The 60,948-nt window shown below is 52.4% G+C and overlaps 1 protein-coding gene across 8 annotated transcripts; it reads right to left on the reverse strand.

Annotated features, from left to right (window-relative positions):
- Positions 1 to 32,937: 32,937 nt before the first annotated feature.
- DCAKD (dephospho-CoA kinase domain containing) lies at positions 32,938 to 60,702 on the reverse strand. Of its 8 annotated transcripts, XM_058444686.1 has the most exons (8): positions 60,482 to 60,702; positions 59,658 to 59,726; positions 53,381 to 53,514; positions 44,576 to 44,678; positions 43,981 to 44,211; positions 43,394 to 43,597; positions 39,173 to 39,260; positions 32,938 to 34,275 (listed from the first exon to the last, which is right to left on the reverse strand). In XM_058444686.1, exons 5-8 carry the CDS (start codon positions 44,090 to 44,092, stop codon positions 33,984 to 33,986), a joined length of 696 nt encoding a protein of 231 aa, XP_058300669.1. In that variant the 5' UTR covers positions 44,093 to 44,211; positions 44,576 to 44,678; positions 53,381 to 53,514; positions 59,658 to 59,726; positions 60,482 to 60,702; the 3' UTR covers positions 32,938 to 33,983. The 8 variants fall into 8 exon arrangements, with proteins under 8 accessions (XP_058300669.1, XP_058300668.1, XP_058300670.1 ...); XM_058444685.1 differs by lacking the exon at positions 53,381 to 53,514; XM_058444687.1 differs by lacking the exon at positions 44,576 to 44,678.
- Between the last annotated feature and the right edge of the window lie 246 nt (positions 60,703 to 60,948).

Raw genomic sequence — 60,948 nt, forward strand, 5'->3', positions numbered from 1 at the left:
CCCCACTGCCTCCTAGGGGTTGGGCTGGAAGCCCCTTTGCACCTACTCTCCACCTCCTATTTGTGCAGCCCCTATAGCCACGCATGCTGGCTGCTCCCTCACCTGTGACTGTGCACCACCCCCCCCGCAGGCTTTCCAGTGATGTCTCACGCACCCAGAGTTACATACACCCAATTACACAGAGTTGGACGCGGTCTGCATGGCCCGTTGCACACAGTTTCGCAGTTTCTCCCACAGTCACAGTCCCAGCTTCCTGGTGCTCACACGCAGCTTCGCACACAAGCACCCTCACCCAGTGCCACCTGCATGGGCTCACCCGTGGGCCCCCACCCCACAGAGTTGCACACTGGTGGCACACACGCATGCACACACACACGCACTCACACTGGTTCCATAATAATATTAGACATGCCATTTCTTTTGCATGACAGTTCCAGTGGAGATGCTCAGAGCTGTCACTTGGATGAAAAATAATGCATAATCCTCGTCTTCCTTCCTTCCCTTCCTTTTCTTTCTTCCCTGTTTAATGAGCTCCTAAAAATATTCCTTGCCGTCTCGCCGAGGCTGTGGGCTAAGTATGAGTCGGGCCTCCCCCCCACAACTGTCACTATCCTCATTGCCTCCCTCAGCCCCCTGGGTGGGATGGGGGATGAAGCGGTACAGTGAGTCCTGGTGGTTGGCCCAGTGGAGGTCAGGCCAAGGGGCTCTCACCCAGGCCTCCCGAAGATCTCGGAGTCCCACTTGTCCCCTCTCCTGGCTAGTCCACTTGAGCAGGAGATGAGAGAAACAGAGAGACATGGGGGAAGAAAGATAGGCAGGAACCTCCTTTTGGTACCTGACTACTCTTGGCCACCCCCTCTGCAGCGCCTGACCAACTGCACAAGACCAAACTTACCTATCACCCCTTCTACCCCAAGAGGAAAAGGTCCGTCTCCACCCCCTTGCACACCTGGTTCATCCTCCCTCCCAGAACTCAAAGTGAAGGGGAATGGGAGAGACAGAGCCCCCGCTGAACCCCCAACTTCTCCCAGCACCTTACCTTGGCTCTGTTGGGAAAACTGCAATGCTTAGTTTCCTCCAGTTCATCCTTTAAGTCCCAGATCAAAGTCAACTCCTCCCTGAAGCCTTCCTGATTCACACAGAAGGAGATATTTGTTCACTGCAGATATCAACACACTTTAATAATAATAAATTTACCAGCCAGGCACAGTGGCTCATGCCTGTAATCCCAGCACTTTGGGAGGCCAAGGAGGGCGGATCACCTGAGGTCAGGAGTTCAAGACCAGCCTGGCCAACATGGTGAAACCCCATCTCTATGAAAAATACAAAAGTAGCCAGGAGCGGTGGTGCACCCCTGTAGTCCCAGCTACTCGGGAGGGGGAGGGGGAGGTGGGGGCAGGAGAGTCGCTTGAACCCGGGAGGCAGAGGTTGCCAAGGTAGTGCCAAGATAGTGCCACTGCACTCCAGCCTGGGCGACAGAGCAAGACTCCATCTCAAAATAAATAAATAAATAAATAAATTAATTAACCGAGGAAAGCTATTGTGTGTGGTACCTGGTGGGAACTCCCGTGTGTCGTTTCCTTATTTACGTGGGTCACTCTCACCGGATCTGAGTCCCTCCCAGCTGGGGACCTCACTAGCCCACCCAGCTCTGGCTGAGTGAGAGCTCATATTCCCCGAGCGGTTGGAGGAATAGATGGGAGATGGTGTAGGAGGAGGAGTTCAGGGTCCCGAGTCAGGGGCCTGAATGTTCACCCAGTTCCCGCCAACATTCACTGAGACTTGGGAAAGGCAAAGCTCTCTAGGCCTTGGTTTGTCCATCAGTAAAATGAGAGAGCTGGGTCAGGTGGTGTCTGAGAGCTCGGAGGTCTCTTGCAGCTCAGGTAATCTTCATTCTGTGATTCTCTACAGTGTCAAGCAGAGTAAACCTTTCTAATGCTTTTCACGTCCCACCTTACTGGGTGCAAGGGGCTGAGTGGTATGACGAACAGGACAAGGAGCTCTCTGCACAGCTATCTGGAGCTTTGTTTTCCCAGCCTTTCCTCTGTCTCCCACTTCTTCCATTTTTTTGTTCTAGTCTCCTTAATTCCACTTTTATGACTTCCTTTCATTCTGTTCCTTTTCTTGCTTTTTCTGGGCCCGCATCCTACCCATTAGTAGCTCATAGCGAGCAGCCCCCTCCACCTCCTTTCCTCTGCCTCCCTCCCCCAGCTCCACCTGCTTCAGAAGCCCCCTCCCCGTGGCCTCCCCATCTCATCCCAGCAGCTCCAGTCCCGAAAGGTTAAGCTAATAGCAACTCCTTCCCCATCAGCTGCTCTTGTTTGCTCTACATAATTGCAGGAGAGGGGGACTGAGATGGGAGGGCCCTCTCAGTGGTTACGAGGTATAAGGACGGGGCTGTGCAGCCTTGTCCCTGGGAAGTGGCGCTGGGGGAAGTTGGTACTTACAGAAATGCGGTGGTAGGCTGTGTGGGAGCTGATCCAATGGGACAAGAATTGGGCAGAAGGCCAGCTGCGGCACAGATGCCTAGAGAAGGGGGAGTGGAGTTCAGAGAGGGGCTTCAAAGGAGGAAAATAATCATAACAGCGGCCATAAGTGGCATTTATCAAGCACGTACTATTTGCCGGGTACTGTATCAAGCACTTTACTGGCGTTGTCTCACTGAATCTTCCCAACAGTCCCAGGAGGCAGGTTCAGCTCCTGTGAACATTATTTTTTTTTTCTCGTGCCCATTTTACAGGAAACTGAAGCTCCAGGAGGCTAAATCATTGACTGAAGTCACGTGTTGCTAAATGGCAGCGCCTCAAGCAGAGACTGCTGTCAATCACTCCTGCTCAGAGACAGTCAGTGCTTGCAGGGACCTGGGAGGCCATTGGGTCCAACCCATTCATTGTCCAGAGGGACAGAGGAAAATAGACTTGTCTAAATTCACACAGCAAGTTGTTGACACAACTACGCAGAGAATCCAGGCCTGATACAGAAGGAGTTTTTCATTTTCTGAGCCTATGTCCCCCTGGAGACTTCTTGTGGATGGGTGCTTGGGTGAAGGGTGGCGATGTAGACAAGGCCAGCCCCAGCTGGAGGAGGCCATGGTGTGCGTGGTGTGTGCACAGTAGAGGGGAGGCCCACCTGGAGAGCTCCACCTGTCTGCCAGGGAGCAGCAGCCCTGGCCTTTTGCTGGGTTGAGTATCTCCGGTAATTCAACAGGAGCCCAGTGGAGCCCAGAGCAGCACACATGGAAGGTGGGGCAGGCTGTGTCATAGCCAGTGGGAGTGAATTTAGGTCAGCCCTGGGAAGTTGGATCAGAAAGTCAGTATGCCTGGGCTCAGTCCATCACAGCTGCAGACTTGGGGCTGTGCTGGCCTCCAAATTCCTGCCTCCCATCTCAGGTCCCATCTCACTGGCACATCTGCTCCAATCAGGACAGCCTGCCTCTTGTTTTCCTCCAAGCAATGGACACTCTCAAGGCAGGTACTGCCTCCCACTTTAGATTTGAGGGCTTCCCAAAGCAAGGACTCTTATCACACTGGAGCTTCGAGGACAGGGATGGAGTCTCCTCCATCAGAGTGGACATTCACCGAATGCTGAGACTGTGTCTCCCCCATCAGAGGCCCCCTCCAGCCTCTAGCCTTGTGATCTGACGGTCACAGCAGCTCCAGCATTGGCTGCATCCTGAAACATCCACCCCACCCCCACCCCATCCCCATCTCACAGCAATGAGTTACCCTGTCCCTTCCCAGCTCCTGCCTGGGGACCCATGAGACTTCCCTTGCAGTGATGTGCTATCAGATGGGTTCAGCTCTGCGCAAGTGGCCCCCTTCCCTCTGCCTGGACCCTTAGCAATGGTCATCAGAGCAGCTACCCTCTGTCACTTCGTAGTGAGCATCCATAAGCCCCCGGCAGCGTATGACCCTTTCCCACCACTCACACCACCAACAGCACCCTCACGACAATATAGTGACAGGGCTGGGGGAGATGGGTGCCTCAAAGGCCATCTTTCTTGAGGGGGGTCTTCTAGGCTCTGCTGGGACACACTGCCTCTTGAAGTAGGGAAGCTCTCTCTTATGGAGAACGACCTGCTTTTGGAGAAACTGTCCTCAGAGGAAGCCAAAATCCATCTCCTTGTGACTGTCCCATGGAAACCCAATGCTCCCGCTCATCTGCCTGCAACTCTGCTGCTTGCCCAGTGCTGGGGTACTCCCATAGCTGCAGCTCACCGCATGCCCGGGTGCGGGCCCCCAGCTCCCACCAGCACTGCAGGGGGCAGCTGTGAAGGGGCTGGTGGACGAGCAGGCAATCTCATTTGTATTCTGAGTGGCCAGGCTGTGCCATGGCTTTCTCCAAGAGAACCCTATCCTCTCCCTCAGCTCCGTCTTTCAAAACTTCTCCAAGCAGCATCAATAATGGGAATCGATTCATCAATGAGCATCCTGGCCTCGCAGGCCCCATCCCTGCTGCGGAGCTTTGCTGCATCCCTAAGTACTTCAGCTTCTTGCCCACTCCATCCCCCATGTCCCATGCAGCACTTCCAGGGACCTGGCCCTGCCTTCCAGCCTGCAGGATCCCAGGAGACCAAGCCTCCACCTCTGCCTCCGGACAGGTTACTTTGGCTGAGCAAGGAGGATAGCCTGGGCCTAGAGGAAGACATGAGGGCAGGGAACCTGGGGCTGAGCTCAGAGCTGCTTGAGCCCTTCAGGCCCCATTCAGAGTCGGAGAGGGGGTGTCATGCCTTAGAGATGTGGGGACTGACCCCCTTATCCCAGCCTCCAAACACTGACGACCCAATATCAACCTCTTAATGCTGCCTAGCCAAGACTGATCATCCACCAAAGTACTGACCACCCACTGACCCAACCCAACCTCCTAACACTGATGGCCCAGGCCCAGCCAACTGTCTAATGTCTCCGCAACCATCCACTGATCAGCTTGATGGCCCAACAGTACTATGGAAGCACAACCGGAACCAACTGCCTGTCATGACCACCCATCACCGAGATCCCTACAACCAACATCCAATAATGACCTTCACTACAGACCTACCCTAATGGACCACCCCAAATTACCTGTCCCTAACCACTCTCCACTGCCCATCTATCCAACAAGGATCCCCCAATCACTGATCATCATGTCACTTCCTGCTGGACCCTTGTGTGTCACCAGCAACTCTTCAGATGGCTGCTGGCTACAGCTAGATTTCCCTGGCACTGGTTGGAACTAATCTGAACCTCCTCCAGCTCCTAGGACTTGTCCAGTTGGCCAGTGGTGAAGCTGTTGGGTGTCTAGACCTGTCCCTCTCCTTCTCACCAGGCCCTATCGACTCCTACCAGCCAGTACTGCCCAGCTGCACTGGAGTTGGGATGGGAAGAATTTTCTTCACTGCAGAGGAAGGAGGAGAGAGGGGAGGCAGAGGAGGCCCGGAAGGGCAGAGGCTTGGAGAAAGGGGAGGAGGGAAAAAGGAGTTAAGAAATGGCCAGTGCAGGCCAGGCATGGTGGCTCATGCCTATAATCCCAGCACTTTGGGAGGCCGAGGTGGGAGGATCACTTGAGGTCAGGAGTTCAAGACCAGCCTGGCCAACATGGTAAAACCCTGTCTCTACTAAAAACACAAAAATTAGCTGGGTGTGGTGGCGGATGCCTGTAATCTCAGCTACTCAGGAGGCTGAGGCTGGAGAATTGCTTGAACCTGGGAGGTGGAGGTTGCAGTGATCCGAGATCATGCCATTGCACTCCAGCCTGGGCGACAAGAGCAAAATTCCATCTCAAAAAGAAAGGAAGGAAGGAAGGAGGGAGGGAGGGAGGGAAGGAAGGAAGGAAGGAAGGAAGGAAGGAAGGAAGGAAGGAAGGAAGGAAGGAAGGAAGGGAGGGCGGGCCAGGGCAGAAAGGAGGCTGAGAGGTGGGAAGGGGTGCAGTTCTCAGCGTGTCGGCCCTGTGTGCTGCCTCGGCCCCTCCTGACCCCTCCTGGCTGCCCCTGCTTGATGGAAAGCTCCACAGAGACTCGGAGACTCAGGCAGAGCAACAGCTCCTGATCCCCCTTCATCAAGGACCAAGGACCATGGTCATTCATTACACGAAGGAGCAGCTGCTCTGGGCCCAGGGACCGAGTGGCAGGAAGTCACTCCATCTCTGGAAGCTGTGGCCTGGCCCCGGCCTCCCGGGTTGGGAGGCTGTCTGTCCACCCTTGCGCTCTGTGGGGCCCACCCGGGGATCTGTATGTGCTAACTGTAATCCCTGCCTGCTGCCAACCTTGGAGCCAGGCCCAGGAGATTCCATATGCCCAAGGAGAAACCGGCTCCTGGACTGACTCTGACTTGCCATGGTCAAGTCATGTCCCTTCCCCAGGCCTCAGTTTCCCCATCATTCAATGAGGAGACTCAGTTCTTTCTCTGAGGAAGGATGCTGTCTCTGACCGCCCTGAGGGGGGTGATCTCGGGGCTCTCTTTGTCCTCTCGTGGGCACCACCATAGGCCCCCTGGACTCGTCTGGAGCTGAAACAAGGCTGAGCCCAGTGGCAATGACTTCTGGATTCTGGGTCGTTTATCTGCTCTCTAGCCCCGCTTTGAGAACCCAGGGAGAGTCACCGTCTGCTCAGGTGCTGGACTCACATCACCGGCTGAAGCCAGGGGAGCTCAGGAGCTGGAAGGCTGCTCAGGGCTGCTGGCTTGGGGAGCTGAGTAAATTGGAGATGGGGGAGATGGAAGGCAGGCCAGACATCAAGATACCCACCCCGCTTCCACTGGCCACCTCCAGACGATACGGCAGAAACTCGTAGAGTGATGCAAGGACTGTCCCCTATCATGAGAACGTTCTGAGTTGGTGGGAAGGAGACGAGATGTCGCAGTGGTTCCTCCCAGCTGCCGGAGTCTCTGAGGCTCAGAGTCTAATGCTGACCAGGCAGCAGCTGCCTGCTCTGCTGTTTCCTGCAGGGGTGGGGACAAGGGAGATGGATAAGATGTGGCTCCTGATGGATGGGTCCTTTCTACCCAGAGGAGGAGATGGGACTGTTGTCCAAGAATCACAGAAGTGCAGCATTCATTGAGCCTCTATGTGTAGATACACACACACACACACACACACACACTCAAAGATGGCAGGAGTGAGGTTGCTTGGTATAAACCACAGGAGTTTAAGGAAGGAAGAACTCAGGAGGCTTCAGACAGCTCGGAAGGCTTCAGCAGGAGGCAGGAGTTAGTCTGGGTCTTCAGGACTCCTGGGACATGGCTTCATGGAGAAGAGGGAAGTCATTCCAGGCAGAGGGAACAGCCCGTGCAAAGGCACAGAGAGGGGATGGCGGGAACATGGGCAACAGAACCAACTCCCAGGAGCCAAGGGTGCAGGCAGGATATGGAAGAAGCTGAGGAGGAGTGGTGGTTAGGGGACCTCTCAAATGCCCATTTATTTTATTTTTATGTTTTATTGTTTTGAGATGGAGTCTCCCTTTGTCGCCCAGGCTAGAGTGCAGTGGCATGATCTTGGCTCACTGCAGCCTCCGCCTCCTGGGTTCAGGCGATTCTCCTGACTCAGCCTCCCGAGTAGCTGGGACTACCAGCGTGCACCACCATGCCTGGTTAATTTTTGTATTTCTAGTAGAGACGGGGTTTCACCATGTTAGTCAGGCTGGTCTCGAACTCCTGACCTCAAATGATCCATCTGCCTCAGCCTCCCAAAGTACTGGGATGACAGGCGTGAGTCACCGCGCCTGGCCTCGAATGCCCTTTTAAGGCATGAAGATTCTTTTCTGATCCCCACATATGAGCATATGGTATGATTGGTTGTGTGTGCTTAAGGGAGAGATGGGGCAGATGTTTGGATATGGGCCATTTTAGAAAAGCAGGCAATTTTGGCAGTGGAGCCTTTTACTTTTGCATTTTCCCAGCCCTTCCTAACTTGCTGGTCATACCAGGTGGAGCTGGGCGCCATCTTCCAGGAACCTGCATCCCCAGAGGTGGATAGAGGAGGGGTACCATTTCCACAGGACACAGCCAAGGACCTCGTACCTACATGAGACGCAGGGCCCTGGGTACCCTGTGTCTTGACTTTGCTTGCCTGCCCTAAACTAAGCTGCCCTTCCCACTTTAGTTCAAAACCAATCCTGTTCTTGCTGGTCCCAGGCCTCCTCTGAACAGGATGGAAATCAATGAACAATTTGTTGCTATTTGTAGATCTCATTTCCCTGCTGGTCCCCCAACCCTAGATGGTTCTGACCAAGTTCAGCCCTGCCCACGCTACTCAGTCAGATGCACTGGCACTGTGCCCATGCACTCGGAGCCCGGTGCTCAGTACTGGGGCTGGCCTAGGGGAGCCGCAGCCCAGAGGCCCCTGCAGGGGGCAGGGCTTATCCTTTAGCTGGGACTAGAGGGTATGGATCCCTGAGAGCCTAGAGGAGATAAGGACAAAGCCCAGACTCAGGAATCTGAATTGTTAAAAAACCCTCCAAGGGATTCAAGGGAAGCTGGTGCAAGAACTGCTGGGAAATGAACAGCACTGGCTACTGTCAGCTTCCCTTCCACCTGCCAGCTGTGTGACTTTACTTACCTTCTCTGTGCCTCAGCATCCTCATCTGTGAAGTGACAGCACCAAGAGCTCTGGCCTCGTTGAGCCTCTGCCTGGAGAGTTAACAGAGGAAACGTAGGCATAGGGCTTAACTCAAAGCCGAGCACTTAACAGGCATTCGTCAATGATTGATAGCAGCAAGTGAGACCAAGGGCCAGGAGCACCAGCACACTGGCCTTCTGCCTGGCCAGCCAGCCCCTCCTGGACAACTTTGGGGTCTCTGGGTGGGTAAGCTTGGTAACCTGTCCCAGAGCAGTGTGCCCGTGCTGCGCTCAAGGCCCACATTAGTCCCCTGGGTGATGAGTGGGAGAGGCTCCCAGGAGGATGAGCAGGGGTAGGCTTGGCTGGTGGAGGGAAACAAAACTTTGACTCCCTAGGAGTTCCTGATCTGCCAGTCAGGATGATGCTGTTTGAGGAAGCTGTAAGGTGTTGACTTTAGGAGGGGTCAGGGAGGGGTCCCAGCAGGAGGCTAGACACTTCAGGGGTGGTCAGTCCCTCAGATTACAGGGAAAGCCATAGAGAGCCTGGGGCGGTGGGAGCCAGTAAGGCAGAGGGTTGCTGGATGCTTCCTTCCCACTGGGGGCGGGTAGTTAATTCCAAATAACCACAACCCTTTCTCTTCTTTGATATCTCTCTCTCTTTGTTGCCTTGCCTGTATGTATGGTAAAGCTTTCTCTTCTTCAAAGGGGCCCCAGGTGCCCCAACTCCCTTCCCACTACCTTGAGACACACAGGGCGTAACAGTTACAGATGTGGAGTTCAGCTCAGCTTGCTTGGTTTCTTTTTTCAACTTTATTGAAGTATAATTTACATACAATAAAATGTACACATTTTAAGTGTTCAGTTTGATGAGTTTTGACAAATTTATAGACACATATAACTATCACTACAATGAAGATCTAGGGCATTTGCATCATCCCAAAAAGCTCCCCTGTGCCTCTTCCCAGTAGTTCCCCACCCTTCCCCCAGCCCCCAGCAACCACTGATCTGCTTTCTGTCACTATAGATTAGATTTGTCTTTTCTGGATTTTCATATAAATGGAATTATGTAATATGTACTCTTGGTTTCTGGCTGCTTTAACTGAGCAGAATGTTGATGAGATTCATCCTTGTTTTTATGGCGGTAGTTTACTCTTTTTGTTGTTCAGAAGTATCCCATTGTTTGCACATATAACAATCTGGCCACTTGCTGATGGACATTTGTCTTGTTTCCAGGGTTTCAGTTGTTGTGAATAAAGCTACCATGAGCATGTGTATACATACAAGTCTTTGAGTAAACATATATTTTCATTTTTCTTGGTTAAACACCTAAGAGTGGGATAACCGAATCTTGTGGTTATTGTATGCTTAACTTTTCAAGAAACTGACAAACTATTTTCTGAAGTAGTTGCACCATTGTACATTTCCATTATCAGTGTGTGAGAGTTCCAGTTACTCCACAACCTCATCAACACTTACCATGGTCAGTCTTCCAATGACTGTGCAGTATATCTGATTGTGGTTTTAATTTGCATTTACCTGATAATGAATAATATTGAATATTTTTTCATGCACACACTGGCCATTCTATCTCTTCTTTTGACCCTTTTACAACGGGATTGTTTGTCTTCTTCCTATTGAATTGTAAGAGTTTGCTGGATACAAGTTCTTTGTCAGATACATGTATTGCAAATATTTTCTCTCAGCATATGGCTTGCCTTATTTTCTTAGTTGTTTAAATCTTGATTCTAGGCCAGGCACAGTGGCTCATGTCTGTAATCCCAGCAGTTTAGGAGGCTGAGGTGGGTGGATCACCTGAGGTCAGGTGGTTGAGACCAGCCTGGCCAACATGGTGCAACCCCATCTCTACTAAAAATACAAAAATTAGCTGGGCATGGTGGCGCATGCCTGTAATCCCAGTTACTCAGGAGGCTGAGGAGTAGAATCACTTGAGCACTGGAGGCGGAGTTAGCAGTGAGCCAAGATTGCACCACTGCACTCCAGCCTGGGCAACAAGAGTGAGACTCTGCCTCAAAAAAAAAAAAAAAAAAAAAGAAAAAAGACAAAAAATTTTGATTCTATTAGTTCCATGTTGTGCACTCTTGAACAAGTTACTTAGTCTTTCTGACCCTTCGTTCCCTTATCAATAAAATGAGGCTAAAAGTACCTAGCATATAGAAGTGTTGTGACATTTAACTCAATTAATATATATAAAATACCTAAACCCAGAGGAGGTCCTCAACTCCTAGTGGTCATTACTGCTATTATTAGACTGGTGCAAAAGTAATTTGCTATTAGTTTCAATGACAAAAACTGCAATAACTTTTGCACAAACCTAGTATTTTCAGGCAGTTAATGGCCTCTCTTTCCCTTCTCCCGGATCTGGCCCTGATGGGGTGATATCTCTTTTCTGTCCATCTAGCTCCTGGGGATCCCATGGGCAGGCAAGGCAGGGGCAGGATGGAAATAGGATGATGACCCAAGTCATCCTGTGCCCATCCTGCCCAGACACACAAATTTGGGAACCACAGGGTACTGAGCCCGGGGGCCCACCAACCTGGAGACTCAGAGAGAAGGAAAATGTCTCTGGGACCCCATAGCTCCTACTTGTGGACCTATGCACATTCACAATTCCTTAGTCACAAAACCTACACAAACATATGTATGCCACCCCATCACACTCTGCCTGGCACCTGCACAAACTCACTTACACAGGAAGAGAAATGCAGTCATCACTCTACTCCCCAACCCCCACTGCCACTGGTCAGGAAGAGCCGGCTTACTGGCCAGACCATGCATAATTCAGAGGTTTGGCCCAAAATAGTTCTATTCAGGCCCAGCTTCTCCAGTGGGGGTTAGGGGAGGAGCAGGAGCAGCAAAGGGAGTGGGGAGAGACATCTCAACTTGGAGAAGACCCTAGAGTCTGCCTCCCGCCCTAGGTGCCTGGGCAGAGTTTGGGGGTCAGGAGAACAGAGCAGCCTGAAGCATTCACTTCCCAAATTCCCTCTCCCCAACACACATCCCCAAATCCTCCCACCCTGGGGAGACAGGGTCACCTGCAGGCAGCTGGGAGTGCCAACACCTGGCCATTCACACCTGCTGGGGCCTGGAGTCCCCACCTGTGTGTGTCAGGCTCCCCAACACCTCCCCAGGGCCCAGGCTGAGAGGGACACTGCTGAGTTCTCAGGCATCTTTGTCCCAGGTCTCCTGTCTTCACTTCACCAATCAATCAGTTGATAAGTCCACAAATATTTACTGAGCACACGCCCGGGCAAAGCTGGGTCCTAGGACATCAGAGGGCACCTGGCTGTGCACGGAGAGGCTCAGAACTTGCTGAGGAGGCAGGAAATTCACAGAAAAGACAAAGACTGGGTCAGAGAGGGACAGGCCATGGAGCTAGGGATGCGGGCAGGGAAAGGCTTCCAGCTGAAAGCCTGACTTGAGCTGGGCCTGCCCAGGTGAAGGCCTGGATTCAGGGAGATGGAAAGGCAGGTGGGAGGGACAGGGTCGGCTGGATGGGGGCGGAGGGTCCGAGGCTATCCGGATGTTAGTAAGAAGATTGGCTGATGGAACTGGGGTCATGTGAGGAAGTCATGGGGCAGGCCCGGCATGGCCTTCAAACTTTGGTAGTTCAACGAGGATGGGGACTGCACCATATACAATTCCCGGGGGTTTTCCAAGATTCTCCAACGTGGTGTTAAGTGTTTTGCTTTGGAGTCAGCCTACTGGGATTCAAATCCCAAAATCACTATGTCATTGCCCCATGACTTTGGGCAAGTGACTTAAGGTGCATTTCCTCATGTGTTAAACGGGGTGTCTGTATCAGCCGGGTGCAGTGGCTCACACCTGTAATCCCAGCACTTTGGGAGGCTGAGGTGGGTGGATCACTTGAGGTCAGAAGTTCAAGACCAGCCTGGCCAACATGGTGAAACCCTGTCTCACCAAAAATTAGTCAGGTGTGGTGGCACAGGCCTGTAATCCCAGCCACTCGGGAGGCTGAGAGGCTGAGGCAAGAGAATCACTTGAACCGGGGAGGTGGAGGTTGCAGTGAGTCGAGATCGGGCCACTGCGTGCCAGCCTGGGTGACAAAGCTAGACTCCGTCTCAAAAAAAAAAAAAAAAAAAAAGTCTGTACCTTTTGACCCTGTTGAAGAGATTAAGTAAGAAGTGAACATATATTGGGAGGCTGAGGTGGGCAGATCACCTGAGATTAAGGGTTCGAGCCAACATGGAGAAACCCCATCTCTACTAAAAATACAAAAAAATTAGCCGGGCCTGGTGGCAGATGCCTGTAATCCCAGCTACTCAGGAGGCTGAGGCAGGAGAATTGCTTGAACCCGGGAGGTGGAGGTTGCGGTGAGTTGAGATCGTGCCACTGCACTCTGGCCTGGGTGAAGAGCGAGAAGCTGTCTCAAAAAAATTAATAAATAAAAAGAAGTGCACAAATAGTGCTCGGCCTGCCTCCCATGTTCTTCCCACCTGCGTGGAGACAGACGCAGCAGCACAGAGTGTCTTCAGGACCTGGGTGGCTGACCAGGAGAGAGTGTTACTGCCCAACAGTGAAAAGATGGTGTTGGTGGGCCGGGTGCAGTGGCTCATGCCTGTAATCCCAACACTTAGGGAGGCTGAGGCAGCGGGTGGATCATTTGAGGCCAGGAGTTTGAGACCAGCCTGGCCAACATAGCGAAACCCCGTCTCTACCTAAAAATACAAAAATTAGCTGAGCTTGGTGGCACGCACCTGTAGTCCCAGCTACTCAGGAGGCTGAGACACAGGAATCGCTTGATCCCGTGAGGCGGAGATTGCAGTGAGCTGAGACCACACCACTGCCCTCCAGCCTGGGTGACAGAATGAGACTCCATCTCAAAAAAAAAAAAAAAAAAAAAGAAAAAAAAGACAGATGGTGTTGGTGGACAGAAAGCAAGAGGGCTTCCTGACGGAGTAGGTCTTTGAGCTGTGATTTGAGACAAGGTGCCTGATCCAGAACTCCTAGAGGCAATGTGAACTGGTGGGCCCAGTGATATGGGGGCCATGTAATCCATGGAACACCACACTTTCCATGACACCCTGGGAGTCACAGGAGGGTTTTGGTTTTGCTTTCCTGTGGTTTTTCCCTGCACAAAGTCTGCAGGAGGGTTGCTTTGACTCTAGGTTCTGAAAGGCTCCTTTCCTCCTCTCCAGCTCAGGCTCCATCCATCTCTTTGGGCCTCTGGCTCAGTCTCTCCATCACTCTGCCTCCACCTCTTTTGGTCTTAGTAATTTTGTCTTTCCCTGAGCCCCTTTCTCCCTCTCTTCCTTGTTCCAAGCCTCTCACAGGCTCTGATTCCATCTTCCCCACCTCTCCTTTGTGCTCTCTCTCTCTCTCTCTCTGTCTCTCTTTCTCTCTCTCTCTCTCTCTGTCTCTCTGTCATCTCTCCAGAGACCTTTGTAAAACTCTGCACTCTCTTCCTGGAGACTGGGGGCAGCTGGGGAGTGGGGATCGGAGTCCTGCCTCTAGGGGGCCCATGCCCCAGGCCCAGCTCTGTTGATTAGGGCTTTTTTCAGAGGACTGGAGACATCAATGACTGTTACAAGCTTCACCAATGCTGCTAATATTAGCCCAGGAAGGCAGCTCACTGATGGATTAGGAGAAATTAAGAATTCAAATTCTGTAATTTGAATTGGAGGGCTGCTGCTTGCTGACAGCTAATACTTCCCCAGAAATTAATGAGTGAAGGAGGGATGGCAGCACTGGTTTTCTTCTTTGACAATACAATTTTACCCCGTGATCCACGCCTTTGAAACCCCCATCTCCAGGCAGGCACTCGCCTGAAGGGCCAGGGTCCTGCAGGGTCCTGTTTGTCTCAGATCTTATTTGTGGATCCCAGAAATTCTCGGGAACTGGCCTTCTCATTCCGAGCTGAGCCCTCTGCGTCTGCCTGCTGGTGCCTCAGCATGAGGCCGGCTGGCTCTGGGAGAGGCGAGGTGAAGCTGGAGAAAGGACAGGGTCAGGGCACCGGCAGAGCTTGCTTTCAGTCCCCTTCTGGCTGCGTGTGACCCTGACAAAGGTCTGAACCTGTCTGTAAAATGGAAATTATAATTCCCCGCATTAGGGGATGTTGGAGGCACAGAGGCAAGCATCTCACGGCTACCTTCCTTCCTCTCTCACCGCTTCCCTTTCTCCCTGGGCATTTCTGCTGTTTGGTCCTTCAGAATACCCACCAACCTCCTCTCAGCCAAACCATGCTGAGACCTCCTTGAAACTGCCTCCTCCAGGAAGTCTGCCTGGGCTTCATACTGTTGAGATTGACTGGCTCCTGAGTGCTCACGGCCTCATTTCTGAACCATCTCCCCTGCTGTCTCAGAGTTTTAGATGATTTCTAAGAGGGTGTCCTGTCTCCCAAACCAGATTGTTATTCTCCTGGAGGTGGCACTGGCCCTGCGCCTCAAACCCAATAGGTGCTCAATACCTGGCAAATGAATTGCACCAACACCTTCTGTCTTCTTTGCGCCTGCCTCACTGTCCCTTCACCCATGCCCAGTGATGCTTGTTGATGGCGGGTGGGTGCTGGGGCTGGGGTCTGGCCAGTCTTCCCTGTAGTCCCAGTGCCCATGTCTTGGGTGGGAGGGGAGGGGCGGTGGGGGAGACACTTTCCTGCTGTGAGTAGCACATTCTCCAAAATGGCACCTTTAAGGCAATATATATATATATATATATATATATATTCTCAGTCTGTTGCCCAGGCTGGAGTGTAGTGGTGCCATCATAGCTCATTGCAGCCTTGACCTCTCAGGCTCAAGCAATCCTCCTACTTTAGCCTCCTGAGTAGCCGAGACTATAGGCATGGCTGTACCCAGCTAAATTTTTTTTTTTTTTTTTTTTTTTGAGATGGAGTCTTGCTCTGTCACCCAGGATGGAGTGCAGTGGTGAGATCTGGGCTCACTGCAACCTCTGCCTCCCAGGTTCAAGTGATTCTCCTGCCTCAGCCTCCTGATAGCTGGGACTACAGGCATGCGCCACCACACCCGGCTAATTTTTGTATTTTTAGTAGAGATGGGGTTTCACCATATTGGCCAGGCTGGTTTCGAACTCCTGACCTTGTGATCTGCCTGCCTCAGCCTCCCAAGGTGCTGGGATCACAGGCATGAGCCACTGTGCCTGGCCACCCAGCTAAATTTTTAAATGTTTTAACTTTTTCTAGAGACTAGGTCTCCTAACACTGCCCAGGCTGGTCTCAAACTCCTGGGCTCAAGTGATCCATCAGCCTCAGCCTCCCAAAGTGCTGAGATTACAGGCATGAGCCACCTAAGCGATTTCTTTAAAAAAGTGTTGACTGAGGCAGGAGGATCACTTATGCCCAGGAGTTTGAAGTTACAATGAGCAATGACTGGGCTACTGCACTCCAGCCTGGGTGACAGAGCAAGACCCTATCTCTAAAAAAATAGGAAATATTTAAAAATCATTGGCTGGGCACCGTGGCTTATACTTGTAATCCCAGCATTTTGGAAGGCTAAGGTGGGAGGATCACTTGCGCTCAGGAGGTCAAGACCAGCCTGGGCAACATAGTAAGATTCCATTTCTACAAAAAATTTAAAATATTAGCCAGGCATGGTGCCGTGCACCTGTAGTTTCAGCTTCTCGGGAGGCTGAGGCAGGAGAATTGCTTGAGCCCAGGAGGTAGAGGCTGCAGTGAACTATGATGGAGCCAATGCACCCGAGCCTGGGTAACAGAGCAAGACCTCATTTCTAAACAAAATAAACAATTTTTTTTTTTTTGAGACGGAGTCTCGCTGTCGCCCAGGCTGGAGTGCAGTGGCGCAATCTCAGCTCACTGCAGGCTCCGACCCCGGGGTTCATGCCATTCTCCTGCCTCAGCCTCCCGAGTAGCTGGGACTACAGGGGCCTGCCACCTTGCCTGGCTAATTTTTTTTGTATTTTTAGCAGAGACGGGGTTTCATCGTGTTAGCCGGGATGGTCTCGATCTCCTGACCTCACGATCTGCCCACCTCAGCCTCCCAAAGTGCTAGGATTACAGGCGTGAGCCACCAATTTTTTTAAGAAGTGTTGACATGGTGTTTGTTAAGGTGTGGAGAAAAGGAGTTACAGAGAGCCCTGAGAAAGGCAGACCTCAAGACCATGAAGATGCGTCCTTCCTCCTGGCCCCTCAACCTTTCAGCACACCCCTCCCCTCTCCTCCTGCCCCAGTCCCAGGCCCAATCTCGCTCCTGGCACCTGGCTGAGCTCTGGCTCGGGGTGGGGAGGGACATCCTTAGCTGCCAGGCAGATGGGCTCTACAAGGCTCAGTGCCTACAAGCCCCTGCAGAATTGGCCACCAAAGAGTTGGTGCTGGACTTCTCTAGCCTCATGGAGAGCGAGGGCACAGGGAGAACCAGCGCAAATGGCTTCCTTCGTTCCTCGGAGGGGACCCCTCTCTTTGACAGATGGGAAAACCAAAGCTCAGAAAGGTTAGCATATGTTCAAACAAACACCAGTCATCTGTCTAGCAGGGAGAAAGGGTGATCCCAGGAGTAGATAAATCCAAATCCCTTTTGAAGGCCCTCTTGGATCCTGGAAAATCAAATGTTCTTTCCAACTCTGCTTCCTTGGGCTAGTGTTTGAGCAAAAGTCTACTTCAGGTAGGCTGGGACTGGGGGCAGAGGAGGGAAGGAAATTGGCAGAAAAGTAGTTTTCTAAGTGGCTGAGGGCTGCTTTGGGCAGGAGACAGGCTGCTAGGAACCTGTCCCCTCCAACCCCCTCCACAACCCACTTGCGTGGGAAGCCTTTCCCCCACACCCATTTTCTCTTTCCGGCTGAGGCTTACCCTGGATCTAGGATGAACGTGGGGGGCCTGGGGAGGGGTAGGGGCTGGGAAGAGTCCTGTCTGCCTTTCGAACCTCGTGGGCAGGTGGGGCTCCTGCCTCACATTCCCATGCTGCTCCCGCCCCCGCGTGGCTCCTCTGATGCCCAAATCGCCTTTTCCCAGATCCAATTAAAACAGCGTTTGGAGCAAGGTTGAAATAATCACATAATCATTTTCTCCAGTAAAGTTACTGGCTGGAGCCCGATTTGAAAGCTGAGCTGGTAATTGAATCTGAGGGGCAGCGACAGAAGAGGAGCTGGAGGGAGTGGTGGGGACTCTGTGGGGCCCAGAGGCTCCTGGCTGTGATTACCCCTCCCACCACTGGTAATAGAAGGTGTTGCAACCCCCTCCTACTGTCCATCCCCATCTCACTCCCTCCCTCTAGTAACAGATGTCTCTTGGGGCTATAGACTCCCAGACTTCAACAGGAGAACAAGCCCAGAGCCCATGCCATCAGACTTTCTCAGTTCACAGGCTAGACTGGGGAGGCCACACGCCCACAGTCACGCAGAGAGGTCAAGCAAAGCGAGGACTCCAACCCAGGTCTCGGACTCTCCAGCCACTGTTTTTTGTTTGTTTTTTTTTGACAGAATTTTGCTCTGTCGCCCAGGCTGGAGTGCAGTGGCACGATCTCAGCTCACTGCAACCTCTGCCTCCCGGGTTCAAGCGATTCTCCTGCCTCAGCCTCCCAAGTAGTTGGAATTACAGGCGCATGCCACCACACCTGGCTAATTTTTTTATTTTTAGTAGAGACGGTGTTCCACCATGTTGGCCAGGCTGGTCTCAAACTCCTGATCTCAGGTGATCCACCTGCCTCAGCCTCCCAAAGTGCTGGGATTACAGGCGTGAGCCACTGGGCCTGACCCAGCCACTGCTTTAATCTCCACTTCAGGTTTCCTGACTCCCAGGCCCTCCCCAGTCTCTTATTCTCTGCCCATCTTCCTCCACCATCTCCCAGGATTTCCTGGTCCCACCCTATCCTCTGTGCAGCGGAGACGGGAAGGGACTACCTGCATGATCTCTGGGCCAGCGGGCTGTGCAGCAGGGGCTCCCTGCACATCAACAGCTGACATGCCCAGACTGGGCAGCCCTGCTTGGTCCTCCACCATGTCCTTCCTCTCAGCATTTGACTGGGGGCTCAGACTATCTGCCATGTGTGGCTCATTCATTTCTTCTCTCCTTCCTTTCTTTCCTCCACTCTAAATATTCTTTATGTCCCTACTGCCTGTGAGGTCCTGAGCAGGATCCTCCCGCAATCAGGAGGTATAGACAGAGCAGCAGCTGTGCTCACAGGCCCGTGGCAGATGTGAGCAAGTTAACACAACAAGAGGGGGCCCTCACCTGCAGCTGGGGGACGGGGCATCCTGGCTGAAGTGACCTCTAAGCTGACGTCTCAAAGCTGAAGAGAAGTGCGTGACTCAAGACAAATGCAAAGGCTGGGAAGCAGGAAACGCCCGGGTGTGATCTTGGGCAAGTTGAGGTCTCAGTTTCCTCATCTCTAGAATGAACTCCTGGCTCAGTTTGCCTCGTGAGATTCTGGGGAAGAATGAACATGGAGGTGTTTGTAAGATGGAAAATCCCACTTAACTGATGACCGTTTTTTGTTTTTTTTGAGACAAGATTCCACCCTTGTCGAGGCTGGAGTGCAGTGGTGTAATCACAGCTCACTGCAGCCTCGAACTCCTGGGCTCAAGCAATCCTCCTGCCTTAGCTTCCCCAGTAGCTGGGATTACAAACGTGAGCAACCTTACCTGGCTAATTTTCTTTCTTAAAATTTTGTGTAGAGACAGGGGTCTTGCTATGTTGCTTGGGCTGGTCTCAAACTACTGGCCTCAAGTGATCCTCCCACCTCAGCCTCCCAAGGTCGAGGATTAAGGTGTGATTAAGTGCTGGAATTACAGGCATGACCCATTGTGCCCAACCAATGATTGTTGCTAATGGAGGGCATTTGTCCCCTATCCCAGACAAGGGACAGAGTGTGGGGGCAGGGTGGTCAGTGGTCGGAGTGGTGAGGGAGGCCAGAGGTGGGAGGAATCGGAATCGAGGACTTGCTCTGCAGAGTCCTTGTGGCTATTCCAGATTGGAAGCCAGCAGCTGGATGGGGGCATTGTCTCACCACATGGCTGGGAGTTGTGAGGATGGAAGAAACCATAGGGTTTGGCCGGGCGCGGTGGCTCACGCCTGTAATCCTAGCACTCTGGGAGGCCAAGGCAGGCGGATCACCTGAGGTCATGAATTCGAGACCAGCCTGGCCAACATGGTGAAACTCCGTCTCTACTAAAAATAAAAACCAGCTGGGCATGGTGGCGTGTGCCTATAATCCCAACTACTCGGGAAGCTGAGGCAGGAGGATCGCTTGAACCTGGGAGATGGAGGTTGCAGTGAGCCAAGATCGCAGCATTGCACTCCACCCTGGGCCACAGAGCAAAGAAACCACAGGGTTGGTGGCTGCTGGCAGGGCTAAGTCTGGTTCCTCTGGCCAGTGCCCAGCTTCCCCACGCTCACTATCCTCTGGGCCTGGGGCACTCTAAGCCCCAGGAGTCAAGGTGGGACTCTGAAGGAATCCAGTCCCCTCCCTGCACCTCTCAGCCAATCAATATCTGCTCTGCCCTCCCTGCCTTCAGCAGGGTTGGTGCCAGATGTGCCATCCGGGAACTCACTGATTGGTTGAGGGAGCAACCCCTCTGCCTACCACTCACCATGGAGGCTCTTGGAGAGACCTAGCCATGGGCAAGCTTTGTGCCCTGCAAATGGCTCAGTGGCACCAACCACTGAGCTGCCTGCCCCTGGGCCCTCATAAGACCATGCCTGCAGCCTCAGTGGCCTTCTGGGCATGGCTGGCCTCCTGGTCAGCAGCTGTAGGGGTGAGCCACGGCTCTCATTAGAGCTTAATTAATCAATTGAGCTAATCAGACAGCTGTGATGTGCTGTGGTTGCAGATGGGGGGGAGAGGGAGAGAGTTGGAGCGTGAGGCACTGGTAAGGTGAGCTGGGGCTGGCAGGGCCTGGAGTGGCAGCAGAGCCTGGTGGGTTGGCAAGGGAGGAGGGCGCTGGAAAGGAGGATGAATGATCCTGACAAAGGCCTGTGATGGGTTGCTCCGAAAGGTGACCTTGGCAAGGTGCCAGAGACCGAGGCTGGGGGAGGAGGAAGTAGGACCTCTCCCACCTCCAGCTTCCTCTCTCATTTTTTATCTTGTTACGTGTGTCTCCAAAGCTTTTTGAAATCCTCCACTGAATGGAATGGGAAAAGGAGACAAAGACAAAAAAAGGTAGATCCTCACATTCCCAGTGATCCCAGTCTGATGGGGGAGGCCAGAGGTCTACTGGCAGCACAGAGACCCAGACTAAGAGATGGTGACAGAGACACAGTGTTTCTCCAGGTGAGCTGCTCAGGCTTGGACATCTGGACTGGGTGGATGGGGAGGAGCCAGAGGGACCAGAGCCAAGGGTAGGCGGGAGTCCAGTAAGAATATTGGGAGGAGGGGAGCGCCTCAGCGGGTTTTACAATGTGATGTGCAAAATCTTGTTTCATCTATTCTTTTCTCACGTCCGACCTTGGTGTTACCTTGGGCTGGGGAGCGAGCAGGACAGGAAGTGCAATGGTGAGAAATGGATTCCGAGAGGACTCATGGACAGCCGAGATAGCTCTGCCTTCCAGGGGCTTCCATTTCCAGACGCTTACCAGGAGTCTGAAGCTGTGAGAGAGAAAGATCCAGGGCCTGGGACATTCAAGGGGCTACAGGAGATGGATCAGAGGAGGGCAGGCATTTCTGATGAGGCTACCTGGCAAGCGTTCCCAGAAGAGGTGGCATTTGAGCCAGGCCTTTCCGAATGGATGGATTTCAATCAGCAGAATTGGGTGTGGAGAGGAAGAAGGATGAGGCCCAGGCAAAGGCAGAGAGGCTGGACAGCCTTAGGCAGGGCCAGTTGGCACAGCAAGTTGGGCTGGAAACAAGGTACCTGTTTGTGTCAGGTGGAAAGAGCTTGATGGTGAAGGGCTCTTGGAATGCCAAACCAAGGAGTTTGAAAGGGAATTTGGTAGACACTAGGAATCACTGTAAGTCTCTAACTGGGAAGAATAGGCTGAAAGTAGCTGTATAGAGAGGATGTCTACGGAAACAGTTCTTTGTAGGATGGAACCAAGAAGGAAGAAATCTGAAACAAGAAGAAAGAAATGCCAGGTGTGGTGGCTCACGCCTGTCATCCCAGCACTTTGGGAGGCCGAAGCAGGCAGATCATGAGGTCAGGAGTTCAAGACCAGCCTGGCCAACATAGCGAAACCCCATCTCTACTAAAAATACAAAAATTAGCTGGGTGTGGTGGCGCATGCCTGTAGTCCCAGCTACTCGGGAGGCCAAGGCAGGAGAATCGCTTGAACCCGGGAGGTGGAGGTTGTGGTGAGCTGAGATTATGCCACTGAACTCTAGCCTGGGCAACAGAGCAAGACTCCATCTCAAAAAAAGAAAAGAAGAAGAAGAAGAAAGAAAGAAAGGCTGGGCGCGGTGGCTCACGCCTGTAATCCCAGCACTTTGAGAGGCCAAGGCAGGCGGATCACTTGAGGTCGGGAGTTCAAGACCAGCCTGACCAACATGGAGAAACCCTGTCTCTACTAAAAAAAATACAAAAGTAGGCGACCATGGTGGTGCATGCCTGTAATCCCAGCTACTCAGGAGGCTGAGGCAGGAGGATCGCTTGAACCTGGGAGGGGGAGGTTGTAGTGAGCCGAGATTGTGCCATTGCACTCCAGCCTGGGCAACAAGGGCAAAACTCCGTTTCAAAAAAAAAAAGAAAGGCCAAGTGCAGTGGCTCACGCCTGTCATCCCAACACTTTGGGAGGCAGAGGTGGGAGAATTACTTGAGGCCAGGAGTCCGAGGTCAGCCTGGGCAACATTGAGAGGCCCCATCTGCACAAAAAAATAAAAAAAAAAATTAGCTGGGTGTGCTAATGCACTACATGTGCGTGCACCTGTAGTCCTAGTCACTTGCGAGGCTGAGGAGGGAGGATCACTTGAGTCCAGCAGTTGTAGACTGCAGTGAGCTATGATCATGCCACTGTACTCCATCCTGGGTGACAGAGCAAGACCCTGTGTAAAAATAAATAAATAAATAAACAAGTAAAAGAAGAGGCTGGGCCAGGTGGCTCACACCTATAATCCCAGCATTTTGGGAGGCCGATGCAGGCAGATCATTTGAGCCCAGGAGTTTGAGACCAGCCTGGGTAATGTGGCGAAATCTGGTCTCTACCAAAAATACAAAAAAATTAGCTGGATGTGGTGTTGCATGCCTAGGGTCCCAGCTACTTGGGAGGCTGAGGTGGAAGGATCTCTTGGGCCCAGGATGTTGAGGCTGCCATGAGCCATGTTTGTGCCACTGCACTCCAGCCTGGGTGACTGAGGGAGATCCTGTCTAAAATAAACAAACAAACAAAAAAAAGTGAAATCCCAGATCTATCCCTTAGTTGCAGAGTCTGCAAAAGAAATATCTGAGGGCCTGGGCACCTCAAAGTGTAATCCTAGCACTTTGGGAGGCTGAGGCAGGTGAATCACCTGAGGTCAGGAGTTCAAGACCAGCCTGGCCAACATGGCAAAACCCTATCTCTACTAAAAATACAAAAATTAGCCGGGTATGGTGGTTTGACTATAATCCAGCTTCTCGGGAGGCTGAGGCAGGAGAATAGCTTGAATTTGGGGGGAGGAGGTTGCAGTGAGCCAAGATTGCGCCACTTCACTCTAGCCTGGAAAGAGTGAAACTCAAAAAAAAAAAAAAAAAGATATAACTGAGGGCTCACTGTGGCTCTCGGGACCTGGCAGGTGGGCTGGGGGCTTGGTCCTGGGGTAGCCTAGTGCTTCTCTCCACACTCCTCCCCAGGCAGGGCAATTGTGCAGCTAGGACAGGAAAGACCAATGGGAAGTAGGGGCTGGGACCACTTGGGTACAAGATCAGCTGGCCCAGGTGTGAGATTCAGGTTTCCAGGTCCCCTTCTCTGGCTCCCAGCATCAGCAGAAAATGTCAGACTAGACCCACGAGGGCCTCCCAGCCAGCACTTGGCTGCCTTTGCATTGCCCTGAAATAGTCCTGTCCACTCCTTCCCACAAACCCTCACGCCTAGAGCAGCTGAGAAGCAGGGCCTGGGTATCCTGGCCCCACCCCAGCGTGTCCAGATCACTCACTGCTGGATGTGCTGTGTGGCTCTCAGAAAATCACACCCTTTCTGGGCCTCCTGCCCTACCCTCTTTCTCCAGCCTCCCCCTGAAGTTGGAGGGCCCCTGCAGACTCTGGGAGCACAGCCAGCAATAGCCAACGAACGGAGGGGTGGCCTCAAAAGGGGCTCCCTCCCTCCTCACTTTCTCTTTTCCCCGTGCACGTTCATGGCTTACAAGCACACTGACTTTGTGTAAGAAACCTTTTTACAGCCTTTAAAGCAGGGTTGATCACAGCTATTCCCATTTGAGTGATGATGCAGCTCCAAGAGGGGCCTTACCTTAGATGCTACAGCCAGAAGACTAGGCACTGACTGGGAATGAGAAGTTCCCAAGCCCAGCTGTCAGGCTCTTCCCTCCAAACCAGCTGCTGTAGTTGCCAGGGGACTCCGGAAAGGGGAGCTCAGTGTCTGCCCCAGCCTGGTCCCTATCCTGGCGAAGTGGCCATTAGTCTGCCTCCCCTAGAGAGCCCCTGCTAGGGCACCGTAATGCCTCAGAGGCCAGAAAGTTGTTCCCACCCCCAGCAAAAGGGGGACTCTGCCTTGTATTTCTCAGGGACTCACTTCACCTTCTGCCTCCAGAGGTCCCTCCTCACTATCACGGGCGCGGGCGGGGGGCAGGGGTTGGGGCAGAAGCTCCTATCCTGTGGGCTTCTCATTCCAGATCTGTGCTGGCCCAGTACGGTAGCTTCCCCCCACATGTGGCTTCAGGGCACCTGGAATGTGGCTAGTGACACATGCTGAAATGTATTTTAGATATATTGCGTTAAGTTAAAAGATATTATTTGAGGCAGGGCACGGTGGCTCACACCTGTAATCCCAACACTTTCGGAGGCCAAGGCAGGCGGATCACGAGGTCAAGAGATGGAGACCATTCTGGCCAACATGGTGAAACCCCGTCTCTACTAAAAGTACAAAAATTAGCAGGGCGTGGTGGTGCTCACCTGTAGTCCCAGCTACTCAGGAGGCTGAGGCAGGAGAATTGCTTGAACCTGGGAGGCGGAGGTTGCAGTGAGCTGAGATCACGCCACTGCACTCCAGCCTGGCGACAGAGCCAGAATCCGTCTCAAACAAACAAACAAACAAAAAAACAGTACATTGGCTGGGCGTGGTGGCTCATGCCTGTAATCCCAGCACTTTGGGAGGCCAAGGCGGGCGGATCACCTGAGGTTGGGAGTTCAAGACCAGCCTGACCAATATGGAGAAATCCCATCTCTACGAAAAATACAAAATTAGCCGGGCGTGGTGGCGTATGCCTGTAATCCCAGCTACTCGGGAGGCTGAGGCAGGTGAATTACTTGAACCCAGGAGGTGGAGGTTGCGGTGAGTGGAGATTGCGCCATTGCACTCCAGCCTGGGCAACAAGAGCGAAACTCCGTCTCCAAAAAAAAAAAAAGAACATTTAACTGTACATATATGGGCTGGGTGCAGGGGCTCATTCCTGTAATCTCAACACTTTGGGAGACTGAGGTGGGAGGATCACTTGAGGCCAGGAATTTGAAACCAGTCTGGGCAACATAGCGAGAGCCCCATCTCTACAAAAAGTACGAACAAATAAACAAACAAAAAATCCCCCAAAACTAGCCAGGTGCTCAGGAGGCTAAGGTGAGGGGATCGTTTGAGCCCAGGAGGTTGAGGCTGTAATGAGCTACGATTGTGCCACTGCACTTGCAGCCTGGGCCACAGAGGGAGACCTTGTCTCTTAAACAAATTAGTTTAAAAAAAATTTTTAAGTGCATATGTGGCTTACAGTATATTTCTACTGGGCAGGGCTCCCCAGATAGCAATAACCCCTCAGCCCTGTCCAGTGTTTTGTATAATCTCATTTAAAAACTCTGAGACCAGTGGGGTGGGGGGTGCCTGCCTCTATTTTACAGACAAGGAAGGTGAGACTCTTATGAGGTCAGATGACTTGGTCAAGGTCATATAGCCAGGAAGGGGTGGAGGCCCAGGTTTTCCTGACTCTAGATCTGAGACAATCAGGAGAGATGTCCCTTCTTCCCCATGGGCATTGACCCACACTGGATCACTCACTACCCCCAGCCCCTGCTGCAGCCACTGCCCCCTCCCCACACTCTAGGAATCTTCCACTAGAAACAGCCCCCTGACAAATCCCATTAAGACGAATGCCTCTTGGGCCTCCATTGAAGCCAGAGTCTGATTTGAGTTAGACTCTGTGGCCTACGATTCCCCGTCAAAGCTGGTGCCTTCACCCTGCAACTAAAGGCATGGCTCCTTTGTACCTGCTGCCACTCACATACATCAGGGTAGAAGAAGCAATGGCCACTGCTCCCTGGGACATGCCCGTCTCTGTCCCACCCATACTCCTCTACCTGGGTTCCACCTTATCTAGCTACTCCTTGAAGATGGGCATATCCAGTGATGCTAGGGGACTGTTTCTTTAATTTCCCCCCTGTCTGTCCCTGGAACGTGATAAAAATACCCAGCATTGATCTTTTTTTCTTCCCTTTCTGCCAGGATAATGTTTACCCAGGTGTCAATCAGGAGAAGAATTTGGCTTCCTAATTTCTCTTCTCCTCCCTGGGGGCCGCACATCTCCCCGCCTCGCATGGACACTGAGCTGGAATCAAGGTTACTAATAATCCCCCAGCACACACAGACACCGAGAGCACATATATTAAAGTCACATATTGATTTATATTTTCGGGTCCCTCTTCCTTTCTGCCCAGCCTCAGCCTTTCTCTTTGCCAAGGAGAAAAAAGAATTACACAGCTATATTCATCGCCAAGATGTTTAGTGTAAAGAGCATTGTGTCCGAAGGTAATTCCCGCTCCCCTGCCCTCTTTGGGGGTATTTTTAAAAAATAGTGTGGCATTGCCTATCCATACGCATTTATGTTTTTGCTGTTCGTTCTTTCAATTTTCCCTGAGGGAACCAAAGAGAGATTTAAGGTAGACTGTCAGAAGGACTTCCTGGCTTGACAAATGGTGGGCTGCCATCCCCAAAGAGGCTGGTTGTTTCGCCAGCAGAGAGAATCCTATTGCAGGTAAGGGTGGGGTGGGTAAGAGTGAGTGTAGAAGGCAGGGCAATGGATTCAGCAGCCTCTAGAGGTCACCCCAGGCTGGATGTGGTGACACATGCCTGTAATCCCAGCATTTTGGGAGGCTGAAGCGGGGGCAACATTGAGGCTAGGAGTTTGAAACCAGCGTGGGCAACATGGTAAGACCCTGTCTCTAAAAAAAAAAGAAAAAGAAAAAAATTAGCCACACATGTAATCTGTAATCCTAGCTATTCAGGAGAGTCGCCTGGGCCTAGAAGTTCAAGGTTACAGTGAGCTATGATGGATCCGCTGCACTCTCATTTGGGCTACAGAGTGAAACCCTGTCTCTAAAAAAATAAAAATAATAATAAAAGGCCGGGCACAGTGGCTCATACCTGTAATCCCAGCATTTTGGGAGGTCGAGGCGGGCAGATCATGAGGTCAGGAGATCAAGACCATCTTGGCCAACATGGTGAAACCCCGTCTCTACTAAAATACAAAAAATTAGCCGGGCATGGTGGCACACACCTGTAGTCCCAGCTATTCTGGAGGCTGAGGCAGGGGAATCACTTGAACCCGGGAAGCAGAGGTTGCAGTGAGCCGAGATCGTGCCACTGCACTCCAGCCTGGTGACAGGGCAAGACTCTGCCTCAAAATAAATAAATAAATAAATAAATAAATAAATAATAACAAAAGAGATTACTCACCAGTTCAAATAGCACCTCATAATTACTGGCTGTGGCCCCATTTCACAGGTGGGAAAATCAAGGAGTGAGTTTGCTTCCCATTGGCAGGGAACTGAGGCTCTCTGGATTCTATGTCAACCTTGCCTTTCTACCTGGATTCAGGATTTGATGGGAAAATAACTTTCCTCCAAGTGGGGCTGACTCCTGCACTGAGACTCTGGGGGCAGGACACTGGGGGGGTAGTGCTGGCAGGGAAGGAGGCTTATTCTTTAAAAAGGGTTCTCAAAGCACTAAGCATGAGGCTCACAGTCTTCCCCTAACCTCTCTTCCCACCCAGAGGCCCTGTCACTCTGGCAGAGCAGACATTTAAAAATGCCAGGCTAGGCATTTGACTCCAGTTCCCTCGGGGGCTCTTGGGATGGAAGCAGTGTTGAGCATGGGAAAGGAGACTCCTACACAAACTTGGCCCCATCTTCTTCATGCTGGTTGTGAGTTTCCTCCCCTCTCCCATACTTCATTTGCTCCTCACAAATGCTCTGGGAGGTAGAGGGCGTCAGCCTCATTTTACACATGGAAAACTGAGGTTAAGTACTTGACTAGCAACACGTAGCCAGGAGAAGGTAAAGCCTCAACTACAGCCCAGCTGTCCCGATTCCCCCCTGCCACAGGGCTGGCCTCTTGGTACTCAGCTTGGCAAGGGTCAGGAGCCTTGGTGACCTTTTTCAGATCCCTCCGGCCTCCTTGCCTGGCTGCGGCCTTGGGATCATGGCTCTCTCACTCTCCACCCCGGTACTGGAAAAGCGGCTTCTCTTTTGGTTGTGCCCAGATGCACTTGGGCTGGGGGTCAGGACTTTCCCTGATGGAGCTTGACCAGGGTCCTGGGGCCTGTTCAGCCCCTGCCAGAGACTCTGGGGATGCTGGCTGTCCGCTGCTTTCCCTTTGGTATTTTTCAGTGACTTGGTTGAGTTGCCTCGAACTCACTGTCTCTCACTTCCTTCTAGAGCCTATTTTATCCCCTAGCAGGGTGAGAACTAATATCTGTGGGAAGTCACTGTGTGCCAGCCCTGGGCAGGGTGCTGTCCCCCCATGCTGTTGACCCCACAAGGTGAAGGTTGATCCCCCATGTTATGGGGGACTCCGAGGCTCAGGGAGCATAAGTAACTTCCCCAAGGTCACCCAGCGGGTAAGGGGAGTTCCTAGGACGGGGCCTGGTCTTCCTGACCCCAAGTCCTTGCTTTGAGCTCACTCCACCCAACTGCTGTCTCAATCAGACAAGCCAGGTGGGGGCAGGGGCCAGACAGCGCAGGGCGCGGCGGGAATCAGCAACAAGGACTCTCCCGGGAAACTTTTCCCATTGAAAATCTGTTCCCTCGCAGCCACGGGTGATGTATGGCTGGAGCTGATGAAAAACGTGCAGTGGAATGGAGGAGGGCGGCGCGGGCGGCCCGGGCGGGGGCAGCGTGGCATTGAGATTCCGCGGGGCGCGGGGGGCGGCGCGGGCCCTGACACTGGCCGGGTAATTGATCTGGAGGTGCCAATTTGCAGCAACTAAATATTTGGTTTCTGCCTTTGCCCGCTCCGCGCTCTGCTCAAACAAACTTCAATTAAAAGCGAAAAGCGAGGGGTGGGGAGGCGGCTCGCCCGGGTCCCTGCGGCCCGATCGATGGCGCGGAGCCCGCGGGCTGGCGAGCGCGGCGCGCCGGGCGGGGACACGGCGGACATGGGCCGGGCGGGCGCCCTCTTCCGGATCGCCGAGCAGCGGGCGCCCGGCCCGCAGGAGGCAGCGCCCGAGGGTGGGATGGCGGAGGCAGCGCTAGGAGCCCGGGAGCCGCGGCTTCAGCTCAGCTCAGCTGAGCGGAGGGGTGGCCACCGTATGCCAAGCGGGGGTCACACACAGGGCCAACCCCAACACCTCCACCGCGGAGTGTGAGCCTGTGTACTAGGCTAGAGAACCCGGGGAAGGAGGGGTCGCGGGGCTCTGACCCTGTTCTCCCTATGCACCTATCCAAACCAACTTTGAAGATGGCCTTGCTGTTCGGTGCAATCACTCAGGTTTTTCCTGAGAGCCACTGGGTGCTGGGTGCACTGGGCTCCAAAGCCCGTCTCCTCTTCCATGTCTGTCCACCCCTTTACTCTTGGGTTGGCCAAAGAGCTGCCAGTGAATCCATCCCAGGACCCAACCTTGGAGGGGTCTGAAGGGGAGGGCTTGGAATTGGGAGAAGAGCAGTGAGATCCTGGGGGGGTTGGAGAGGGGGCCTGGGAGGTGGCCACAGCTTGGAGCAGAGGAGGACATCATTGGGTCACAGTTGCCTTTTTTGGGGTTCAAGACAAACAGCAACAATAGTCATTCACTGGGTGAAGTTAGCCCACAGGGAAGTTTCTCTTCCTCAAGGATCTTCCAGTCCTTTGAGGGTAGAGGGGAAGGGCTGGGAAGAAGATCTCACCGCTGTGCGCCAGGCAGAGCATCTCTGGTCAGCCGGGTAGGGCAGCCTGGGGCACAGGAACAGTTCTGGGAGAGATGTGATGGGAGGAGGTGGGGCTGGCAATGAGGCATCCAGGTTGGCATAGAAGGCAGAGGTAGATTCAGATCCAAGGAAAGAGGAGGGGAACTGGGGTCCTTTCATCTGAGTGAAATTTTCTTGAGGGCCAGAGGCAGGAGCTGAGGCAGAGGAGCTGGGAATGTGAGGGAGGGGGCCCTTGGCCTCTCCCACATTTCTGTGCCGCACCTTCTGGGGTGGAAGACTTACTCCTCCACCAGATGAGGCTGCTGCTAGTTCACTCAGCTGTGGGCTGGGGCCCCTTCCCTCCCCCCTCCCTGTCGACCCCTTCTCCTGTCCTCCTAGGTACCCCTTGGCCCACAGCGGGCTGTTAGAGTACAGGTCTTGCTTGTGTGGACCCTAGCCTCCAGGCCCTCAGATGCCCACACCTTGGTGCACAGGGCTCTGAGAGAGGGTGGTCCTGCTATCTCGGCTTCTATCCCTTTTGACACTAAGAAGATGCCTCGCTTTCTGGACCCTCATCCACACTCAACTCCCAGCTCTGTCTCTCTTAGTGGCTTGGGGCACCAATCTCCCCATCACACAGAAGTTGGATCCAGAGCTCCGCATGAGGCTAAGGATGAGCCTAGGGTTGGCCTGCCCCTAGGAGCCTCCCCACCCCCCACACCTCAGGGGTGGGGGGCTGCAGCACTCCCAGCCTTCTGCCTGAAGCCCGTTCCCAGCCTGCAAGCTGGGCGCCTGCTCCCTTGAATTCCCTCCCTTCCTTTCCCTTCCTGAGCGCTGAGCTGTGGAGCAGAATGATTTCCTGTAATTGGCCAGCAATCCAGCTGCCCGACTTGTTCTATCGACAAGCTGGTTAGCTGGAAATTGTATTGGAATCTGAGTGACTAGGAGGGGAAAAGAAGGTGGGGAGCAAAGAGAGGCGGTTTGGGTCCCAGCTGGGTGCAGCCTCAGCTCTGCAGGTGGGATGAGGAATCACCAGCCACGCCTCTCCTGGAAGGAGCAGGAAAGCAACCTATAGCACCACATCACCTCCTTCCTTTTGCTCCTTCTCTCCCACCATGTCCAGGGGTCTCCCTGCCCACTCCTATATGCCCCCATGGCCTGAAGTCATCACTGCCATCGCATTCCCCCTCCTGCTCTGAGACTGTTTCCTTCTGACCTAAAGTGCCTTGGTGAGAACTAGGGGCACTCAGCAGAGCGCCTATCCTGCTCCCATTCAATTTTTAGCCATGGAGGCTCATCACCGAAGGTCCCAAACCTTTCCCTGCCTCTGCCCTGCCCCCCATGAGGAGAGAGAGAGAATGAACATTTGAAGAAGAGTTGTCAATTACTAAAGAGCCGAAGTGTATAATGGGGGCAGTGCAGATAGCCGGAGGAGCACTGTACTGGGAGTCCAGAATCTTGGTGGTTATACCTGTTAGCTACTTAGGCCCCTTGGCTCAACCTCTGAGCCTCTGTAAAATTCTGGACCTGTCTCCCTCACACAGCTGGGAGATTTCAAGGGGATAACCGGAACGTGCTTTGTAAACTGTGAAACTGCGAATGACCCTCCGGCCAGTCGGGCCTGGGGGTGGGGGTGTTTTAGAGGCCTGCCTGAGCCCTTCGTCCCCCGCGCAGAAGGCGTGTGCGTCTTGGCCCTCGCTGGTGTCTTATTGCTCCACGCCGGGTGCTAAGGCCCAAAGTGAAGGAACGGAACGCAGAGGCTACAGGGTCCCGTCGCCGTCGCCGTGGGTGGACAGGGGACACACCCTTTGGCACCCAGGGCCCGCAGCCCAGGCTCAGAGGACTTGGGCGAACAACGCACCTTTTAAGTTAGCGCTCGGGGTCAGGCAGAGCCTCCGCGCCCACCTGGCCCGCGCTCCCGCGGCAGCCGCTGGGCAGAAGTCTGAGGCCGCCCGCGGCCCGAGAACAGGAAGATTAGGCCGCTCGGCGAGCGCCCGCCGCGGAGGCCCAGCCCAGCCCAGCCCAGCCCGGGAGGGTGCTGCCACCTGCCGGCCGAACGGCAGGCCGCCGGCTCGGGCGCGGGCCTGGGTCCCGGAGGCCCGACCTCTGCGGTTGCTGAGCGGCCTCAACTTCAAGTCCCCTTCGGAGAAAGTAGTCCTTCTTTTAAGGCCGCCTTGGACCCCCAAGGCCAGGAAGGGGATCCCGGGGCAGGGAGGCAAGAGGACAGGGAGCTCTGGCGAGGCCCGGGAAGGGCAGGGCTGAATCCGAGGTTTCTCCACACGTGCCATGCTCTGACATTCCTGCTTCAAACCCAGCTCACTGGGTCAGGGAAGAAGTTAATTCTCTGGAACTTTACAGTTTGCTAAGGGTTTTCAGTGTCCTCCACTATGAAGCCTTACGATGTATGAGTAGAAACTAAAGGCAGGAGGTCACATGGCAAGCGGAGCCGGAACCCGAGCCCAAGGCCCAACCCCAGGCTCCAGCTCCTCCTGACAAGAGGCTCAGGGCACAGGAGAGAGTTCAGAAGTCTGGCTCTGCAACCTGGACCAAATCCATCTTTCTGAGCCTGGGATGGAAATAATCAGTGTTATGTTAACTATAGGGCCTTACACATCCAGCAGTGCCTGGCATGCTGCAGATACTAGGAAGTGCCATTTCCTCAATTATTGGGGTGACAGGGCACTGTGGGGGTCCATACCTTCCCTCTCCTTTTCCCCTCCTGGCGGATCGCACCAAACCGAGGAAGCGGCAGGCTCCTGCCACCCTCATCCTGCCTGGCCACCCACCCGGCAGCCCACCACTGCCTTACCCAGCCCTTCTTTGCCCCTTAGGGGTTTGCAGCAAGTTAATGAGCTAGACTCAGCACAAGCGGCTCTGGGAAAGGGGGAACTAAGTATGGCCACCACAGCATTTGCATCCGTCACACTCATTTCTAGCCTTAATAGGCTTCTAGCTGCAGGATCAACACATTAGCAGGTCTGCAGGCCCTGGCAGGGAAGGCTTATGTCTGCGCTGCTCTAATTGGGTTGGGGAAGGCAGAAGGGGAGGCGGGGCAGGAAGGTGTGACACTGCCTCAGCCCTCTACCCACCTCCCACAAAGGTGCCTTGGGCCTGGCTGCACTCCTCTTGGGACCCAGGGAGAAGCCTGATGGCAAGTGTACCTTCTGGGGCCCTCACCTCCCCCTGGGCTCCGGGAGGATTACAGCCCAGTGTGGGAAGAAGCTAAGTCTGGGAATCTTGGTTGGTCTGGGGCATTTCAGATGAACACACTTTATTAAACACCAACAGCGGGCCAGGCTCTGCACTAAGAACACAGAGATGAATAAGACACTGTCCCTGTCCCCAGAGGGCTTACAGTCTAGTAGGAAAAACCAGGCAAGTTTCAGCTAATTACTGTACTGTTGGATTAAGGTGAAACATTGAGGGGGAGTTGGTATCCTAGACCACCTAACCCAGCCTGGGGCTTTAGACAGTGCCTGAACTGAGAGCTAGTTGTAGGTTAAAAAAAAAAAAAAAAAAAGAAGAAGAAGAAATAAAGAAAATAAAAGGTATCCCAGGATCCCAGGCCAGGAGCAGCAGGTTGAAGGCACAGAGGCAGGAAACAGCAAATATGGTGTAAACGGAATACCAAGAGGTCCAAGGGAGGAGTAGGGGTGGGAGGCAATAAGCAGGACGTGAGAGCACTGCACAAACCCTACGTGGGGAGAGGGGTCTCCCAGAAGAGGCTGACCCTGCCTGGCTACAGCGTTACCCAAGAGAGAATCCTTGCTGCGTGCTGGCCAGGAGCTCAACCTAGGGGAGGGCCTTGTTGACTCTGTTTGAACATGGAAACCCTTGGTCCAACATGATTTCCCTTGGTCCACTGAGGAGGTTTAGGCCATAATGGGGTAGGTGCTTAGAGAGGGTACAAGCCCAGTGAACCCTTGGCCTCCCAGCTCTGAGGAGGGCCACAGAGCCAGTATTCCCTACCCCCGCCCACAGGAATGTATAGCAGTCTCTGTTGTTTTCACACACCATTACGGTTGCTGTTCTGTAGGTGCTGCTTGGGGAAGGTGGGAAGGACAGCAGGCTGTTTCTTGACCTCAAATAGGATATGCTCCAAAGAAGGGATGGCCTGGCACAGAGGCCCAGCCCCGATTCGGAGAGTCCATGTTTGTGTGTGTGTGTGGGTGTGGGTGCGTGTGTGCGTGTGTGTGGAGGGGGCTGGGAGGAAACAGGATGTGTTACCTGGCTTCAGCCTTCAAGGAGATAGATGGAGGCCTGGGGCTCCCTGCCTTGAGTGCCCCACTAGGCGTAAGGCAGAAGGTAGCGGGTGAGCAGGTAGAGGAGGCTGGCAATGGCAGTGAGCCCTGTGAGGACACCAAGCCTCAGCGGCAGGTACTCCAGGGAGCACTCCAGCTCGGCGTGCAAAAGGATGACCTGGCGTTTGGTGACGCTCCACTCGCCCGAGTTGTCTAGGACGTGGCGGGCCATGCGGGCCTTGTCTGTCAGGGGCAGCTGGGCATTGATGCGGGCCTCTGCGTCCTTGCGGTTCAGGCTGTTCCGCCGCATCAACCGGGCCAGCTGTGTGTCCCGGTCACTAAGGACAGGGCAAAAGGGCACTGTAGGTCCTGCCTCCCTCTCACCCCAAGTTACAGGGATAGGCAGCCCTGCCAGGCCCAGCCTGAAACAGAGAGCATGAAGACTGGATTTTCCCTCCAATCCTACCCTGCTCTGGGCTACTCAGGGTCCCACAGCCAGGGAGGGAGGCCTGGAAGTTCACTGGCTGCCTCCCACCCCATTCCACTCACTGTGAGGACCCCAGAGCTCTATGCGCTACCGAAGCCCCTTAATACAAACAAGGGGGGAACTTTGGCCACAGTTTTTTTGTTTGTTTGTTTTGGTTTTTTGCCATCTGGGGTCTCTTTGCTTTGCTACTAGACCTGAGATTCCCCAGTCATAAGGTGGGAAGATTTCATCACCTGGAACCAGCTACATCCTGGATCGCTGGATGGGTGACCTTTACTGAAAGGCCTATGCCTATGAGCTAGATGCTTCCTGCAGTTCCCCTGAGGGCCTGGGCCTTCAGTATCGAAAATATCTCCTTGGGCCATCACAAAGACCCCTCTCCTTGCTGCTACACCCCTCCCCTGAACGTTTAGAGTAAAAGGATTGTGCTGAGATGGTATCTGTTGTGCTTAATGCCACTGACGATGTGGGACAGACAAACCCAAGGTGCTTCAAAGAGGATCAAGGACATGAGAATTGGTCCCCCTTAGTTGTGGGACAGGATTCAGCACTGCAGATTAGGTCGGACAATACCAAGTCTCCCAACTCCAAGAGAAATTCAAAGAATACCTCCTTCACCCACCCTGAGGTCACCATCTGGGTCCTTCCTCAGGAAACTCCCTCTCTTGCCTTGGGCTACAGTCAGTCCTCTGGAGCGGGGTTACCTCTAACACCCCTCGAGCTCTAAGAGCTACTTCAGCCCCTCAATGAGGACAAGAGCAGAAGGGGTTGCAGCAGCTGTTTTCTACCATTTGGGGTCTTTCTGCCTTGTCACTAGGCCCGAGTTTTCCCAGTTATAAAATGGAAGGGTTTGATCACTACATTTTGGTTCCTCCTTTTTATTTTTTTCCTGAGACAGTCTCACTCTGTTGCCCAGGCTGGAGTGCAGTGGCGTGATCTTGGCTCACTGCAAACTCTACCCTCCGGGTTCAAATGATTCTCCTGCCTCAGCCTCCTGAGTAGCTGGGATTACCAGCATGCGCCACCATGCTCAGCTAATTTTTGTATTTTTTTTTTTTTTTGATACGGAGTCTCGCTCACCCAGGCTGGAGTGCAGTGGCACAATCTCTGCTCACTGTAGCCTCTGCCTCCTGGGATCAAGAGGTCTTCCTGTCTCAGCCTCCTGAGTAGCTGGGATTACAGGCGTGCAACACCATGCCCAGCTAATTTTTGTATTTTTAGTAGAGATGGGATTTCACCATGTTGGCCAGGCTGGTCTTGAACTCCTGACCTCAGGTGATCCACCTGCCTTGGCCTCCCAAAGTGCTGGGATTACAGGCATAAGCCACCATGCCTGGCCTTTTTTTTTTTTTTCTTTTTTGAGATGGAGCCTTGCTCTTTCATCCAGGCTGGAGCGCAATGGTGCGATCTCGGCTCACTACAACCTCCGCCTCCCAGATTCACGCCGTTCTCCTGCCTCAGCCTCCCGAGTAACTGGGACTACAGGCGCCTGCCACTACACCTGGCTAATTTTTTGTATTTTTAGTAGAGATGGGGTTTCACCGTGTTAGCCAGGATAGTCTCGATCTCCTGACCTGTGATCCGCCCGGCTTGGCCTCCCAAAGTGCTGGGATTACAGGCGTGAGCCACCACGCCCGGCTTTTTTTTTTTTTTTTTAATAACTATAAAGACGAGGTCTTGCTGTGTTGCCTACACTGGTCTCAAACTCCTGGGCTCAAGTGATCCTCCCACCTCGGCAGTTTGGTCCCTTCTTAGGGATTCTGGGAAGCAGACCAAGTGAGGCCAAAAACAAGTGCAGCCACTTGCCATGAAAATGAATTACATAAGCTATAGATTTCCTCTGTTATGGGGTCAGTGTACTATGGCCATTGTGGGGCCAATACCCACCTGGCTGAGAACAAGGACTAAATCCAGCCTTCATCAGGGAGACCACATATCTGTGGGCGGGAGAATCTAGGGTGAGAATGGAGATGGACTGGGGCTCCCAGTAGGTGCACATCCTCCTGAAGCTGTGGCCCAGACCACAGAGCCTCCTGGATGTGGGGCAGCACCTCCGACAGCCCTTCCTGGGGCTCAGAAATGGTCCGATTCTAGTTAGTCTAAGACTTGGTACAATTTGTGGTAATAGGATTTTTACCCACTTATTCCACAATCGACAAATTTTTCAAAAACATGAACTTGGCTGGGCATAGTGGCTCATGCCTATAATCCCAGCACTTTGGGAGGCCAAGGAGGAGGATCACTGAGCCCAGGAGCTTGAGACCAGCCTGGGCCACATAGCAAGACCCAATCTCTACAAAAAATAAAAAAATTAGTCAGATGTGATGCTGCATGACTGCAATCCCAGCTACTCAAGAGGCTGAGGTGGGAAGACTGCTTGAGCCCAGGAGGTTGAGGCCGTAGTAAGCTGTGATCGTGCCACTGCACTCTAGCCTGAGTGACAAAGTAACACTCTGTCTCAAAAAAAAGAAACCAGCATGAAATCATGTTTTGGTATAATCACACTTCAGGAGATGTCCTAAGTAATTTCAAATGCACCAGGGGTAGTCTTTCAGTTAAAGAAATCCACAAGGGAGTCCTTATTTTTGTAAAGCCTAGATCCCTTTGGTGAAAAGCATCACCACCTCTCTGGCATCTCTCAAGAGTTATACACCCACACCCACTGAAAGCAGGGCATGAGTGGCACCCAGGACTCTGGCAAAGGCTCCTCTGGCCGGTGAGTGGGGCTGAAGGTCTCCTGGAGAGCACACACGATCAACAAAGCCCCACTCACCCACCAAAACCCATGGCCACCTCTGCTCTGGGCAAACAGACCAACCTCAAAGAAAAGCACAGGAAGGGCTGGGCACGGTGGCTCATGCCTGTAATCCCATCACTTTGGGAGGCCGAGGCAGGCAGATCACGATCAGGAGTTCCAGACCAGCCTGACCAACATGGTGAAACCCCGTCTCTACTAACACAGGAAGGACAAATGGCCAGAGGTGGGCGTGGGGTCATCTGGCGACTGCACATGCAGGTGTTGGCCTCTGCTCTGTCTTCTCATCTACACTCTAAGATTTTTTTTTTTTTTTTGAGACGGAGTCTCGCTCTGTCGCCCAGGCTGGAGTGCAGTGGTGCGATCTCAGCTCACTGAAAGCTCCGCCTCCCAGGTTCACGCTATTCTCCTGTCTCAGCCTCCGGAGTAGCTGGGACTACAGGCGCCCGCCACCATGCCCAGCTAACTTTTTTTGTATTTTTAGTAGAGACGGGGTTTAACTGTGTTAGCCGGGATGGTCGCGATCTTCTGACCCCGTGATCTGCCCACCTCGGCCTCCCAAAGTGCTGGGATTACAGTCATGAGCCACCACACCCGGCCTTTTATTTTTTGAGACGGAGTTTCATTCTTGTTGCCCAGGCTGGAGTGCAATGGTGCAATCTCTGCTCACTGCAACCTCCATCTCCTGGGTTCAAGCGATTCTCTGGCCTCAGCCTCCCAAGCGGATGAGATTACAGGTGCCCGCCACAATGCCCTGCTAGTTTTTGTATTTTTAGTAGAGATGAGGTTTCACCATGTTGGCCAGGCTGGTCTCAAACTCCTGACCTCAGGTGATCCACCCACTTCGGCCTCCCAAAGTGCTGGGATTACAGGCGTGAGCCACTGCACCCGGCCTCTAAGATCCTTTTAAAAAAAAATGTTTTTATCCCTAAGTACAAAGTTCCAGTCGTGCTACTAAGGCAAAGATAATTCCAGGTCTTCGTGGGGTCTGCCTGACCTTAGTTGACAGCCTCACAAACAGGGAATGAAGAACCCAAAGAGGCTGTAGGTTTACTCACATAAGGCAGCATGGCCCAGTGGGGGAGCTGAGAGGATGCCTGCGTCCCTGCATTGGGCTCAAGGGATTCAGACTGGGCTTTCAATGACAGCCCATGGGGACCCACGGGGAAAGGCAGGGGGATTTTCAGGGCCCTGAGCACTCCAGGCTCCGCCTCCAGCGTGCTGGGAGCCTCCAATGCCTTAGGCTCTTGAGAGCCAACCTATGCCCAAAATACCAGCAGAGCCAAGTGCCCATCTATGTGTCTGCTGTACTTATGGGTGGCATCCGGGAAGCTTCTGGGTGGCAGAGATACCCTGCGGACTCATCTACTCTCACCCCACTGGGACAGGGACTCATTTTTCCCCCACAGGTTGATCCTCCTCTGTTTGTCAAACCTGGATTCTGGTTGGCTCCATGTCCTGGGGAATTCTGAGAACAAAGTGCCTTCCTTAGCTGGGCTGTGATAGTCCCTTCCACAAAACCTTCTGTTCATAACAGGTGTTGCCAAAGGGTGACCCTGGACACATTCCGTAACTGCCCCCTCTTTAATTTTATCTTCAGTAACTCAGGAATATCAACACCTGTCCTGACCACCTCCCACTGAGAGGTAAACTGTGCAAAGTAATAAAGGTGCTACAGGAGGAAGAAGGAGCCGCTGAGTAACAGTGGCCCAGGGCGAGGCCAGGCATCTGGGCTGAAGTGCCTGCAATGGTCAGCAGGGGGAGCGCTCCCCAAACACTAGAGAAGCCCGCGAGCCGTCCCTTCCCACACCTGCCCCCAGGACTATCCGCATCAGGCACAAAGGTTGGTTTCTACAGACCCCGAGCACTGCTGCCCAAACCCCCATGCCTCTTGGCCGCCCCGTGGGGAAAGGGCAAAGTGCAAAACGATGTGGGCTGTTTCCCAGATACCCCCGTGGTCCTCCCTTCCAGCCAGGGCATGCTACACACTCACCAGTATACTACCACGGTGTGCTTCATGTACTTGAGCAACTTCTTGGTCTCAAACAGCAGGGGGATATCCAGAATCACGTAGCGGTATCCTGGGGAGAGGTTGGAAATCCTCCAAGTTCAATTCTGCAAGCACACACTGAGGACTGATGATATGCTGGGCCCTACCGTCCAGAGCGCCCAGCAGAGGGGCAGGCCTTCCAAGGACACACATACCCTGCACACTGGCTGGTTCCAATGCCGTGCAGAGCAGAAGGCTGCAGAAAATCATTTCTGGATAGCTGGTCAGGGAAGACCTTGTAGAAGGGCTGGCACTTGTGCTGGCCTTGAAAAGTGGGGGGCAGGTCTTTTGATACTTGAAAATGAGAAGGTGAAGGTGAGGATTCCACGAATGAGGACTACCACAGCACAAGGAGAGGGAGGCTCTACTGTGTGGGCTGAAGCAGAGGCCTCAGGCCATGTGAGGCAAGGTGGTGATCAAGGCAGGCACTAAGGGTTTAGTTTACCTTGATCTTAAATCTCAAGTTGTTATTTCTCAGAAAAAACAAACAAACAAACAAAACACCCAAAAGATAGGTTCTCCCCAAAGAGCCAGGTGCAGGCCCAGCCCTGCTGACAAGAGCCAAGGTGGGCTGTCTCTACCAACTCTCCACGAGAGGCTCACATGGGGGCGGCAGCATTAGAAAGAAGCTGCTTCTCCCATCAGAGGCAGACCTACAGCCAGCGTAAGGCCTGGATCTGGAGGCAGAGGGGGCAGTTATGACTAATACTGTATTACACTCCTGCAGTGTAAAAGGCACTGGCTGGACCTCCCACTACAAGCCAAGGCCAGTCAAGGGCAGCACCCCCACCCACTGTGAGTGAGCACATCCGTAGGCTGCTGTGGGCTACACGCTCCTCGTTCTTTTTAGGTCAGTGACCCCCGTGCATGTGTACAAAGCTGGGAGGGCTCCAGGAGAGCAAGAAGGGTAAGGGACAGGGAAATGCTTCTCTGTCCAGAGACCCCTGGCCTGGCTGGGGCAGGAGACTGCACCCCTGGAGCATCCCACTCCAAACACTTCCAAGCACAGAACCAGACACACATCACACCAATTCCAGGGGTGTCACGGGAAACTTGCACTCAAAGTGAAGCAGGGACAATGGGGGTGGGGGGTGGCAATCTCAGCTGCTTGGTTTCCTGTTCCCCAAGACTTGCTGCTCAGTAAGCCCAAGAGAAGCCCACAGTTGAACAAGGGGGTTAAAACCATGGGCTCTGATGACACACCTTGGTTGGTAGCCCCCCACTTCCCCACCATGTGACCTTGGGCCCCCTTTCGTGTAAACCTCATCTGTGTAAATGAGTAAAAAGAATACCTACTTCACAGGATGATGGTAAAGACGAAATGAGCCTTGAATATATGTGAACCATGCAGTACCCTTCACCAGTCCCTCGCTAGGTGCCCCAAAATGATAGTTACTGTTGCAGGGGGAGGCCAGCAGTGTGGTGCGCCCCCCTAACTTGGAGCAGAAGCCAAGACCAGATCCTCTCCAGGCCTCTTATCTCCCTTTCCTGTTCAGCTTCCATCACTTCCTCTCCCCTTGCTGTCCTTTCTCCGGCCCCTCTGGGGAGTATGTGGTCAGCTCTTTGGTTCACCAGCAAAGGGCTATTCAGCTGTCACATCCCTCCTGCCTGATAAGCTCTGCAAACCATCCTGACTCTATTAAGACATCCGTCTGCCTACACAGAGAAGTGCCCAACAGCTGGTGATCTTATCTGACGTTTGATTATACCAACTTTGACAGTTGTATTTGTTATACTCATCAGGGAAAAACTGGGACTGTGGAAGCCACAGCTGTCGTCCCCATTTTTCACCTTATCGAGCTCAAAAGGGCTTTCTGGCTTTTATTTAAGTGGTGGTGGCTGGGGAAGCAGGAGGCTGGGTGGATGACACAGTGAAAGAGCTTTGGAATCGGTGACATTATCCGATGTTTAATTTCAGAAGGGGAGAGCCATTGCCGCCTCAAAGCCCTGCAGATGCACCGGTAACTGGCCTGGGAGAGAATGCAGAAAGGACAGGAATGAAAGGCAGATGACTTCACTCTGGGTGGGGGACGGGAAGGACACCGGCACAACATAGGAGGCAGCACAAAGAGTCCAGAGGGAGGACTCTTCTTGAGGGAGGCAGGGAGGAGGCCTGCGGCGTGGTGCTGAGATGGAGTGCGCACGCTGGTTCAGCAGGGAAGATGCAGGAGCCAGCTCCAGCCTGGCCGGAAGGGGGTTGGGGTCAGCATCGTAGATGTCTGTCGAGTCATCCCTCTTTTGGAGGGAGGTATTGGCCAGAGGGGGATGAGGGTGGGGGGAGGTTGCTCACTCAAGGCATGACAGAATAAGGGGCTTGGCCACGGCCACAGTGTAAAAGGCTCCCCCAGCCAGGCACAGTGGTTCACGCTTGTATTCCCAGCACTTTGGGAGGGCGAGGCAGGCAGATCATGAGGTCGGGAGTTCAAGACCAGCCTGGCCAATATAGTGAAACCCCATCTCTACTAAAAATACAAAAGTTAGCCAGGTTTGGTGGCATGTGCCTGTAGTCCCAGCTACTCAGGAGGCTGAGGGCAGAACAATCACTTGAACCCGGGAAGGGAGGTTGCAGAGCCGAGATCGCCCCACTGCACTCCAGCCTGGGTGACAGAGCGAGTCTCCATCTCAAAAAAGAAAAAAGGCTCCCCTATACCCTCGTGGAAGGAAAGTCTCAGTGTAGTGACTGAGAGTAGGGTGATAGGCAGCCAGGCCTTCAACTCGGAGGCCCAGGATGGAGGCCACATGTGCCAAAGGCTGGCATGCAAATCTCCAGCAGCCCTAGGCCAGCCTCTTGCCAGATCCCAAGCCACCGCCCTCTGTTCTCCCTCCCACTTCTGGTGACTGACCCCATCCTGGAAAGTAAGCATCAGGCCACCCCTGTGCGATGCTGTCCTGAAGAACATGGCTTAGGCCAGGTGTGGTGACTCATGCCTGTAATCCCAGCACTTTGGGAGGACAAGGTGGGAGGATTGCTTGAGGCCAGGAGTTTGAGATCACTTTGGCCAGCATAGTGAGACCCCATCTCTAAAAATAAAATAAAATAAAATTAAATTAAATTAAAAAAAAAAAAAAAAAGAACAGGGCTTGAACCATGGCATATAGCTTGGAAGAAGGTTCTTGCCAACTGGCCCCAGGCCCCTGCTTTTCAAATACTCCCCTCTTTTCCATCTGGGCACTGCCTGGCTGTCCCCGCACCTGCACCTAACTCTCCATGAAGCCCAAGCTGCAGAGGACAGTCCCCACTTAGCACCCTTCCCCTACCCACCCTGGCCATCTTGGTCCCTTCCCAATTTCCAGTCTACAAACTTGCTTTCCCAGACGGCTCAGCCAGAACCAAACCTGCCCCTGACTGCAGTTTACATGTGTGATTGACTGCAGTTTATATGTGTGATTAACTGACAGTCACTGACCTGGACTCTCAGTCTTCCTAACATGCTCACGTTGGATTTTTTCTTTTTTTTGAGACGGAGTCTTGCCCAGACAGTCTGAGTACAGGGTGCAATCTCAGTTCACTGCAACCTCCACCTCCCAGGTTAAAGCGATTCTCCTGCCTCAGCCTCCCGAGTAGCTGGGCTTACAGGTGCACACCACCATGCCCAGCTAACTTTTGTATTTTTAGTAGGGACAGGGTTTCACCATGTTGGCCAGGCTGGTCTCGAACTCCTGACCTCAAGTGATCTGCCTGCCTCGGCCTCCCAAAGTGCTGGGATTACAGGCATGAGCCACTGTGCCCAGCCTCATGTTGGATTATTATCCCCGCTGCACAGATGAAAAAATGAGCTGAGAGCTAGATCACTCAATGAGGTCACACAGCTAGAAAGTCAGGGTTGGGATTTGAACTCAGATCTATGGCTCCATTATTCACCAGCTCTTATTACTCCCATCCCTACTAGAAAAACAAACTTACTTTCTGGGCTCATGGCTCGAAAGCCTCATGTGTCTCTTCTCATTAAACTGTCAGCCTCCTTAAGAGCTGAGGAAATGTGCTTCCTTCCTCTGGGGCTGGTACAGGGCTCTGCGTGGAGGGGATGCCAATAAGCAGTATGAACTCATCAGTTGGGATAACCAGCTCCCCTACCCTGGCCATACTTTCTGCAGAGGAGAAGGGCCCTGGCCCTGGAAGGAGAGGGTGTTGCCCCCAACCCTGCCCCAGGCCCCGGCACTTACCCCGGAGGAAGTACTTGAATGTCTCCTTCATCATCTCCTTGCGGATCTCGGGGTGGGTGATGGCATTGAGCAGCTGCCGCCGGTCAGGCTGGTTAAAGATCAGGTCCCCCAGGACCTTGCGATTTATGTCGCCGTTCTCCAGCAAGACCTCAGTGCCGAAGACCTCTACGATGCGCCGGTGGGCAGGGTATCCTGGCTGCACGACTGTGGCAGGAGGAAGAAGCTGGGTCACTCCCTGAAGCCTCAGGGCCAGCCAGAGGACCTCAGTGACCAGGGGCAAAATGATGGGGGAACTCGGTTGCTTCTTTCAGGTGGAGCAAAAGCAAAATGAGGGTGGAGAAAGCAGTGAAGGAAAAGAGCAGAGTGTACAGGATCCCTTGTGCTGGTAATGGGGTACAGCTGGGGGGTTTCTAAAAAGAGAAAATAGAAGAGCAGAGAAGGCAAGCATGGGGCAGAGACAGAAGTCAGACCAGGGTCGACAGGAGCCTTCCCCTCCTCTGAGACTTATAAAAAAAGGAGGCATGGCAGAAGGCCGGAAGCACGGGGAGCTGCTGTGCACGGCCCCCCAACCTGCCCCTCCAACTCACCGTGCCGGGCCATCACGTCCACGTCAATCACCGCACAGCCCAGCTGCTGGAACACCTGGATCACTGAGCTCTTGCCTGAGGCAATGCCCCCTGTCAGGCCCACCAGAAACATCTTCCCAGGAAAGAGAGCTGTCCGCGAGACTACGGAGCCAGGAGCCACAGAATCACTGGAGAGCAGGGCAAGCGTGGCCGATGGGGGCGGTTCACCAGAGGAGTGCCAGAAGAACCTGCCTGGGAGAGGCCAGCGGGCCTGATCAGTTTGGGCCAAAATAATTGGGAGAGAGGAGGCAAAGGAAGTAAAGGGAGACAGCTTGGCTGGGGAGGGACATGCCCTGAGCTTGGGGTGCTCTGGGGCCATATGGAGAGGAGAAACCCTCCAGGAAAGGCCTCCAGTATTTTAAAAACACAAAGAAGGCAAATGTGGCCGGGAGTGGTGGCTCACACCTGTAATCCCAGCACTTTGGGAGGCCAAGGTGGGTGGATCACCTGAGGTCAGGAGTTTGAGACCAGCCTGGCCAACATGGTGAAAGCCCATCTCTACTAAAAATACAAAAATTAGCTGGGCGTGGTGGCGTGCACCTAGAATTCCACTTACTCAGAAGGCTGTGGCAGGAGGATCACTTGAACCTGGAAGGTGGAGGTTGCAGTAAGCTGAGATCCTGCCACTGCACTCCAGCCTGGGTGACAGAGCCAAATTCCTTCTCAAAAAAAAAAAAAAAAAGCAAACGAACAGTATAAATTCGGCAATTAAAAGCTGAACAGGCAGGGCAAGGTCAGGTGCTGTTAGGCAGCATGCTTCCTGGACGAGGCAGGATCCCCTTGGAGGCCAACTTCTTAGAGGAAGGAGACACCTGCCTCTCTGCGGTGGACCCACAGCACTCTTCAGATGCCCACAAGTCCCCCTGGCCTTTACTTTCTAGTCTAGGAGACTGAGGCTCAAAGGGAAGAAATGGCCTGCCTGCAGCCATCCACGGAAGTTGTAGGAGAGACCACAAATAGAGTCCAGGTGCCTGGGCCCTCTTTTGCCCCAAGGCCTCCTCCCCACAGAAGATCCCATGGATCACTTCCCCTTGAACGCCAGCACTAGAACTGCCTGGGTGGCTGGTATAGATGGAGACGCACAATCCTCTTGGCCCAGATGGGGAACTGAGCCGCAAGCAGTGGCTCGGCAGCCACTAAGCCCGAGGTTTAGAAAAGTACCACTCTTGCCAAGAAGGAATGTGAGGGAAAGGCCAGGAAGCTGGGCGATGCTGGTGGTGTGACTTTGAGCTGGCGTGGTTTGTGGCTTCCTCAGACCAAGCAGCGGCAGCACGGCACAAAGGTTGGGGCATGGCTTCTTCACACCCAGCTCCTCCACTCACATGTGCTGCAACCCCGGGCAAGCCGCTTGCCTCCCTGAACCTCAGTTTTCTCATCCATAAAATGAGGTTTAGGATCATAAGACTGCCTTGGCTGGGCGTAGTGGCTCACGCCTGTAATCCCAGCACTTTGGGAGGCCGAGGCAGGCAGATCATGAGGTCAGGAGATCGAGACCATCCTGGCTAACACGGTAAAACCCCGTCTCTACTAAAAATACAAAAAATTAGCCAGGCCTGGTGGCGGGCGCCTGCAGTCCCAGCTACTTGGGAGGCTGAGGCAGGAGAATCGCTTGAACCCAGGAGGCGGAGGTTGCAGTGAGCAGAGATTGCGCCCCTGCACTCCAGCCTGGGCGACAGAGCGAGACTCCGTCTCAGAGAAAAAAAAAAGAAAAAGAAAATGTATCTGTAGTCCATGGTATGTTGCTTGATAAATGGCAAATGTCCCAAAAATGGAAGTGAGGACAGTGATACAGGGTGAAAAGTAGGATTTACAGTTCCACTGCAAGGCATAGAAAGGAAAAAAAAAAAGACTTTCATGAAATCATGTCCCTATTCCTCCAACCTCAGACTATCACACCATAAACTTTTAAAGAGTCATGGTGCATTTTCTGGAGTAAATGAGATTACCATGTCTTGGACTTTGTTCCCAGGCTAGAAGCAATTAAATCAAAGGCCAGGTCTCTCCCACCCTTCCTTCAGCCTCAAATCACTTCTCCAAGACTGTAAAATCTGCCATAGGACTTTTTTTGTTGCTGTTAAGCAGTAGATTTACTGTCCTAATTACACTTTGCTTGAGCTTACACTGAAATGAGTTTGCCTCCCGTGAGGACACACCAAATGACAGGGGAGGCAGCTGCTTGGATGTGGCTGAGTTGGTGCCTGGCTTGGGGCAGCAGGGGACCAACCTAGAAATTGAAATCTGCCACTGCTCATTCTCACCCCGGAAAGCCAGAGGTGGACAGAGGAAACTATCCACCATGGAGTCATCATCCAAATGGAGAGACCCAGCTACATTATTCAACTATTTAACAATCATTTCTAGGCCACGCACGGTACTCACGCCTGTAATCCCAGTGCTTTGGGAGGCTGAGGCAGGAGGATTGCTTGAGACCAGGAGTTCGAGGCCAGCCTGGGCAATACAGCAAGGCTCTCTCTCTATTAAAAAAGAATAATAATTTCTCCTCAATCTCTCTGAGGCTGGTGATCTCCTTCTAGGTCACAAAAATGATAGGGTTCAGTTGTAAAAACAAACAAACAAAACAAACAAACAAAATGTCAGCCACTCAGCTGAAGCTTTGAAATAGAAAATCTAGAAAGAACTTTTTTTTTTTTTTGAGATGAATTTCACTCTTATTGTTGCCCAGGCTGGAGTGCAATGGCGCATCTCAGCTCACTGTAACCTCTGCCTCTCAGGTTCAAGCGATTCTCCTGCCTCAGACTCCCAAGTAGTTGGGATTACATGCAGCTGTCACCATGCCTAGCTAATTTTTGTATTTTTAGTAGACATGGGGTTTTGCCATGTTGGCCATGGCTGGTCTCGAACTCCTGACCTCAGGTGATCCACCCACCTCAGCCTCCCAAAGTACTGGGATTACAGGCGTGAACCACCACGCCAAGCTTCAAGAGCTTTTTTTTTTTTTTTTTTTTTTTTTTTTTTTTGAGACAGAGTCTCACTCTGTTGCCCAGGCTGGAGTGCAGTGGTGTGATCTCGGCTCACTGCAAGCTCTGCCTCCCAGGTTCACGCCATTCTCCTGCCTCAGCCTCTCCGAGTACCTGGGACTACAGGCGCCCGCCACCACGCCCAGCTAATTTTTTGTATTTTTAGTAGAGACGGGGTTTCACCGTGGTCTCGATCTCCTGACCTCGTGATCCGCCTGCTTCGGCCTCCCAAAGTGCTGGGATTACAAGCATGATCCACCGCGCCCCGGCGATTTTTTTGTATTTTTAATAGAGACGAGGTTTCACCATGTTGGCCAGGCTGGCTCAAACTCCTGACCTCAGGTGATCTGCCCACCCAGGCAGTTCTGATGTGTAACAGCGCTCGGGATAAATTCTAACTCTTCTTTTATAGCAGTGGAGACTGAAGACCAGAGAAGGGAGGGGACTTCCCACCAGCAGCTATTATCAAAGGCTGGATGGAATTCAGGGCTCCTAACCCCTAGTCTAGACCCCTGCCTTTAATGTACTCAAGAAATGGAAAATTAATTTACCTTTAGACTAATGAGACAAAGTAAGGAAGATGAATGTTTGTAGGCAAATCAAGTCAGAGCCAAAGAGAAATAATTTCTTGATTATCATACTGTTTTCTTCCTGCAGAATGGCGGGGTGAGGGGGTGTGTGGACAATGGCCAGAGCACAGATGGAAATTCCAGCCTCCCGGGTTACCTAATGAGTATCCTCCCTTCTCAGTGCCTTGACCGAGTGTCTGTGGAAACAGACCAACAGCTGCTTGGCCTCCGTCAGGAAGGCCAAGGGGACAGAGGAGCACACGCCCAGGGAGGCTCCGGGTCCCCAACTTAAAGGGCCTCAACAAATAACAGCTGTTCCTGTCCAACAAGCCCCTCTGTAGCTCATTCCTTCACTAATCATCCACTGAGCTCCTCTGTGCTCTGCAGGAATGGTGCCAGGGACCTCTTGGGTAACCAGAGGAAAACACAAGTCTTGCCCCTTGGGAAAACTGGAGAGCTAGATAGTACCAGATGAAAACATCTGAGAACAGAGCGCTGACAGGTGAGCAGGAATGGTCAGGTGGTGCTGGCCCTGGGCCTGCTGTGCAAGTGCCTTCCCACTCACTTGGCTGCGCACAGATCTACTGGGATCTTCCAGGGATGAAGCTCAGCAAGGAGCAAATGGAGGCTTAGGTACCCAGCGGCCTCCAAGTCCCACCTAGACCTGCCAGCACCTCCCTGTCAGGCCCACATGAACAAATGACCACCTTTGATCACCTGTGTTCATGACCCTCTTTCTGCTCTGGTCAAGTCATCATTCTCCAGAATCCAATCTGGCTTCCCACATTCCACTGCCGCTTACACAGAGGCAGTACATTCCTCACAGCAAGTGCTAAACCTGGCTATAATCTGAATTTACTGCGAAACTTACAAAAGGTACAGACACCCAGGCTCCATCTACCCCAGCTCACTGAATCTGAATCAGCTAGGCCTAGAACCACGGCTAAAATGAAAGGCTGTGGACTGGAAGTGGAAAGTCCTGGGTCCTGGTCTCTGAATTCTGTGATAAAACTACCCATGTTGTGACTGCAGGAAGTCTTCTCTCCAGCCTGGCCCAGGGTGGTAAGAACTCCATACAAGAAACAGCTGAGCCCTGGGTGCCTTCCCTCCTCTGAGCCTCAGTCCCCACACTTGTGAGTGAGAGGGGCTGGACTTTCAGTGCCAAGAATGGCGCGGCTCCCCAGGGAGGCTGAGAGACACACTGGTGATTTCTTCCTCCCTTTCAGTGGTTCAGAGCTCTCCTGGGAGTGGTGAATAAATGCTCCCCTGGGGCCGGGCGCGGTGGCTGTAAGGCCAAGGTGGGCGGATCACTTGAGGCCAGGAGTTCGAGACCAGCCTGGCCAACATGGCGAAACCCCATCTCTACTAAAAATACAAAAATTAGCTGGGCGTGGTGGCACATGCCTGTAATCCCAGCTATTAGGGAGGCTGAGGCAGGAGAATTGTTTGAATCCAGGAAGCGGAGGTTGCAGTAAGCAGAGATCATGCCACTCTGGACTCCAGCCTGGGCGACAGAGTGAGACTTCGTCTAAAAAAAAAAAAAAAAAAAAAGGCCGGGTGCAGTGGCTCACGCCTGTAATCCCAGCACTTTGGGGGGCTGAGGTCGGGAGTTCGAGACCAGCCTGACCAACATAGAGAAACGCCATCTCTACTAAAAATACAAAATTAGCCAGGCATGGTGGCGCATGCCTGTAATCCCAGCTACTCGGGAGGCTGAGGCAGGAGAATTGCTTGAACCCGGGAGGTGGAGGTTGCGGTGAGCTGAGATTGCGCCACTGCACTCCGGCCTGGGCAACAAGAGTGACACTCCGTCTCAAAAAAAAAAAAAGCTCCCTTGGCAAACCAAGGGATGACATTACTGTTGGTGGCCTGGGAATCTTCCTCGTCAACACCAAAAGCTGTTCACAGAGCTGGCTTGGCTGGAGGCGGAAGGACAACACCAAGTCCACAGTAACAGAGAAGGAGCCAATGCACTGTGCAGGAGAAATGGAAGCTGGATTCTGGAACCAATCCCAGGTACGGGATTCATCAGCCAAGGAGGAGCCAGAAAGAAAAGCGGGCTTCGGATCCCAGGGAAGCCACACCCCATCCTTTCTTTTCCTCATTCTCCATGTCAGTGAAAGGCAGCAGGGTGCAAGGAGTTTGGGTTGGAGCTGGTGCCTGCGCCCCAACTCTGCAATGAAGCTCTAAGGCCTCTGAAATGACGATCAGATTCTATTGTGCTCCATAAATGGTGGGCTCTTTTGCATCGGGTGTCTCCAAATTGCCTCTCAGTATTCACTTCTTGGGCCCAGTAGCCCCGAGAAGAGTAAGTACATTCAGAGAATGGTCTGTCTTAGAATCTCCTCTGGCAGTGTTTCTCTTAGGGAAAAAATTAATGGGCTAAATAAAGCCCTACTGCTCTGGGAGGTCTGGCCAAGTTCTAATCCCACTAGGCCCACTCTGTTAGCCTAAGCCACCAGCACCTGTGCCCTGACCACTCCAGTAGCCTCATGACCTGACCCCCAGTCCCTGCCTGGCTTCTCCCCAAGGTAGCCAGGGTCATTGCTTAAAGAAGTAATCTGATTATGTCACTCCTGTCTAAAACCTTCACTGCCTTCTCCCGCCTCCTCCTGGCCCTTCACAGAGGTTTCCAGGCCCTGTGTGACTCCCTCAGTCACTCCCTGTCCATGATGCCTGGTGTCTGTCACACTGATCTTCCTTCTGTCCCTGAACACGCGGGCTCTTTTTTTCTTTTGAGATGGAGTCTGGCTCTGTCGCCCAGGCTGGAGTGCAGTGGTGCGATCTCGGCTCTCTGCAACTCCGCCTCCCGGGTTCACGCCATTCTCCTGCCTCAGCCTCCCAAGCAGCTGAGACTACAGGCGCCCGCCATCACGCCTGGCTAATGTTTTGTATTTTTAGTAGAGACGGGGTTTCACCGTGTTAGCCAGGATGGTCTCAATCTCCTGACCTCGTGATCCGCCCGCCTCCGCCTCCCAAAGTGCTGAGATTACAGGCATGAGCCACCACGCCCGGCCACATGCGGGCTCTTTTCGACCCCAAAGCTTCTGTGCTGGTGTTCTCTCTGCCAGACTCACCTCAGGGCTAACTACTCTTCAGTCACCCTGTACTGACTGTGTCAACCAATCAGACACCAGGCACAGGAAGGGGTGGTGGGGGCAGCAGGGGAGGGGTAAAACAATAAACTCACAGTACCAGTAAGTGTAGTGGTGGTAAGTGGGTAAGGGTATCGAGAGCAATGGGGGGCCGTGCATGGTGGCTCACGCCTGCCAGCACTTTGGGAGGCCAAGGTGGGAGGATCATTTGAGCCCAGGAGTTAGAGGCCAGCCTGGGCAACAAAGCGAGATCCTGTCTCTTAAAAAAAAAAAAAAAAAAAAATTAGCTGGGCATGATGGCATGTGTCTGTAGTCCCAGCTACTTGACAGGCTGAGATGGGAGGATTGCTTGAGCCCAGGAGTTGGAGGCTGCAGTGAGCCATGACTGTACCATTGCACTCCAGCCTGGGTGCAGAACAAGACCTGACTTAAAAAAAATAAATAAATAAAAGAGCAACAGGCACATCATTGTCTGAGCCAGGACCTGAAGCAGCATTGGAGTAAGTCACATCCCCTTGGAGCAGCCTCATCCAATCCCCCAACCCAAATGAGGCCCCTGCCATCTCTCACCACTCCATTTACTTTCCCTCCTTTGGACTCGTCATGCTTTGGACTTTTATTTCTGTTCATGTGACTTTTTTTTTTTCTTCTTTGAGACAGGGTCTCACTCTGTCACCTTCTTCCCTTGGGAGAGCTCAGGACTTATGTTGGAGGCAAATTCTGTTGCTTCTCATCTCCCATTCACCAGCCCCGCCCCTGCATGTGCCAGGCCAGGACCTGGCTCCCTCGGCTTGCAGCCCCTGTCCTCCACCCCTTGACGCCTCTCAGGATTTCACACTGGGGCCGCCTGACCAGCCAGACAGAATTCCTTTCCTAAGGGGGTGTATCTGTTTTGCACCAATGATCAATATAATCATTCATGAAAACGAGTCATTCCCTGCCTTGGGACCCAATTATTTCTCGAGGAACCAGTGGTTGCAAAAATACATTGTTTTCCAGTTAACTATTAAGTGCTATTTTTATATACGGCTTCCCCACTCCTAATCTTTCATTATTGGTGAGAGGTTGCTGTTTAAACCTTCAAGTCCAAGTTCTCTTCCTGGGCTCGGCCCATTAAGCCGCCACCTCCTCCAGGCTGCCAGTTACGTGGAGAGAGCCACAAGGAAAGGAGCTGGCGTCTGCCTCCCTCTGCCTCCTCTCTGCTCCCTTTGCCAACACCAAGGGCAGGGAGGGGACAGGTCTCTCTTCTCTACTTGAGCACTCTCCAGGCACAAACCATCACTCCAGCTTTCATGAATGGGCAGGGAGGCTGTTTGGACTGGACTACTTTGTTGCCATTTATGCAAAAAAAGGATCACAGGAACTGCACATTCTCAGAGGGTTCAGAATCAAAGGGACCTTGGTTGGGATTAGCTCTGTCCCTTAACTAGCTGTATGGCTGTAGGCAATTTAATTCAGCATTCTGAGCTTCTCTTTCCTTGAGTATAAGATAGGATTTGCGCTTGAACCTGGGAGGCAGAGGTTGCAGTGAGCTGAGATCGCGCCACTGCACTCCAGTCTGGGTGACAGAGTGAGACTCTGTCTCAAAAAAAAAAAAAAAAAGGATTTGTAATGACTACTCATGGGGTCGTGTCAGGATTCAATGAGGTGGCATAGGTCACAGTCACCTCATCTTCCCCAACTCAGTGTGTGACATGTCACAGCCACTGCAGTCTACTCCATTTGTAGTGTGATGGGTTACTTACGGGTGTATGTATGTCCACCACTTGAACCCTGCAGGCTGGGCGGTAAGCCAAGGCCATGGTGCCCAGCTGAGGAACAGGTGTCCCTGAGAACCCAAACATCCTAGGCCATAGCTGGGCACATACCAAGGAAAATAGTCTCATCACACACACAGGAGGCAAAGAGCCAGAAAATTAGCTTAAAGGCAACCTGGAGACAGGAGGCGGCACGGATGCCCAGAGCTGTCCTGCTGCCACCAAGGAGTGCCCTCCATTTAAGTCCTAATACGCTCACCTACTCATCAAGCTGGACTTGTTCGAATCATTCTTTGGTCTCTCGGCTACCTCCCGATTTGGGGGAATGTTTTTCTGTACAATTCTGGGTTTTTCTCATAACTCCATATCCCTAAACAGTACCTCCCTCCTCCCTCCTTCCACTTGTATAGGCCAAAAGCCTCGGAGTCCTCCTGGCCTCTCTCACACCCTTCATCCAACCCGCAGTGCCTGGCCAGCGCTACCTCCCACCTGCACAGCCCACAAGGAGCCCCCGGTGCATGAGTGCCACCATGTCGCTGCTGAACCCCTGCAGCAGCCTCTGAGCCATTTCCTGCTGCACCTTTGCTCCAAAGTTAGGAACAAACTTTGTTTGCTCATAACAAAGCAGCTAGTGTGATCCTTTGAAGTGCAAGTCAGATCATGTCAGGCCTCTGCTCACAGCCCTCTAACAGTTCCCATCTCAGTGGGTACAAGCCAAGTCCATGGAGAGTCCTACAGAAGCCTCATGAAAGACGCATCTATGTCCTCCCAGCATCTCCAACCACTCCCTCCTAGATCACTGCCCTCAGGCCTGTGTCTCAATGTCCCCACAGTCCCAGAAAAGGCTCTTCCCCAGAGGGCTGCCCAATTCACTCCCTTCTCTGCCCAATCGTCCCTCCATCAGAGACTGTCAGGTCCTGTCCCGCTGAACCCAACCCCCATCTGGAACTGGCTGGAATCACCTTAAAAGCTGTGGCAAGTGGTCGGGTGCGGTGGCTGACGCCTGTAATCCCAACACTTTCGGAGGCTGAGGCAGGCGGGTCACCGGAGGTCAGGAGTTCGGGACCAGCCTGGCCAACATAGCAAAATCCTGTCTCTACTAAAAATACAAAAATTAGCCAGGTGTGGTAGCACGTGCCTGTAATCCTAGCTACTCAAGAGGCTGAGGCAGGACAATCACTTGAACCTAGAAGGCAGAGGTTGCAGTGAGCCGAGATCATGCCACTGCACTCTAGCCTGGGAGACAGAGAGAGACTCTGTCAATAAATAAATAGATAAATAAAAGCTGTGGCAGAAGAGTTTCCACAAGGGAATGCCCTAAACTGTCCTGAGACGAGGCCAGTTGGGATTCTAAAGAAAGAACCACTAAACGCCAGGGTGATCAGTCCAAAGCATTTATAAGCATTCATTAGGGGAACTTCCTTACAGAGTGGGCTGCACCAATGCTCTCAATGGACAGCGAGAGAAATAAGGTGTTCTACCTAGGTATGTCGACAGCAAGGGGGTCAGGGCATGGAGTTTATGTGAAGGTTTAAGCAATTTGGCTCAGGGCCGGGGCCAGTTTCTTTCAATGTTTTGGGGAACAACCTAGATACCTTTATCTAGCTATCTAGATATCTATAGGCACCTTTATCTAGGTATCTAGGTGCCTGGGAATGTTCAAAGACCCAGTTTGGATTCAACCCTGCAGCTAGCTGGATCACAGCATGGTCAGGACACGGACAGAAAGCAGGGGAACTGGGGACCCTACAGATAAACTGTCCCCAGATATATAAAACAGCACCCCTGCTTTATCCTGTAGTCTCCTTACTGTCCCACTTTTCTTCACAGCGCTGACCAACGTGTCACCACCCAACACATTACCTGGCTTTGTGTTGATATCTTGCAATCTGCCTCTCTCTAAATCTGGGTACTGCTGTATCCAAGGTGCCAAAAACAGGGCCTGACAAGTAGGCCCTTAAAAGATACTTGTTGGCCAGGCACGGTGGCTCACACCTGTAATCCCAGCACTTTGAGAGGCCGAGGCGAATGGATCACTTGAGGTCAGGAGTTCAAGACCATCCTGGCCAATATGGTGAAACCCTGTCTCTATTAAAAATACAAAAATTTGCCAGGCGTGGTGGTGTGTGCCTGTAGTCCCAGCTACTTGGGAAGCTGAGGAAGGAGAATCACTTGAACCCGGGAGGGGGAGGTTGCAGTGAGCAGAGATCGCACCACTGCACTGCAGCCTGAGCAACAGAGCAAGACTCTGTCTCAAAAAAAAAAAAAAGATACTTGTTGAATTAATACATAAACCATGCAGCAAAATATTCAGCTCATGGGCAAGCTGGAACTCAACATTAACTTTTTTTGTTTTTGTTTTTGAGACAGAGCCTCGCTCTATTGCCCAGGCTGGAATGCAATGGTGCGGTTTTGGCTCACTGCAACCTCTACCTCCTGGGTTAAAGTGATTCTCCTGCCTCAGCCTCCCAAGTAGCTGGATTACAGGTGCCTGCCACCATGCCCAGCTAATTTTTTTTGTATTTTTAGTAGAGACAGGATTTCCCCACGTTGGCCAGGCTGGTTTCGAACTCCTGACCTCAAGTGATTCGCTTGCCTCGGCCTCCCAAAGTGCTAGGATTACAGGCGTGAGCCACTGTGCCTAGCAACATCAACTATTTTAAAATGAGAATCACAAAACCTTTCCACATTACTTCCCACCTACACATTCCTGGACTGACAATATTTTGGGCTAAAAGATGAGGAAAATGTGGGAGACAGTGCCTAGGAAGGTGAGTTTCCCAGCAGGCAGGAACTAGAGTGTGAGAGCAGCACTTTCTCAAAGTGAGGAGATGGAAGTTAAAAGAAGTTCTGGCTGGGCACAGCAGCTCACACCTGCCTGTAATCCCAGCACTTTGGGAGGCCAAGGAGGGCTGATCACAAGGTCAGGAGTTTGAGACCAGCCTGGCCAATATGGTGAAACCCCATCTCTACTAAAAATACAAAAATTAGCCACGTGTTGTGGTGCGTGCCCGTAGTCCCAGCTACTCGGGAGGCTGAGGAAGAAGAATCGCTTAAACCCGGGAGGTGGAGGTTGCAGTGAGCCGAGATCGTGCCATTGCATTCCAGCCTGGGCAACAGAGAGAGATTCTGTCTCAAAAAAAAAAAAAAAAAAAAAAAGCAGCTCTATGTTTGCCCAGGGTAGTGCCAGGTGGTCTACACACAGGAGAACGAGAATGCTTAGGTGATGCGTGAAGATTTTCTGAGAGGCACAAAGGTAGAGTTTCAGAGTCATAAATTTCCAACTCAATTCCCACTGGCTCTCCTACCCAGCTCCTCCTTCACACTCACCCATCTCCCATGTTTCAGAGAAAGGCATAACCACCCACCCATGCTAAATAATACTGAGGTGCACGGTCCCACAAGGTGACAATTCCCTGGGCACCAGAAAGGGCAATTCAAAAGGTCAGTATTCATGCTAAGAAAGTGACTGCCTACAGTGACTAAGGAACAAATCCTTGCATGAGTTTGGTGGTTTCTAAACCTTGGCCTTCAAGAAAGTTAAAGGAGGACCTAAAAGAACTGTGGACTGATAGATTATTAATAATCAAATGTGATTTTTCAGCCCATAATTCAGAAGGTGTTCAAAGAACTGAGTGATATTGCTGAAAAAAAAAAAAAATGCCTTCAACTCCTGTGTATTTAATTTACATGAAGAAACTTTTTCACTGGTTACAGCCAAAGAAAAAAAAAGCACTCTGCTCACTCCAGTAAATATACAAATAAACATGGATAGATTCATGAGCTTTAAAAAGCTCCACCCAGCTTATTTTTTTCGAGGCAGAGTCTCACTCCGTTGTCTAGGCTGGAATGCAGTGGTGTGATCGCAGCTCAGTGAAGTTTCAACCCTCCTGGGCTCAGGCGATCCTCCTACTTCAGCCTCCCAAGTAGCTGGGACTACAGGCATGCACCAACATGCCCAGCTAATTTTTAAACATTTTTTGTAGAGATGAGGTTTTGCTGTGTTGTCCTGGCTAGTCTTTTTTTTTTTTTGAGTCGGAGTCTCACCCTGTCACCCAGGCTAGAATGCAGTGACGTGATCTTGGCTCACTGCAACCTCTGGCTCCCGGGTTCAAATGATTCTCCTGCCTCAGCCTCCCCAGTAGCTGGGATTACAGGCGCACGCCACCACACCCGGCTAATTTTTGTATCTTTAGTAGAGACAGGGTTTCACCATGTTGGTCAGGCTGGTCTTGAACTCCTGACCTTGTGATCCGCCCACCTCGGCCTCCCAAAGTGCTGAGATTATAGGCGTGAGCCACCGCGCCTGGCCCCTGGCTAGTCTCAAACACCTGAGCTCAAGCAATCTGCCTGCTTTGGCCTCCCAAAATGTTGAGATTACAAGCATAAGCCACCATGCCTGGCCGTCTTAGCTTATTAAGAGAAATACTCAAATAAAACTTTGTTAATGTTGTTTTTATCAATTGTGTATTTTATAATTGTAACAACTCAATCCAAAAGAAACATTTAATACTCATAATAATACAATCTTTAAAAAGTTTTAATTTTGTATGTATTTTTGTTACAGAGAAATATGATGATAAACCAAAGGCTTTCAGGCATAAAATGTATTATTACATGGTCAGGCACAGTGTCTCATGCATATAATCCCAGCACTTTGGGAAGTCAAGGCAGGAGGATCACTTGAGCCCAGGAGTTCAAGACCAGCCTGGGCAACATAGTGGGACTCTTGTCTCTACAAAAAAATGAAAAAAAAAAAAAAAAATTAGCTGGAATCCCAGCACTCTGGGAGGCCGATGCGGGCAGAGCACTTGAGGCCAGGAGTTTGAGACCAGTCTACCTGGCCAATATGGCGAAAGCCCATCTCTACTAATAATACAAAAATTAGGCCAGGTGCGGTGGCTCACGCCTGTAATCCCAGCACTTTGGGAGGCCGAGGAGGGCAGATCATGAGGTCAGGAGTTTGAGACCTGCCTGGCTAATATGGTGAAATCCCGTCTCTACTAAAAATACAAAAATTAGCCGGGCATGGTGGTGCATGCCCATAGTCCCAGCTACTCGGGAGGCTGAGACAGAAGAATCGCTTGAACCCGGGAGGCGGAGGTTGCAGTAAGCCGAGATCGTGCCACTGCACTCCAGCCTGGGTGACAGAGCGAGACTCCATCTCAAAGAAAAACAAAACAAAAATTAGCCAGGCGTGGTGGCATGCACCTGTAATCCCAGCTACTCAGGAGGCTGAGGCTTGAGAAGCACTTGAACCTGGGAGGTAGAGGCTGCAGTGAGCCAAGACTGTGCCACTGCACTCCAGCTTGGGTGACAGAGTGAGACAGACACTGTCTCAAAAAGAAAGAAAGAACCATAAAAATAGCCAACCAGCAGCCCTCAGGGCTATTCTGCCTATGGTGTAGCCATTCTTTAGTCCATTATTTTCCTAGTAATATTGCTTTCATTTGGAAAAAAAAAAAAAGAAGTGGCTGAGTGTGGTGGCGAAAGCCTGCAGTCCTAGCTACTGGGGAAGCTAAGGTGGGAGTATTGCTTGAGCCCAAGAGGTCAAGGCTGCAGTGAGCTGTAATCCCACCACTGCACTCCAGCCTGGGTGACAGAGACGCTGTCTCAAAAAAAAAAAAAAACTATTACATTAGAAAAAACTTCTGTGAGGAAACAGAGTGGAAATATGAGTTCAAGAAGGAAAAAGGGCCAAGCATGGTGGCTCACACCTCTAATCCCAGCACTTTTGGAGGCTGAGATGGGAGGATTGCTTGAGACCAGGAGTCAGCCGGGGCAACATAGCAAGACCTCGTCTCTACTAAAAAGAAAAAGAAAAATCAGCCATATGTGGTGACAGACACCTGTACTCTTAGCTACTTTGGCGGCTGAGGTGGGAGGATTGAGCTCAGCAGGTCAAGGCTGCAGTAACCAGTGACTGCCACTGCACTCCAGCTTGAGCAACAGAGCAAGATCCCATCTCAGAAAAAAAAAAAAAGGAAAAAAAGAATGATTTGAAATTTCGATGGTTAAATAAAAAGTGAGGTTTTTTTTTCAAAAGATGAGGGAAATCAAATCAAATGGTACATATTTAGACTTCACTGCAGGTTTAAATGAGGATTTTAACAGCTTTATTTTAAAATATCAACATTCACAATTAACCAGAACTTTTATCCTCTGTAATCTTCAAAATAAAAATGTGAAAGTTTCAATCTAAAGCTGTCAATCTAAAACTGTGCCAGCAGGTAATTTTCTTTTTCTTTTCCGTTTTTTTTTGAAACAGAGTCTTGCTCTTGTCACTCAGGCAAGAGTGCAGTGGCATGATCTCAGCTCACTGCAACCTCTGCTTCCCGAGTTCAAGTGATTCTCCTGCCTCGACCTCCTGAGTAGCTGGGATTGCAGGCACCTGCCACCACACCCAGCTAATTTTTTTGTATTTTTAGTAGAGATGGAGTTTCACCATGTTGGCCAGGCTGGTCTCAAACTCCTGACCTCAGGTGATCTGCCTGCCTCAGCCTCCCAAAATACTGGGATTACCAGGCGTGAGCCACCGTGCTCGGCCTCCCAGCAGGTAATTTTCTTTTCTTTCTTTCTTTTTTTTTTGAGATGGAGTCTCACTCTGTTGCCCAGGCTAGAGTGCAGTGACACTATCTCGGCTCACTGCAACCTCCGCCTCCTGAGTAGCTGGGACTACAGGCATGCACCACCATGTTCGGCTAATTTTTTTGCATTTTTTAGTTGAGACTGGGTTTCACCATGTTGACTAGGCTGGTTTCGAACTCCTAACCTCGGGTGATCCACCCTCCTCAGCCTCCCAAAGCGCTGGGATTACAGGCGTGAGCCACCGTGCCCGGCAGAGCGGGTAATTTTCAAAACAAAGCTAAGATCGTGGCTTACCTGCCTTCAGCTATCAGCCCTCTTCTTCTCTCCTTAAGGTACAGGCACCAAGAGAGACTAGGAGACCCTTTAAAGGTTATTTGCCAAGGGGACAGATTCAGAACTTGGTGAAGACAGACAGAAGAGGATTTGGTGGGAATTTAGGGCCCTGCTGAGACAAAAAAAACCCGAACCCGTCTGTCCACTTTCTATCCATCTACCAGATCTCTAGCATCTCACCCCTTTCCCCAGGCCTATGCCAGCACTGTGCCACACCAACTCAATCTTGATTTATTCAGGTAAAATGAGCACTCTCCCTCCTGCAAAAACAAACACGTTTAAGACATAAAACATATTCAAAGGCTTCCATTTCCTCACCTTTAGAATTGAGACTTAATGTCAAAGTTCACTCGGGTAGTTTGAATCATTTGAATCATTTTCCCGTAACTAAGGGAGAGAGTGAAAAATCTTTGAAAACTCTGTAAGCAAACACCTGAGATGCCAACACCTCCTTTGCGGAGCTGGGGAAGGAAGAGACGGGTGGCCGGATGGCCTCCCTCACTAGTGGGTGGGCGGGAGATCCACGCCGCCCCAGTCCCGGGGGCCTTCACTAAAATCTTAACTGTCTGGCCTCCCGGGGGAGAAGGAAGCGGAGGAGAGAGGTCTGAAAATCGGAGATGATCACTCAGCTCAACAGTAAAGCACTTTATACCCACCCTATAGGACAGATACTGTAGCTTTATTCCCATTTTTCAGATGAGCAAACTTGGGGTCGGAAAGATACCCCAAGATCACACAACTGAAGTGGCAGAAGCTAGATTCAAGAATCAATAGGCCCGCAAAGTTCTAAAGGGCAGTGGCTTTGGTCTGATCCTGAGTCTGAATCCACAATCTCCAGCCCTTTCTAGCTGTAAACCTTCCTGCGCGTCCTCAGCCGTAAAACAGAAGAAATAACACCTTGCTTGGCAGGGTTGCTGTCAAGACAATGGGCCGTGGATATAAAAGCGCTTGCCTTAGTGCTGGCCGCACACGATGCGCTCAATACATCGTAACTCAGGCTTTCAAAAGAGGCCCCTAGCCCCACTAGGTCGCAAACTGGGGCGCCCGGGGCGGTAGCAGCCCCGCGGAGCAGCCGCGGCCAGGGCCCGCCTCCTCCCCGGGGCCCGGCCGGCTCCCACCGGCCCGCGCGGCGCGCTACGTACCCAGCGCCTCCGACCCGGCCCAGGCCTCCGCCTCTAGCCCAATCTCCGCAGCACTTACAGGCCGGCTCAGCGGGCGAGGCGGGACCTCGGGAGCGCGCGCCAGCGGACCGGACGTCCGGCCAGCAGGCGGGGCCGGGAGAGGTTGTGCGGGCTGGCTGGAGGGCGGGGCCGGGAGAGGTTGTGCGGGCTGGCTGGCGGGCGGGGCCGGGAGAGGTTGGTTGGGCGGGCGTACGCGGGAGAGGCGGGCGTACGCGGGAGGTAGGGGGGGAGAGCTCGGCCCCGGCGCGCGGCACAGAGCTCCCCCAACCCCCGACCCGGAGCCATAACTTTCCCTTTCCCCAGAGCCGGGAAGGAGAGGGAGAAAGAGGAGAGGGGCAAAACTGCAGGGTCCTAAGTTCAGATACAAAGCTCGGTCACTCACTACTTGTGCAGCCTTGGCAGTGGTGATCATGAGCACTTTCCACCTG

The sequence above is a fragment of the Hylobates moloch genome, unplaced genomic scaffold (genome assembly GCF_009828535.3).
Source record: "Hylobates moloch isolate HMO894 unplaced genomic scaffold, HMol_V3 SCAFFOLD_10, whole genome shotgun sequence".
Lineage (NCBI taxonomy): Eukaryota > Metazoa > Chordata > Mammalia > Primates > Hylobatidae > Hylobates > Hylobates moloch.

Bases quoted from the DNA above. Each gene is read 5' to 3' on its own strand.
- DCAKD (XM_032163909.2), bottom strand. From the start codon at position 44,092: ATGTTTCTGGTGGGCCTGACAGGGGGCATTGCCTCAGGCAAGAGCTCA. The intron at 43,598-43,980 runs GTGAGTTGGAGG...CTCCTGCCACAG, and splicing joins GGACGTGATGGCCCGGCACG to TCGTGCAGCCAGGATACCCT. The intron at 39,261-43,393 runs GTAAGTGCCGGG...ACCTCTCCCCAG, and splicing joins ATTCAAGTACTTCCTCCGGG to GATACCGCTACGTGATTCTG.